At 32.9% G+C, this 68,927-nt stretch overlaps 4 long non-coding RNA genes across 4 annotated transcripts; all 4 read right to left on the reverse strand.

The window, feature by feature from the left end:
* Positions 1–5,992: 5,992 nt before the first annotated feature.
* Positions 5,993–8,799, reverse strand: LOC135267892 (uncharacterized). Its single transcript, XR_010336272.1, has 3 exons — positions 7,135–8,799; positions 6,549–7,084; positions 5,993–6,357 (listed from the first exon to the last, which is right to left on the reverse strand). It is a non-coding gene; the product is annotated as an uncharacterized LOC135267892 (long non-coding RNA).
* Positions 8,800–9,058: 259 nt separating this feature from the next.
* Positions 9,059–10,637, reverse strand: LOC135267893 (uncharacterized). The gene is made up of 3 exons (XR_010336273.1): positions 10,306–10,637; positions 9,404–9,492; positions 9,059–9,144 (listed from the first exon to the last, which is right to left on the reverse strand). It is a non-coding gene; the product is annotated as an uncharacterized LOC135267893 (long non-coding RNA).
* An 18,863-nt stretch (positions 10,638–29,500) lies between these two features.
* On the reverse strand, positions 29,501–30,568 carry LOC135267890 (uncharacterized). Its single transcript, XR_010336270.1, has 2 exons — positions 30,024–30,568; positions 29,501–29,647 (listed from the first exon to the last, which is right to left on the reverse strand). It is a non-coding gene; the product is annotated as an uncharacterized LOC135267890 (long non-coding RNA).
* A 1,443-nt stretch (positions 30,569–32,011) lies between these two features.
* LOC135267891 (uncharacterized) lies at positions 32,012–33,115 on the reverse strand. The gene is made up of 3 exons (XR_010336271.1): positions 32,728–33,115; positions 32,175–32,672; positions 32,012–32,116 (listed from the first exon to the last, which is right to left on the reverse strand). It is a non-coding gene; the product is annotated as an uncharacterized LOC135267891 (long non-coding RNA).
* Between the last annotated feature and the right edge of the window lie 35,812 nt (positions 33,116–68,927).

Consider the following 68,927-nt stretch of genomic DNA (forward strand, 5'->3'; position numbering starts at 1 on the left):
TTAAACAAAAATTAAAAAAAATGCTAGTTACCAGAACCATTACTTGTACTTGGTACAACATTGATCACTTCGTCATCATCGCTTTGATCGTTATCACCGTCTGAGCCAAGTTCCTGATTCATATCGTCTACGTCAACTGATTCGTTTTGAGATTTTAGCAAAAGTTTTGTTAATTTTGCAGTTTGATAAGTTTCTTGAGACAACCTGATCATTACTGGTTAGTAGCAATTAAAATAATAGTCACTATTGCCTACCTATAAAAATCTTGATGAGTCGTCATAGTGTGTCCTAGAAATGTACATAGCTGTTCCAGTTCGGAAGAGGATAAGTCAGAAATTTGTGAAATTGTCGCGATGTGTTTTCTTAATTTGCCTGACGTTAATGCCTTAGGATACTCTGCACCTGATGATTGAGCTAACCATCTTAATGCAGCGTAACCGTCTAAAGGGCTGTTTTTTTTTAATGTTGCAAATAAAAAAGCATTACTTTCAGGTACGAAATTTTTTCGTACTAACAATAATAAATTTATGTATTCCTGTACTTCCTTGGAAATTAAAACAGGTACGGGTTTGTGACGTTTGCCTCTAATGCGAATACGCTTGTACTTTTTCAAAAGAAATTTTTCTGTCTCCGTCAATTTCTGTTCAAATTCTTCTGATATTAAATCATTATTTTTCTTTAAGTAACTTTCTAATTCCAATCGCTCAAGTTCGCCAATTCGTCTACGATTCAAAGTAATTAGCAAAGTAAAGCAGCATTTTTGTAAATCATTGAAAGATTTTTTGTCATCTTCTTGTTTTTTTAATTTGTCGGCACATTGTTCAGCCCTAAGTTTAACATAGCCATTGAGTTTTTTAATATCCGAAGTTAGAGGAATAATAGTTGGCTTGTTCCACTGATTTTCAACTAGATTTTGATTTGCAACACTGCTTACTTCTGCGTTCCAATTATTTTTGATCAACTCTTTCAACACCTTTATGTCTTTTGTCTTTTTTAAAATGTCCAAACCTGATATAAAAATATGATTTTTTTGTTGAATTTCTGAGAACGCAAATTCACAAACTTTTCTTAACGTAGTTCCCATGTGGAGGGCTAGTGATGGTGCTTTTTCAAACTTTTGAGAGTTGTGATTGTAACCGGTTATATTTTGCGTGCTTAAAACGAAGTATTTAAAATTTTCAGGCTTAAGAGCTGCAAAAAAGTTTTTATCGTTAATATATTTTTTCATATCTTTCCACAAGCGCGCCAGTTCTCGGATTTTATTTTTTGTCACTTTATTCAAATGATTATGCCTATGGCGCTTTGCATAAAATGCAGCAAAGGACAAAATTAGTGGATCAGATTTCGCGATAAAAGCTATATTATCGCATCTCATATTTAAAATGCCTTCTTTGAATCTAAGTTCATCAATAAACTTTTGATCAACACTTCGAAATGCTAAGTAACTTTGAGCATCCGCTGTCCTAAAGTCTTCAGCACCACTGGTGGTAGGTCGTTGTAGACATGTTTTCACATGACGTTTTAGATATCTTTTCATGTAAAAACCTTTGCAGTATACGCAAGGAAGAATGTTTGATGGATCCACTTCCTTAACAGGTTTTTTAACAACTTTGATTTCGTTTTGTGCAGGTGATAAAAAATTTCCTTTTTTTCTGAGCATAGCTATGAATTGTTTTCGCTCGATACTTCCTTTGGGCATTTTTTCAAGCTGCTGAATTGACACTTCAGACATATGTCTTTTCAATATATGACGACTGAAATTTGTTACATTCTCGTAACAATATAAGCAAACATCGCGTTTATCCCATATCCTTTGTTTCATTTTGGAGAGCTGTACTTTTGAATTTGAATACTAAAACATTAAAAATGTACATTCAAATGAGAATGACTACAAATTCCTCAATATAATTAATAACCTCATTTGCACTGTAAATTGTAAGTTCCGAATCAGCCAAAAACAGCTCTTGATTTTCATCATTAGGCAAAACACTTTCTTCTTCTTTTATATCGTTTCTTTTACCTTCTGTTTTATCAACTCTGATCCCGTCACGAAAGGTAACCACACTCTGTATATTTATTGTTGGCGACTTGTTACCCCCCTCATCTAAACCCTGCTCATTATCATCGCTTTTCTATAATACATTCAGAAAATAAAAAACGCTGAACACCTACAAAATAATCTACGTTTTTTACCGATTCTAAAAGAGGACTTGGATATGAAAAAATATCCTAAAATAAAATTTAATTTCAATATTTGGATTTCACTAATTTTAATCTATAATATTTTACACGAAATTGAGGTTCTGTTTCCGTGGGCGGGAAATACTCCGGATCCTTTATAGAGTCCCAAGAATCCTCCGTAAATGAACAGCGAGTATTATTATCTAAAACGAATGATTCTGTAACGTATGTAGCAAGAAATATTGGTTCGACATTAAAGTTTTGTTAATATTTGAAAAACAATTAAAAGCTTTGAAAAATTGTAACTGCAAATCCACAAAAAGTTAAAATTCGCGTTGTTTTTTATATTGAGGTAAACATTCTTATCCCGAAGATGTCCATACAGCCGCTGGAAAAACGTCGACCAAGCCAGCCCTAGTTTTTTTTGTGCTCTATGGATTGGCATTGGTTTCATCTCTCTAATTCAATTAGGAGCCGAGATATCGTCAATTGTTTATAAGATGTGTTAATAATAAATAATAAAACAAAGGTTTTGAAATAAATTGAAAAGACCTACATTTTAATCTGAATTCAATCTCATTTACGAGAATAATTCTAATGATACTAGCAAATGTTTACTAAACTTTTTCAAATAAAAACAAATATCACGTAACTGGTTTTAGATTTTTTATGTGCAGTGTTAATACTCACCATCATGGTCATCATGGCCTTCCATTCTTGAAGACATGATGATGAAGACTAATAAGAGAACACACGTTTTCTACATTCATAAATGAAGAACGCATGCGTTAAATTTCAGAATTCTTGGAAATTGAAAATATTCCAAATTAAATTTTTCAGAGGTCAATATTTTTGTTAATGTAGGCGATGGGGGTTAGTTTTATCCATCCTAGGCTATTCTCCGCTTTATCAAATAGCGTCGGTTTTATTTTATATTTCAATTAGGAGCCGAGATATTGATAATTGTTTATAATGATCGTTGTCCATAAATTGTTATTTAGTGGCTGAAGCAAAAACCCTCTCAAATCTGACTCGTAAAATATAAAGCATACAGACAACAAAACAAGTTAAATAAATGTTTTAGAACTCCATTATATTATTTAATAAGTAATAGCTAAAAATGGTTATTTTTTCGGTTGTTTTTAACAAATTCTTTAGCAAAGCTTTAGGTCCAACAAATTACTATTCAAAATCACTTATTTTCTCAGAAATATTATTATTTTCCATCGGAAATATCTTTATTTATTTTATAACAATTAAGTTTAAAATTATTGTCAATAAACCAGATTAAAATAATCAATTGTGTCATAAAAGGATGTTTATCTTTTATTCAATAGAATGTTTTCGTTTAACAATAACTTCGTGTGACTAAAATTGAGAAAAATCTCCCTTCTGCATCTTACTGATATTACTCGAGATTATTTACTAAAATGGGATGTCGATTACAATTTTTCCGAATTTTTCTTATTTTTTTGGCAATTTCTTTCAATATTCTTTTTTTTAAGATTAAGGAGATTACTACAAATATGTGTATCTAAAAATTATGTTCCTACGTGCTTAAATAAAGCCAAAAAATAATTAAAACTAAAAATATTAACGAAGTATGCCGCTCAACTTTCAGGCTGTTATATTGGTGTAAACAGATATCTTTTCGAGTAATTGTTTATAATTTCCTTATCTAACGTTAAAGCACAATTTACCCACAACAAATTACTGAACAATATCGCCTTAGTTGTTCAGAAAATTTGAATATTAAAATATCGTTATTTGTTAAGTCAACATTTCATTCAAATTTATTTGTTGCCACCAAGTGGAAACTAAATCATTTCGTATAAAAAGAAGATGTTAACGTTTTTTTCAATTTTTTTCATTAGTATTTAATATTTGCTAAAAGTAGCTCCAAATTTTGTTAAAAAGCATAATAGGATAAACCATTTACCAGGATGACAATAAAACGCATTTTTTTATTTATCAATCCAAAGGGATGTATTCTAAAGTGTTTCTAAATTTCTGTTAAGTAAACACCTAATATAACAATAATAAACAATAAATTCAATTTTAGAATGTTAATAAATATCAAAAAAATAATTTTGCATCTTGCTAAATTGTTTATTCAATTTTGACAATCATTATATCAATTGGTGTTGGGATTTTAAACCATCTATTGCATCGTTGGTACACATAGACTGATCTACGGAATCAACTTTCCTGTGTATATAATTTAATTCACTTTTAAAGCATTTATGCACAAGTAGAGATCCACCCATATACACATTTTGAGGTATTTTTGCGAAATTCGAGATCCACACGGTGTTGCCATTTTCAGATCTCGATTTGGTCTTTTGTGCCTCTTAAGTTTTATACAAAAACGATCGTACAAAAACGATCGACGCGACCCCTAGGGTATCAAACTCAGAACTACAAATGATATACATCTAGGTGTAAATGCGGAAAATGAGATCCGGCTAATATTCCGTCTCCTGCACCTCTGGACCCCGTAGATGCCGAAAAACTGGTCTGTTCGTTCCGAGATCCGCCCTCCGGATCTCAAGATCTCGGATTCCGCATGTATGTACAAAAAGTGATCTCGAATTCCGCAAATGTACATCTATATATATATATATATATATAATAGACGTATTAACCGCCTTTACCAAGCCCAAAAAGACATATTCTCCGGTGGATACCAAACCCGACACCTACTTACGAAGCCCGACTTCGGGCAAACGCGCATCGCTAACTAAATACATCCCAACATAAATTCAAGCAATAGGTTTAATGAGCACAAGTCCCCCGGACTCGAAAAAAAATCTATTTTTTCCAGTTTTTTGCACAAGCATTATAATATTATTTTAATTATTTTTATATTTAATATACAGAGTGAGTTTAAAGTAAGGCACAAAATTCTTAATTCTTTTATTTTTCAAAAATAAAAAAAATGCAAAAACAGGTAACTTAGTATTATAATTGAGCCCAAATTTGACCTAACTGGATTAGTCATGGCGGCCAATATGGCGGCGCTATTACGTCATTATAGTTTTTTTTTAATGAAACGATATCATTTTTTTAGTATAATTGGAAGATTTACTAATAGGTCTTTACAATTGTGCTACTTATTTTACTTATAGGTGAGCCGACCGCGAAACAATTTTTTTTTAATTTTTATAATAAAATTAATATTTTTGATAAGAATTACGAATTTCATGCGTTACTTTAAACTCACTCGATGTAATTATAGTTAGCTGTCTAATTAAACTTAATGAATTCTTAATTATATTCTATTTACATTATGAGACTATTGGTAAGTAACTTATAAATTAATTTAGAATTATTTGTTGAAATAAATTCTTTTTTAGAAAGCAACAAAACTTCAGGCCTTTATATAAAAGCTGTAAAATCACTGTAAATTTATTATGTAGGCAGTAAATGACAACATCATCCACGAGTGATTCCCGGACAGAAGATTCCACAAGAAATGACGACTGGCTCTTCTCAGAGCCACTAATTTTTTCAGCAAATAAAAAATATTCTCACAATGCTCACACTTTAAAATAAATAAAGAGATAACCGTTAGTCATTTAACTTAAAAAAAAAACTCATTTACCACTATAAAATAAAGGTGAAACAAGATGATAAAACAGTCTTAGTGGTAATTATCAATAAATTAATCACATTTTTTACATTTCATTTTATTATTTTGTTTTATAATTACCGAAAAGGTTGAATAATATACCATAAAAACAGTAAACGGATTGAATTAAAACATTTATTAAGAAAAATAAAAAATTCAAACAACAAAAACTAAATTGCAGTACAAAACTCAAAGTACAAATTATTGGTTAAATACAAATAATAGAGAAAATGCAAACCACAAACATAAAACAGCAATTCAAATTCAAACATACAATATGAAAAAAATACAGACAATTCAAACAACTATCACAAAATAACAGTTTAAAACTCAAAGAACAAATTATTGATTACGGTATGTGTTGTACACTAATGTTTTCACTAGCACCCAATTTACACACCCAAGAATATCATTGTGTTGAGAGATAAGTTCCTCGCATTCATGTTTCTTCGGAGCAACTTTCTTTAGAATGTGACCACGAAAATGATGCAGCACGATCCTTTTTTCTTTTTCTGACCATCGATGTCGCACAGAGTTTGAAGATTCTACATAACAAATATCATTAACATACAGTGTAATCTTTTTCAACCCCAAACACATAAAATATGATTAGCGTAAGTGTAACTATCATCACCTTCGAACTGAAATTTCGTGTTAAAATAATCATATTTTTTGTTTGTGCGAGTATAAAAATGTCCAAATGGTATTTAATTAAAGTTAAATGATTAGGACATACCACTTTTCTTTCCAAGAGGCTTATTCTTTCCTCCTGCATTCTTTCTATTGTTATTAGTGTCTACTTCCATTTCTGAATTATTTTCTTTTTTTATAAAACAAACACCATAAACGTAAAACTTATTGTATATATTATAATTACCTTTTTTCTTTCCAATACTTTTATTCGTATTTTCTGTTTTCTTTGAATTCCCATTAACATCTTCTACTTCTGCATCTGCTTCCTGTTCCATGTTGCTATTACATACTTCCTCTTCTAGATTTAATTGTTCTGTGACTGTGTTTGTATTATTTTCTGCATTTTCGTTTTTCTTTTCTTCTTTATTTTGTAATGGAGCATTTGCCGCTTTTCTAAGAACTTTTTCTGCAAGTGGTATTGCTTCATCTGTTTCACTTTCTGATTCCGAACTGTAGTAGATATCTCGCTCTAATTCAATCTCATTTAGACTTTTTCCTTTAAACTGTTCGCCTTTTCCTTTTTCTAATAACAAAAGAATCTTAGCCACTTTGGCCGTCTGGTAAATATCTTGCGGTAATCTACATAAATATGTAAAGTGAAATAAAAATATTCAAAAATAAAATATTACCGATAGAATTCTGCATGTGTTTTTTTAGTATGACCCATAAATGTAGCAACCTGTTCCATTTCATTGTCTTCCATACTCATTAGTTGTAAAGTCGTAGCAATATGTTTTCTAAATCTGGTAGATGTTAAAAGATTAGGATTTTTTGCTCCACAACTAGAAGCAAGTTTTCTCATTACGTTGCTTCCATTCATCCATCTGTCTTGAGATCCAGGATTTGCAAATAGGAAAGGATTTGATGTTGGCACAATAGATGTTTCGGTTCTGATTTTAATTAGACAATCTATAATTTTTTGTAGTTTTATGGAAAATAAAATTGGAACTGGTTTAGAGCCTTTACCACCAGTGACCACTCTTTTAAATCGTTTACTTAAAATTTGTTCCACCGATGTGAGAGAACGCATAAATGCTTGTTCACCTTCAATAACCGAGTTCTTGTCAGCCGAAATGTATGTTGCCAATTTTAAATACTGAACATCGCCAACACGTTTTCGATTGAACATTATTGTTAAAGCCAAAACACATTGTGCTAAAGTTTTATAATTTTGTCGCATATTTGTTTTTCCCTCATTTATCAAGTTATTATATGCTTTGTCCGCCTGTTCACTAATAAACGTTTGTAACGTTAAAATGTCGCTTGTTAGAGGTAGTTCTGTTGGTTTTTCCCAATGTTTTTCTTTTAAGTTTTTCAAAGCCAAACTTGAAAGCTCATTACACCAATGACCACTTATTAGTTTTTTCAGTTCCTTGATTTCTGTTTTCTTTTCTCTATCATCTTCCCATCTTAAGTTCGGCAAATGTCTCTTTTCAATGACAACTTTTAAGGCTACGTCACATAAGATTTTCAAATTAGTGCCCATATGCAACGCAAGCGAGGGTGCCTTGAACATTTTTGTTTCGGCATTGTAGCCACTTATTTCTTTAGCTGCCGATACCAAATGCCTAAAATTTTCAGGCTTTAAAGCGTCAAAAAGAGTACAAATTGTTCTGTCCATTAATTTTAAAGCAATCAATAATCTGGCCATTTCTCTTATCTTATTTGAAACAACGGTAGCAATTTGTTGTCTTTTGTGTTTATTTAATAGCGTTTCTCCATACAAACAAATTATTGAATCATTTTTCGCTACTGCACTAATCTCGTCTGGACGCATTATTCCAAAAACTTCCTTTTTCAGACGAGATTTTTTCAAAAATTCATCATTTTTTACGACAAGTAATGATGCAAAAGTTTGAGATCTGGCTAGACAATTATTTCCAGGCGTTGCTTCGTCTGGAGGGCGTTTTTTACAACCTTTGACATGCTTATACAAAAGTTTCTTACTAAAGTAACCTAAGCAATATGTGCAAACAAAATACTCAACATCTGGGTTTTTTGAGGTTCTGACAGGATTCAAAATCCCTTTTTCATTCTTTAGATGAAAGTATCCTTGCTTTCTTAATGACTCAATTAGAGCTAAACGTTCTTTGCTCCGAGGTTTATGACTTTCAAGGAGCTGCACTTCTTTACTCTTTTTGTGGTGTCGAAGTAGATGGCGTGTAAAATGGGTGCTAACATCATTAAAACAAATAGGACATATTGTTGGCCTTTCCCTAGCAGATTGCTTCTTAATATAATCTTGGTTTGGCTTTTGAATACGGGTAAGAGAATCATTAAGAGCATGTGGCTCGGTTTCGTTACAAGGATTTTGTTCAAGTGGTCTGCACGTATCTTTTGAACACTGAATATAATGGAAATTAAACACTATTTAAAATAATTAATTCAACCTACACCAGGTAACGAAGTAGGATCTATTTTAATTCGATCTTGAGATGTGGTAATCTAAAAGTAAGTTTCAAAGTCATAATGACGAAATAAACCACAATCTAATAATTATTTACCTGCTTTAGATATGGAATATCAGGAGAAGGCTGGGCAGAATCTGAATTTGACCAATTAAAATTAGTAGTTGGATGTTTATCAGGAGGTACATATTCACTACCAGAGCTCGCAAAATCTTGAAAACTGCTTGTGCTCTTAAAAAAAAACATTTAATTTTTCCTTCAACAAAATTTCAATTTACTGGCAACGATTAAATCTATTTTTTTTAGAAAAACTTTTCAATTTTTAGGTAATGTTTAATTAATAATAATTATTTAAAAATATTACAGAAAAAATAAAAAATAATTTAAGCATCACGTATTTAATAGAAAAAGCTAATTTTTGAGTAATTTTTAAATTAAACAAGATTATAAGTTTGAAAAAACTGCCTATAATTGTTCCAAAAAAACTTACACTTCTTGATTCTGAAGAAGGTGGTCTGGAGTATGTAGACCTTTGACGTTTAGGTAAATGAGTAACTTCACCCACGTCTGTCACATGTGCTGCAACAATTTTACGTTATCCAGCGTTGGGCAAAAGTATGAAACCAAGCGTTTTGTGCCTAAACTATGTACTCGACGAAAGAACCAATTACTGCATTACCAACTACTTTAAAAATGTGATTATTTTTCAAGAATAAATTTTTTTGAAGCTATTTTAGTTTTCGAATTATTGAAAAAAATGTTTTTTGTCAAATCGCACCCTGCTACGGTGATTTTTTTGGTAAAAGGTTATGCTCCAAAAATAACTTCTAATTTAAGAAAATTAATTTTAAACCAGTATTTTTTCTTAAATAAATTATTAAATTTGCCTTCCAAATTCGTACCGAAGCTTCGAATTTGGCCGAAGTGGTTGTATCCCTAGATGTTTATGTTTGCGAAAATTTTGGCGAATCAAATTAGTGGATTAAAATCATCAATGGATACAACCACTTCGACCAAATTAGAATAATATTTGGAATGATTTCAGGCCGGAAGTTCTATAATTTATTAAAAAAAACATTGATTTAAAATTATTTTTATTAAAACAGAAGTTATTTTTAGAACATTAGCTTTTACCAAACAAATCGCCGTGGTAGGGTGCCATTTAAAAAAAAATTTTTTTTGAATAACTCCAAAACTAAAAGGAATTTCGAAAAAAATTATTCTAGAAAAATGATCACATTTTTAAAGCAGTTGATGATGTACTAAGTAGCTTTTGCGTAAAATACATAGTTTAGGCACAAAACGCTTGGTTCCAGACTTGCCCAACGCTGTATATTAATAATTATTTATCTAAACTTTGGCGTAAAAATGGTAATAAAGATGCATAATTACCTGTTTCATTTTGAGCAGCTAAACTTATGAGAAATTTAGTTCTGTCCATTCTGGTAGTACAAACCAACACACTACACTAAGTAAACTCTCAAATATGTTAAAAAAAGTGCATAATATTTTCTAGAAACCAGATAAGTGCAGCCCTATTGAAGATTTGGATATTTGTTATTTTATTGAAAGGAACTGCGTACTAGGTAAATATTGACAACACTGTCGGGCTTCGTATAATGCGCAAAACCTCCTCAGAATATACAAACGGGACTCATATAGTAAGTAATACATAGTGGGCTTTGTGAAAGCTGAGAAATATGTTTTCAACTGTATATTGAAAAAACTTACCACTCTGCGGTTGCGCATAATAGTTTTTAATTATAGAATGCTTTCGTGCAGAATATACAGCTCTAAGTACAAAGGAAAGCCCGGGCTTCTTAGTGTCTATAGAACATACAGGGCTTGATAAAGATAGCTGGGTATATATATATATATATATAGAGTTTATTTTCGTTATTTTTTTTTGTTTGAAGCATAATGTATTAATAATATAATATATTATTTATTATATTTATTATATATATATATATAAAATATTATGTTTCAAACAAAAAAAATAATAACGAAAATAAACTCTTCAAAACCTATATAATTATTTTTAAGAAACTCAGTTCATTATTTTTTATTTACGAAGGTTCAAATTCAGGAAAACTAGATTATCCACAATATCACAAGATAGTCTGGTTTTCTTGTCATTAAGAATTTGGCCACTTTTTGAAAACACTCTTTCAGAGGGAACTGAGGTGGCCGGTTCGATAAATATTTTTTTGCAATGTAGGATAATGTGGGAAATTTTTCTCTGTTACTTTGCCACCATTTGTGAGGGATACTATGTAGGGCCAAAAGTGGCATTTCTTCGTATAGTTTGCATTGCACATTCAATTCTTTATTGATATCACGATGGGCAGTGTTATTTACACTTAAAACTTTGTTATCAAAACTTCTCCAGAAACTGTCTTCAGGAACAATTTGACCTTTGGTTTCACTTGTAGAGTTTTTTATTGGAAAAGTATTCGGGCGCTGATCACAGTCATCACACATGAAACGAAGTCGAATTGTTTCATTTCTTAAATAATTTTTAATATTTAAAACAATGTCTAGTCCAAAAAAAGCAATGTGCCTAAACCTAAGGTCTAAATAAGTCTGTATTCCGTAATATATATTGTGTTCATAACCCCCCATGCGATTATTGATGAAAGTTGTAAGTGTTTTCTTAAAATTCTCTATACATTTATTACCTTTGGGGTCAACAGCATTTATTTTGTATATTAAGCACTTTGTAATTGGAATTACTTTAGACCCAGAAGTGAAAAATTCACTAGACATTTCTTTAGTCGAATGGTCTTAATACATCTATTAGTAGGGAAATTCATTCATATTCGCAAAAAACAAGAATAGGAACCGTTTTTTTTTATTCAAAATTAATTATATGAATATCACATAATCAGAATCTTATCACAAATTTCATTATCACAACCAAAGTCACAAGATGGTCACAACTATGATACTGTCATAAGTCATATTGGTCACAAAATAAATTGATTGCTGTCGGCTGACACTGTCAAGACTTAAGGTTATTATTGCCAACCGCGATTAAACAAACTACCGATGGCTGTAAATATGCATATATTTTATAACAGATATTTACATAGTTATGTATAGATATTGTTCCAGCATAAAAGTCGCAGAACTTGAAAGCAAAATAAGATTTTATTAAAACTACAAAGTCAATACGATGTATTCGATACAAGAGCTAATATCGTATATATCGATGTAACAAATGTATCGTTTGAATCGATACGATACGAATCGAATAGCCCACCTCTACACAGTAGTACTGAAGGTATGCGTAGTCATAATTTAAGTACAGTATGCTCAATGCTCATCCCTCCTAACAATTTGTATTTTTCTCAGACGTTAGTGACACTAACTTGGAATGAGTTTTTCTCATTTTTAATATAATTGCTGTAAGGTAATTAGTATTGTTCACAGCCCACGTAAACAATTTCTCCTCCAACGAAATTACTTCATTTGTGTTTTACAAGAACAGTAGCTCTTAGAAATTGTCACGTGCATTTTGCCACATGCTGGGAATGTTAAAAAGCTCGGTTTTGGACAGTGTTAAAATTATACCATCCAACAAACTTACTTAAGTAAAACTCGATTGAAAGTTTACGAATGCCTCTACTGAAAAGATCTTTTACTATGTAGTACTCCTACTTCTTGTCAGATATACCACAATTTTAGATAAAAAGAATTAAATCGCGCGTCCTGGCGTTCACTACGTCACCCGTCTGGAGCCAACCTCATTCATTTAAAGCTTGTATCGTGTTGCAGCAGCTGTGGGTAAAAAGCTGTCAAGCTATGGGACAAGGAGGGACTGGTCTTTTAATAATAATTATTATTATATGGTCTTTATCTTATAAGTATATGTACAGGCGAAGCCTAGCCAACTATGCTATTCAACTTACTTAGTACATATAAAATTAATCAAAATTCATATACGAGAAAAAAAAACAATAACAGTGAAGAGCGAAAGAGAGAGTACATTATCAAAAATAATAAAGATATTTTAACACTAATAATTTTGTTGTACAGCGGAATAGAAATTTTTTAGAAAAGCACGAAATTTGCTCACGAAAACGACTTAACTGCTTTTGGCAGATTATTATAAAGAGTGACGACAGGGCTGTATGGAATCTTGGTAAGGTCAAAAGCGTAGAGTAAATTTAAGGGTTTCACATGAACACTCTTTCTGAACACAAGTTTTTCCCTTAAGTATTTAGGAGATGACGTCAGTAAAACTTTGTGAGTAAATACCGAACTATGATATTTAAATAAATAGGTCATTTTCAGCCAGCTAAGATCATTTATTTTATTTGATATTCTATCATATTTACGAATACAAAATTGTAAATACAAATCTACAAAATGTATTTTGGATTTTTTGGAGATGGCTACAATTATAAATATCTAGACATTGAAAATACAGAGTTAAACAATAATTTAAAATAGAAAGTACAAAAGTTTCAACAAGTTTTTTTCGTTGTTTAAAATTAATTATATTTATATCATGCGTTCATTAATAAAAAAACTCGCAGCATGCGTTGAATTTTTTACGTATTTCTTAGCTAGTGCCTAAGGCTAGTACACAATTTTGGCTTTGTATTGTTGGTTGCCTATCAAACCAAAATTCATAACCTGACACTTTTTTCGTTTCCGCCAGTTTCCATCAAAACGAGCTTGGTTTTTGTGTGATTTTCTGTGGTTGTTGCTTCTGTTTTCCGAACATGAAAACAGTATTTTTCAATACTAAATTTCGTGTTTTCTTGATTTGTAATCATGGTGTATACCAGTGAACAAAAAGCCTTTTTGTTGGAAAGTTATTTCCGAAACGGGGAGAAAGTGAACGGTGTTTGGAAATATTCAATTCAACCGTGCCTGGAGGAGTTTCGAGAAGCTTTTCCTGAGGATGTTATCGTCTATGAAGAATTTAAAAACACTCTTCACCGAAATGTGAACTTGTTTCGTGGTACTGCGTCCACCTCGCGTAAAGAAGGTAGTGGAAGACCAACTGAGCGAACAGAAGAAGTTATTCATGCTACACAAGAAATTTTGGAGCAAGACGCAAAAACTTCGATTAGACATCTGTCTCAACAAGTTGAACTTTCTGTTGGTATTTGCCATAAACTTTTACGAAAAGATTTACATGTGTACCCATATCGTGTTCAATCTGTGCAAGAGTTACAACCTGTGGATTTTCCTAGGAGATTACAGTATTGTCAGTGGTTTTTGGATAACACTGCAAACAACAATGAACTTTTGGAAAAAACTTTCTTTACGGACGAAGCATGGTTTCACCTGTCTGGCTACACGAATTCACAAAACATGAGAATTTGGGCAACACAACATCCTCATGAAGTTGTGGAAGAACCTCTTCATCCAGAAAAAATAGGTGTTTGGGCAGCTATCAGCAAAAGAAGAATTGTCGGTCCAATTTTCTTTCAAGGTTGAGTGTTTTTTTGTAATGTTAGGGTTAAAACTACAGTTTGATGTACTTTTCAGGAACATTAACTGCAGTACGTTATCGCGAAGAAATTCTTACGCCTTTTATCAAAGAACTTCACGATGATGAATTACGAGAAGGTTTGCTTCAACAAGATGATGCAACAGCGGATTGCACAGCAGAAACTTTAGACTTTCTGAGAACGTTTTTTGATGACAGAATAATTAGCAGGAATACAGCAAATGATTATCCCCCAAGATCATGTGATTTAACGCCTTGCGACTTTTATCTTTGGCCACGCATTAAAAATTCAATTTTTGTTACACCAATTCTAACTATTGATGAATTAAGACGACGCATTCAACAAAAAATTGATGAAATTAACGAAAATCCACTTGAACTGGGTAATGTGTTAAACAGTGTTCGAAGGCGTTGTGTTATGTGTGTTGAGCAACAAGGAAGACATTTCCAACAGTTTTTATAGTTAATAAATAAATATTTTTATGAAAATGTGTATTTTTTTAATTGGCAAAAAGTAAGGTTATGAAATAGACATACAAAACAATTGTTTTTTAATTTCAAAGCGCTCTAGAGTTTTTTTTTAAATGAACGCTTGATATTTGAATAGCGTAATCTAAGAGACGAAGTTTTTCGCACTAAAAGTGCAGTGTTTTTCACAAATCTAATTTCTTCATAAAGGATCACACCTAAACATTTGATTTCACTAAGCATATTTATTATATATTTAACGTTTGGTTATTTATTTTAACTTTAAATGTATTTTTAACTAGTTGTAACTCTTTTTTTGGGGGCAAAACATATAACTTTGCATTTGCTTGGATTTAGTTTAAGGTTGTCCTTTGCTAAATCTGAAAATTAACTGTAAATCGGAATTTAAGTTATTGCAGCATTGTTTATGTTTGATAATTTAAAAGATATAGAAACTTGGGTATCATCTGCAAAACCAGTTACTCTTGAATATTTTGCAACCGTAAAAATATCAAAGGTATAAGTAAAAATAATAAAGGGCCTAACACAGAGCCTTGTGGCACTCCACTTGATACCACTTTACTGTTAGACAAAACATTGTTTAATTTCATTTTTTGATTGCGATTTGCTAAATAGGACTTAAAGTATTTGAGTGTAACATCATCGAACCCACAAAAAGACAATTTAGCTCATAACAATGATCTATAGTGTCGAATGCCTTGGAAAAATCTAAAAAATCTAATAAAACAAGAGCAGTGCATCTTCCTACATCTTTTTCTATTACGATGTTGTCTACAAGGTCTAATAAAACCGTTGACTTACCTTGATTGTTTTGAAGACCAGACTGATTTATCGAAATAATTTCATTTTCGGTTATATACGAACACATTTGTTTTGCATTACATTTTTCTAATATTTTTGCCAAAGTTGGTATGATGCTAATAGGTCTCAAGTATGAAGGTATGAAAACGCTGTAGGGTTTTTTACAAGTGAAGTTTTCCAAACCGAAGGAAAATACCCCACTTCTAAACAACAATTTATTTATTAAATGTGTAACATGTGATGCTAACGCTGGCAAGCAAAGTTGTGACATTCTAGCATTAATATTGTCACTTCCGGACTCACAATGTTTTAACTTATTAATAATATTCACAACTTCATCGATAGTAAATGAAACAAAAAACATTACGACCCTGGCTTTCGGATTCTATTAAATTTCATATGTAATTTAATAGAATCCGAAAGCCAGGGTCGTAATGTTTGGTAAATCTACTTGATTTGTATAATAAAGTTAATGTAAGAAAATGTCTTAAAAGTTTCTGTATGTTTTTATTTGTGGGCAAAGTTTTGGCACATCAATTTTGATACTACAAAAAACTGCTTGGTGGTCGGACATAAAATCAGTGTTTAATGTGCCTGAATTAAGTGTGAGATCTGGCTTATTTATAAAAATTGGATTCAATAATTTTTGGCTAGATGAAGTTATTCTTGTGGGATCGTCGATTAGTTGTAAAAAGTCATACGACATCATACATTTGGCAACAGCGTTGACATAAAGTTGATCAGTATTAAAATTACCTAATGATACTATAACATCGTAACGCGGGGTAACTACTGACGTAACCTGTTTGTTTAAATTATCCGTTGGATTTATCTTGGCAAGAACATTTGAAAGTACGGCGTTGCTGACAATTCGGTGTAGATCCATTGTGTTTAATAACAATATCAGATGTAGTTTTGTTTATCAGAAACAACTTGCGTTTTTACCAACTCACTGAAAGATAACGGCGCATTCTCCTTGAAAGAACCAGGCTGTTTTTCATATTTTTTTAAAACAGTTTTCTGTAACTGAACCAAATCATCCAAATTCGACACGGTTTTCTTCAAAAGTTCCATTTTCCTTTTAAGACATTCATTTTCCTTACGCAACAGTTCGTAGTCCAAAGGATTTACATTTCCAGCATTAGAATTTGGAGTCGGATTCTTCTTTTGAACGTGTTTAGAGCACTCAGCACATTTTGGCACTCTAGGGTCCCCAAGTTTCACATTTCTTGTAAAACACCCTCTGTAAAATGCAGATCCACATGTTACACAAACTACTACTTTTAACTTTGCTGTTTTGCAACACTTCAGAAATAAATCGCCAGCACCATCGCCAGGGTCTTCATCGCCCGCTATTTTTTTCAGGCGAAGTATTCGTATAATTACGACCAAACTTTACTTAGGTAAGTTCGTTTGATACTCTAGCTTCGCCTTCAAAATCATTTACTATTTGGACTTTTAAAGATGGTTGAAACCATTTCAAAGAAGTTTTGTTATTAATTGTACAAAACTTAAATAGTTAAATTAAATAAAAGCTATCCTACTATTTGGACGAACCAGCTGTATTTCACATAGCATCTATCTAGGCCCGATTCTTTTAAAACAGTTTTAAACTGCAGTCTGCACTAAAGTTTATAAACAAGATATCTTGTAAGTGATTTACAGCTTGTTACATGAGGGCGGTTTGTTTAGTCAGCGTTCCTCTCGTACTGAGCAGGATTACCATCGCAACGACGAGTCATCTGTAGGGTAAAACTAACCTATCTCACGACGGTCTAAACCCAGCTCACGTTCCCTATTATCGGGTGAAAAATACGCGCACTGAAAGTACCCTCCAATTTAGTCGAATTTCTGGTTGTACAGTTTACAAAACCAAACTGATCTTTTGGAGCTAACGTGGTAGAATTGCCGCCTTAATTGTGAGTAGGTATAGAACGGTTGAATATTGAATATATGGGCCTTATCTACGCACTGAAATACAAAATATATTAATTTGGTAAATTTAAGTATAATATATCTTAACCCCCTAACGCAAAGAGGTAAATTTTGTGTATGTTATCCTTATTTCCATTTCTGTGTGTACTTTCACACATAAATCCATATCCATTTGACTTTATTTATATATATTTTTTTAACTTTATAGGTGCTTTTGATAAGAAAAGGGTGGTAAAAACATTTTTTTAAGTAAGTAAGTAAGTAAGTAAGTAAATACTAATTCCCTAATAATGAATTCAATAAAAGTAATATAAGGGCCTTATGTACGCATTGAAATACACAATGTACTTAAATGTAGTAAAGTTAATTTTTTTATTTTTTACGTCTTTACCCTTAACTCACCCCTTAATGCAAAGAGGTGGATATTGTTTACATAATCTTTGTTTTTATTTCAGTGGAAGAAGTGCAAGTAGCACGCAAAAACCTATGTCGATCTGACTTTCTTTGTAGAATTTTTTTTGTCATTTTTGGGGGTGTTTTTTTAAGGAATTGCTGTTTGTCTTTTATAATATTTTTTTTCCTATTCTAAACCACTTGACAATCGATTCGAAGACACTTATCGAAATGTAAAAACCTGTTTTTACAAAAGCTAAATAGTCACACCCAAAGAGCGAAATCCAAAAAATTAATATAGGGGCTTTATGTACGCATTGATATACACAATATACCTAAATGGGATAAATTTTGTTTATTTTTTATTTTTACGTTTTTACCCTTAACTCACCTCTTAATGCAAAGGGGTGGATTTTATTTATATAATTTTTGTTTTCATTTTGGTGGGTACTTGCACGCAAAAACTCATATCGATCTGACTTTATTTGTAGATTTTCTTTATTTAGTCAAATTTTAGGCGTAGTTTTTTTAAAGCAAGGATGGTTATTTTTTATGGTAATAATTTTTTTCTCATTGTGTATCGCCACTTAACTATTGATTCGAAGACAATAATAGCAATCATTATTTTTTACGTTTTTACCTTTAACTCGCCCCTTAATGCAAAGGGGGCAGATTTTTTTGAATAATTTTAATTTTTATTTCAGTGGGTATTTGCACACAAAAACCTTAATCGATCTGACTTTATTTGTAAATTTTCTTTTTTTTTTGTAAATTTTAGGGGTGATTTTGAGAAGGAAAGGGTAGTTAGTTCTTTATGGTAATATTTTTTTCATTGTAAACCAATTGACTGTAGATTCGAAGACAAATATAGAAATCAAGAATCATTTTAGACAAACGCAAAAAACTCACCCTCTAATGGTGACAATTTATAAAAGGAATATAGGGGCCTTATGTACGCATTGAAATACACAATATACCTAAATGTGATAAATTTTCAATTTTTTGTATTATTTCAGTTTTGACCCTTACCTCTCCCTCTAATGAAAAGGGGTGGATTTTGTTTAAATAATTTTTATTTTTATTGTATTGGATACTTGCACGCAGAAACCCATATCGATCTGACTTTATTTGTAATTTTTTTTATTTAGTCAATTTTAGGAGTAGTTTTTTTAAGACAGGGGTGGTTATTTTTTTATGGTAATAATTTTCATCTCATTGTGTATCACCACTTAGCTATTGATTGGAAGACAATAATAGCAATCAAAAAATGTTTTTTACAAAAGCTAATAACTCACCCCCTAAGGGTGAAATATAAAAAAATAACATAGGGGCTTTATCTACGCACTCAAAAACAAATTTAAATTTGGTTAATATTTGTTTTTTTTTATTTCTTACGTTTTTACCCTTAACTCACACCCAAATACAAAGGGGTGGTTTTTGTTAAAATATTTTTTATTAATATTTTAGGGGCTACCTATATTCAAAAAACCGTATTGATTAGGGTTTATTTGTAGATTTTCGTTTAGTAACACACCCCCTAAGGTTGAAATATAAAAAATAATATAGGGGCCTTATATACGCACTAAAATACACAACATTTTTAAATTTGGTTAAATTTTGTTTTTTTTTATCTTCTACGTTTTTACCCTTAACTCACCCCCATATACAAAAGGGTGAATTTTGTTAAAATATTTTTTATTTATATTTTAGGAGCTACCTATATGCAAAAAACCGTATCCATTAGTCTTTATTTGTAGATTTTCGTTTTTTTTTTTGTCAATTTTAGGGTTGTTCTTCGAGTAGAAGGGGTGGTCATTCCGCATTTGTAAAAATTGTTTTTTTTCTTAGGCGCATGTCTATCGATTTGGTTAAAAAAACTTTAAAAATTTAATCAATATTTCGAAAATAATTTTATCGTTGAGAAAATTTTGAATTTAGTGATTGTTAAAATTTTTTGTTTTTTGCTATTTTTAAGGGGGTTGTAGGGGGTGAAGAAGGTTTTGGTGTTGATTTTTAAATTTTCCAGGTCAAAATATATAAAGTATATACGCGCCTTAGGCGCGCATGAAACATTTTTTCTACAGCTCAAGGTCTCGCCTAGCGGGTATAATAAAAATACGCGCCCTGAAAGTACCGCCGCCAATTTTTGTCGATTTTCTGGTTGTTTAGTTTTTAAAACCAAACTGATCTTTTGGAGCTAACGTAATAGAATTTGAGCCAAATTGATTATATCAGGCTTAACACGGTGTAAGTTGTTATGTATGATATGGATTATATTAAAAACACTTGTCACAATTAAAAACGTATCATTTATTAAATTGTTTTAACATATGTTTTTCAATTTAGTAAATATTAAAGGTTTTATAAAGAATCTTCGTCATCGTCACTTGAGATTTGTAAGTGTGTTGTCGTTTGTTTAATATTAAGTCCAGACATACTAGGCTTCTCCATGGTGGATACTCGCCGCCTTAATTGTGAGTCGGTATAGAACGGTTGAATACTTGTTATAATTGGAAGAGGATTGCCGAGAAAATTGTCTTCAAATTCTGGAAGTGTATTCCAGTCGAAATCATCATTCCATTCGTCGTAGATTTGTGGAATAATAGGTTGCAGTGGTTCACCTGGGTTATGTTGCATAGTGAGTGGCCGTGTATTATTTACTACAACATTCCGAAATACGACATTTCTGGTAAACGTCCTTTCATTGCGATAGTTATATTTTCCTTGTTGAGGTCCGTTTGTTATATACATTTTAAAATTTTCTCCTAACCCCTCGACTTATAGCTACATACAATTGGCCATGCACAAAACATGGCCCATCCAGGTATATGCTTACTTTGTCAAACGTTTGTCCTTGTGATTTATTTATAGTTATGGCGAATGCAAGTTTCACAGGAAATTGTTTTCTAATCATAGGCCGAGGTAAGCCAGTTCCTTCGCTAGCTTTAGTTTTAACTTTTGGTAGGGTAATGACATTTCCTGTTTCTTTTCAGGAAATAACTTTGGCTGTTAAAACATATTCACCCATTTCTATAATTCTCAATCTTGTCCTATTACACAAACCCACTTCTAGGTTTATATTACGTAACAACATTACGACAGCACCTCTCTTTAGATATAATTCAAACGGCGGCAAACACACAGTTTCTACAGCATTCAGAAAGTCATCGGGTACTAAAAAATTGTCTTCCGGATTTGCGTCGTAAATATCCTGAATGTAATACGTTTTAAGTTGTTTAGTACAACTGTCTAATATCTTGGCGTTAATATCTGATACTTTTTTTGATATAAGATAGCACGATAAGCAATTCGGTTGTCGTCGATTTCAGTTACATCTATGTCTTCAAAAACGTGTCTTAATAACTCATCTAAACTATTGACTAAATACTGATTGGGAATCTCTATTAAGTCGTCCGGCACACTATAATGCACTTCCGGTATGGTGGCTTATGTTACTTTGCCTTCTCCTATCCTTAGTAAGAAATCGGGAAATGTTCTGTCGACATTTATCTTCTAGTGCTGCATTCACATAGCTCATATTTTGTGTTAGTTTTAATTTTACGACGTTATCCCAAAAGGGCACTGCGTGTACACATTCATTTAGTATTTCTCCTGCATGTGCTCTTGGCACAACGGGCAATAATTGTCTGAAATTTCCTTCAAAAACAACAATTTTACCACCAAACTCTCTGTCGATATTCATTAAACGTCTAAGGTATCGGTCTATTGCCACCACAGCTTTCTGGAGGGCCATTGATGCTTCTTCTCAAATTATTAATGCAGTATTTTTCACAAAGTTTGAGTTTGTTGTTCCTTCGCAAATCCTCCTACCGTAGTCTCCGTTAGCAGTAATGGCAACCGAAACGATTTGTGGACAGTTTTACCTTCTTTCAGTAATGTGGCAGCCATCCTCGTTCAAGCCATCGCTATACTACTCGTTGGATGACATAATATAGATACGTTTTCCCAGTACCACCTGGTCCGTCCACGTAAAATACATTCCTTTCCGCTCGTCCTGTTCGCAAATTATCTTGTAGTGCAGCAATAATTGCATTGTATGCCACAAGTTGATCATGATTTAGACGAGCAACGGCTTCATTGATCGTAATTCTCATTGGCTCCAGTTCTGTGTAGTGGAACAGTTTGCATTAAATCATAAAATGTTAATGCTACTCCTCTAAGCAGGTCGTCGTCTTGTAGCGTTACTCCTGGTAACCCAAAATCTTGCATAGATGGAATATTTGGCAAATTGGTGCGTTGTAAAAATTTCTGAATGTGGTAGAGGGCCTTTTGTCCTCACTATCTGTATGATGTCGTTGAAAATCTTGTAGCATATAATTTCTGTACTTTAGATACATGTTGGGCATAAAAGTCATGTCGCCACTTTCACTAATCATACTAAAAATTGTCATTGCAAACAACTCTGACATAAAACGGAGGTTTGGTTAAAGCAATTTCATTCATGGCTGCATCGTATGTATTACAGTCATCAAGTAGTCTTAGTTCTCTACATGCCCCTTCAAACGAGTCCATTCTTTGACCATTAACTGTTTTCAATTCGTCAAACGACGTTGCCCCTGGTGAACCACTTAGAAGTGGCCTTAGATAATACCGTTCACCTTCTTGGTGAACGCCCACTTCTGCTATAGTACCAATAGTTTTGCTTTTTTGTCTTCTTTTCGCCCAGGTTGACGTTTTTCCATGCCATGTGTAATATTCCGGAATGTCTGTATATTTATATATTCCATCTTCTGGATTATCATGGTTAAATTTAAACCACGCCATTAATTTGGAAGGTTTTGCGGACAGTTCTTCTATCCTTTGAATATCTTCACCCTCTTCAAACATAATTTCTTGCTGATGTGGTAAATGAACAGGCAAAACAATTACAGAATGTGATCTGTCACTTAGTGGAAATTGTAGCAATCGCCATGCGGACTTTGTAGAACTCACATATCGATAATCTTGATATTGTTTAACCTCGTCCCAGTTTATAACGCCATCTTCATTTGGTTGCTGGTGTTGCGCCTGTACTGTAATATAATCCGCACTTTTTTCTACATACTTATGTAAATACTTATGGTATATATCGACCCGCAACATTCAACGTTTATATGGCTGTCGTAATACCCTGAAAGGTTTTTATTGTAACGTACAATTCGCCTATTGTCATTGGCTGTACCGTCATAGACTATGGTTCTTCCATTGTTAGGCCTTTTATAATCTGGTTTTCGTAAAAGATTATCTCCTAACAACAATGTTCTGTCAGAAAATTGTTTTGGGTAATGCTTGGTACATTCGCCATTCTGCATACATAATGTGTCAGGATGACTATTAGTGCCACAGGGTCTATGTATGTAATGTTTTTTTACTAACATATACATGCTCGGTTCTGTATCTTCGTCTGGTATTACAGCTGGCACAGCAGCGTCCACTAACTCTTCTGTATTCAGCTTATCTTCTGGTCTTAACGTAATCCTAGTTTTTGGAACTCGACGCTGTACATATAATTCAATATAACCCCAAAAATCTGACCATTTGCAATTTGGTCGATAAGATTTAGCAGTTTTGTGTGAAACACTCTGCAAACGAGATCTGGCCTGTGATCATATTTCAGTTTATATCGTAGGTTTTCTTGAATTTCCGGCCACTTGGGGTTGCAAGTCATGGTTATAAATAGGTCGGGTTTGCCATGCCTTGCAACTATTGTCATTGCATCTAAATAGCATCTTCGTTTTTCTCGTGGGCTATTAATTGTTGCCGCTGGCAAAATGGTTATTTTTCCAATCCTTGCATGTTTCCTGGCTGGTCTATTTTCAAGATACCGTCTTATTGCAGTGTATTCGGCTACTCGTAATTGTCTTTGATTTTGTTTAACCCACCACAAATAGTCGGATTCGGTTCTAACCCACGCATCAACAATATGTTGAAACAGCTTTCCACTGTTATAAAGAATCGAAAAATGATCACGGACTTGCAAACGATATCTGTAATATTCTCTTATCGTGACTTTGCTTCTTTTGTTTCTTCTCACTTGGTTTTCGTTATCACCTTGCCCTTCTATGTCTTCATCATTTGGATGTTGTTCGTCTAGTTTTGGAGGTGTTCCGTTCCAGTTGCGACGTCTACTCTTCTTCTGTTCCCTTTGTACGTGTGAGGAATATTGAAGTCGTATCCCATTTCACCGTATGGGAATAGCAGTGGATATACCACTGGGATCAGCAAGGCGATTTAAGTTTTTTAATTCGTGTTGTCGATTTGGTTGATCTTTTGGGTAAAGAATTAAATCTACTCGAAAAGGTGGTTCCTTTCCCACGAATACCGCTGCAATATCGCTCCGACTTGTTGGAAGATTATGATTGCGCAGATTGTCGTTTATTCTATCTTTAAACGCAACGATAACCTTTCTCACTTCATTTTCGTCTTCGTTTGCTGCTAGGAGGCGCCTCTCTTCTAATACTTCTTTCATTGTACTATATGACTGGATCCATGGGTTGTCTCGTCTAAGTATATGTTCTAATAATGCAATTGTGTCTGCTTCTAAGCGTTCTCTAAGAAATGTGGTACGTCTTTCTATCGCATCTTGTGCATCCAAAAAATAGGAATTGTTATTTTTTGGTTGCGTATTGGTTTGCGAAGGTAATGGTTCAATGTAGTGGTAAATTTGGCCGCAAACGTTAAAACACCATGCACCTTGATTTTGGTTTCTGTCTTCCGGTATCGTCGCTTTAAAGGATGCCATTGCAAAAAGGCTATTTCCAGAGCGAATGTGTTCCCGATAATTGTTAGCGGCTTGAGTGTTTTCTGTTAGAAGTCTTTTAAGTTCTCGAGGACATTGCACTAAATCTGGTGGTCTGACTTTGCCAAAGTTGCAACAAAAAAAAACGACCCCGTGTTGTTATTGGCAGTCTTTCGTTTTCAAAAAAGAGAGCATTGCAGTGGTCGCATATCGATGTCATTTGTCCCATGTATTGAGCTTCTACCGCTTCAATGTTCTGCGTTCGTAAATCCAATCCATACGTTCTTCCAATTGGCACTTCTGCATGTCGTCTTCGTGGAGGCACTACTACTCTAACCGGTCTTATTATTTCTTCTTCGACTTCAGCTTTGTTGTCATTATCTTCTTCGTCTTCATCGTTTCATGAATTCTTGTTTCAACAATTGGATCTCGTATGATATTCACGGATAATTCGTTTGTTACGCTGTTTGTTTGAATTTGCAATTGGTACTTGCGAGCCAATTCTCCTGTGTTCGTCGCGTTGCACACAAACAATTAATCTTGAATCGTCATGCTCTTCATTAGCTATTTGTAATTTTGTACCACTGTTCTGCTGATGCTCCTCTTGTTTTCGCATACGTTTCGCACGTATCGGGTGATTCAAAAATATGTGGCATAATTTTAACCACGAATACCCCTCTAAAAATGAAAATATATAAGATAGTATTTATTGACCCACCTCAAAAAATTGGAAAATTACAATTTTTTAGAAATTGGTATGAAAAAATGGTTTTTTAAAAATATTTTTGTTACCGTTCATGCGATTATTATGAAATTTTGCATGTCAAGAGACACAAAGACGCTATTTGATATGGTGTAAATGGAAATCTTGTAAAAGCTATACATTTCCGGTGACAAGGGGGCCCTTCCAGTTTTTAGGTGATAACTCAATTTTTCGACCTATAAACACTTATTTTTGATGTCAAAAATCAAAAGCCCAATTATTTTTTAATAAAAAAGGTACTCTTGCTTCATGTCGTCAAACTGTACCGTTCTCTAGTTATTTGGGATTAAACTAAACTCTACACTGCACTGCAGAATAGAAAAGTATAAATTTTGAGCGTACCATTACCTTGGAAACAGTTCACTACGAATGACACAGCTGTCAATGCTGTCACATTTGATGTCAATTTCATTTAATCCAAAGTAAATTTTGATTATTTCTTAATGATAATAGTAAAAGACATGATTATGTGTTGGAAGAAATAATGCATGAGCTAGCCATCCCGGCATCACAACTTGATCTGAGACTACACCACAAGGTTTTCACACCGTAAAACGATTTTCCCTCCAAATTGCTGGTTTTATCAATACTTTACTACTTGCATTATAAAACATTATAAATGATGAATTAAAACGATCAGAAACCAAGAACACAACCTCAACTGTAACAAATCACAAAATAAAATCTTATCAACTATTTGTAATGCCATTGTTGCAATTTTTCTTTAATAGGAAGTTAATTTGATCCACAAAAGAATAATGCACGGCTTAATGTTTATTTAAATTTTTGAAAATTACAAGAGCTTCCACAACAATGAGCACAAAAGCAACAAATGCCGCCAGCGTGCTAATTGGCGCCAGTGCTATTTTTCATAAGCGCGAATATCAAAGAAAATATGAATGATGAAGGCAATGTTTTTTTATTAAACAACAATAATATCCTGGATCATTTTTTTTAACTAGACTTACCAGTATGGGGTGATTAGGGCATCATTTCCAAATACTAAAAGAATTTTTTTATCGTTATGACTTTATGTTTTGTTTTTCGCACTTACGAAAAATAGCACAGGCGCCAGCTAGCGCGCTAGCGGCATTTGTTGCTTTCGTGCTTATTGTTGTTGAAGTTCTTTAAGTAATTTTTAAAAATGTAAATAAACATTAAACCGGGCGTTATTCTTTGCAGGTTTAAACAACCTGTGGATTAAATTAACTTTCTATTAAAGAAAAATTGCATTAATGGTACTATAAATGTTTGATAAGATTTTATTTTGTGATTTGTTACAGTTGAGGTTGTGTTCTTGGTCTTTGATCGTTTTAATTCTTTATTTGGGTTATAGATAGTCTTATAATGCCAGTATTGAAATATCGATAAAAACAGCGATTTGGAGGGAAAATTGTTTTCTGGTGATGTGGTGGTGTGGCATCAGATCAAGTTGTGATGCCGGGACAGCTACCGCTAGCTCATGCATTATTTCTTCCAACACATAATCGTGTCTTCAACTATTATCATCAAGAAATAAGCAAATTTTACTTTAGATTAAATGAAATTGACATCAAATGTGACAGCAATGACAGCTGTGTCATTTTTAGTCGACAGTTTCCAAGGTAATGGTATTCTCAAAATTTATACTTTTTTGTTCTGCACTGCGGTGTAGAGTTTAGTTTAATTCCAAATAACTCGAGAACGGTACATTTTGGCGATATGAAGCAAGTGTTCCTTTTTTATTAAAAAATAATTGAGCTTTTGATTTTTGGTATCAAAAATACGTGTTTATAGGCCGAAAAATTGAGTTATCACCTAAAAACTGGATGGCCTTCCTTGTCAACGGAAAGTATAGCTTTTACAAGATTTTCATTTACACCATATCAAAGAGCGTCTTTGTGTCTCTTGGCATGCAAAATTTCATAATAATCGCATGAACGGTAACAAAAATATTTTCAAAAAACCATTTTTCCATCCCAATTTTTCAAAAATTGAAATTTTCCAATTTTTTGTGGTGGGTTAGTAAATACTATCCTATCTATTCTTAATTGTAGAGAGGTATTCGTGGTTAAAATTGTGCCACATATTTTTGAATCACCCGATATATCGTGGTATCTTGACATTTGCGACATTTTGTCTTGTCGTCTGTAAACATTAAAACGGATGTAGTATGTTGCATATAGTGTTTTTTATTTTAAATAGTATCGTAATTATTTTTTGAATTCTTTTTAAAAGTTGTTTGTTGTTAATGTACTTTTGTGATTGTATGTATTGCTTTTGTTTATATGCAATGTTTTATTTTGCTTTTTATTCAACGTTGTAACGTACCCTTTTCGTTGTTTTATTGTTTATGTTAAACTGTAGAGATTGCAGTACTTTTTTTGTAAACAATGAAAATGTTGTTTAAGAACGAAACACATCAATATAGTCACTGTTTATCAGTTTGTTGTAAGCATTCTTTTGTGTGTTGTAATTGTAATTTTTTGTTTTTTCGTCATAAGTGTTTTTTTTTAATTTTTGTTTTTAATGCAGTTCTTTATGAATGTATAATAATTTTGCAATTGTTCTTTGTGCTGTTATGCATCTTACAATACACTTGTACACATGGTTTTATGTTATCTCATTTCGTATTAATTGTTGTAAGTTCAATAAGTAGTGTGTAGTGCAAAATATATGAATCAATTCTTTGTTTACGCGTTTTTGTAATGCATTATTTTGCTTGATCAGTTTTATTTTTTTAAACAAAGTAATGGGATTATATTTTTTACAACAGGCACCATCATTCTACTTGGTAGGCCTACTAACTAATAGCTTCATGTGAATTTCTAAAAATATGTATGTTAAGAGTGTTAAGTAACGATTGAATACAATATTAAGTAACAACTATTTGATGTTTGTATATTTAGCGCCATTGTTATTGTTTTATATTAGCATTTTTTAGATGTGTAGTTTGTGTTTTATTTGCTACATCTAAAGCCTATTGTGCTGATTAATGTAACTAAATAATGAAATAATATTTTTTTAAACTGTAATATTATTAAAATTACATTTTTGCGCTAAGTTGGTCAGTTGTTTTTATCACACAGACACCAAATTGCTTACTTTAATTATAATTTGAACTATTTTTTTGTTTTTTTAGTTTTTTTTATATGTTGTTAATTTTTTGTTTTTTCAAAAACACCTTCAGTGTTACTGCTACATGTAATGCTTATTGTGCTAATTAATCTTACTAAAAAATTACATTTTTGTTCTAACTTTGTCAATTTTTTTTATCACAAACACACAATATTGCTTACTTTAATTATAATTTGAAATATTTTTTTTGTTGAAAACGTAAAGTACGCGGTTGACTTTCTTAACGTCTTTAAATTGTCTTTTTTTGTATGTTGTTAATTTTTTTGTAATTGTGTTAACGAATCAACAATTTTTTTTACAAAAACGAATGAAGGAGTTACTGCTACATGTGAAGCCTATTGTGCTAGTTAATCTAACTAAATTGTGAAATAATATTCTCTTAAACTGTAATATTCAATTTAAATTACATTTTTGCTCTAAGTGTGTCAATTTTTTTTATAATTTGAAATAATTTTTTGTTGAAAACGTAAAGTACGCGTTTGACTTTCTTAACAGTAGATAGCATAGAATAAGAGATAGATAGAATTGACTCTTTCCTTGTTGGTGGCGGTTGAGAGACTGCAGCACCATCAGTAGGTGGTCGCGAGCGTAATGGCGGTAAATTTAAATGACTCCAGCCTTTACTTAGTCATAAAATATTATAATTTTTCGTAATACTTGCAAATATTTGCAACAACAGTTTTTAGTAACAAATTACTAAAAACTGTCATTGCAAATATGTGCAAAGAGTACAAAAAATTTTATAATAAAAAATTGTAATATTGTAAAAATTTATTAATAACAGTTTTTATTTGACATAGGTACATTCATCTTAAAATTATTGTTCTGTAATGCAAATTTATACACAGGTTATTATTTTTCACATCTGATGGCAACTTGCCGGTTTTAGCTCTTGCAAAGCGGTCTTCGGTCATTCGACGCTGTTTAGTTTAATTGAAACACCGACGTGAAAGCCTCGACTTATTGGAGGATTGTTATGTTGTTATAACTGACTGAGGCTTACTGTTGTACGGTTAAGAAATACGATCTGAAAAATAGAAAAAAATTATCTACTTAAATTCTCCTATTATTTTCCGAGAAAATTTGCTGCAATTACAAAGTTTTAAATAAAACACGAGCAAAGAATATTAGTTTTAAGGCCTTAAGGAAAACAAAATTGAGTCGAAAATTAAGTTATGATGTCAGGATAGTGCCTTTTTCAACCTTTCAACTGTTTTGCCAAATTCCATAAGAAATGCACCAAATTACTTCAATAATCAAGTAATTCTATCAGTTTCAATTGTTTTAAAGTGTTTTTTTAGGTCATTCAGAAACGCAATTTCGTGAATTTCTTTCAAAAATACTCAAAAAATTGGCTCTAAGGTCTCAATACTACTGTTACTCGCTAAATTATAAGTGATTACCTGTGTCGTTGCATCTGATGGAACATTTATTTTCAAATGTTGAATCTGTCCACACGTTGAGCAAAAGGTTGAAATTCCAGTTCTCTTAGCAAAATTAATCACCCATTTTGCAACAAATTGCTGCTGTTGTCCTCCGTCACCTTGGATAGCCAACTGGCAATCCAAACTACATTATCCAAGGTTCTTGACGGCTTGTATCTACTGATGGGATGTGGGAAACCAAATATGGGCCTTTTATTGTTGGTACATCCTTGTACCGAACAAACAACAGTGTTAAAGTCCCATGGCCACGTTCAATTTTCTACAGAGACAAGTTTTGTTATACGTTAATTTACTTCTATTGGTTTACCTCTCACGAATTTATAGAGTACTTTATTAGTTGTAAAAACTAAAACCAAAGTAAATGCACTGCTGTATGCATTTTGTTGACTAACAAGGTAAAAAAACCACAAACAAAACCGTTAAAAATGGCGTTCGACCATTTGATAGTTTTGTTTGACATTTGTGCTGTCGGTATCACAGACTTTGACACCAAAGCCCACAGCCAAAGCCTGTCTTGGTAACACAGTAACACAACAGTGCAATGTGTGCTGCCTATTAATTTCTACCAATGCGCTCCCTTGCGGTGGCTGAGAGCTTTATTTTTAATCGACCAATAACGTCGCTTTACTTTCATAGCCCTGGTAGATAGAAATAGCCGGTTCTAGAACCACCCCACCTCCACCTCTCTCTACTGCGCATGTATAAAAATTGAGTCAGACCTTCGACCATATATCATATAGACTCGCCGTAAAGCGAGTTTGTAGGCAGGTTGTTTGAAGCCAACATGTATGGGTGCGAGGAGTGAGGGGCAAGAGGAAGCTTACTCCTTGTTCAATGGCAGCTCGTAGTCAAGGAGCAAACAATTGAAAAAACATTACAAGTTTCAGAAATAATTTAAGTTTTCGAGTTTCAAAAAAAATGCCTTAGTTAAAATACTTCTAATTCTATCTTATGACATGTCGTCAGAGTTGTAATATTCAAAAATATTCAGTATCAAAGCGGAAAATCAATACGTTACGACGCCACTGGTGTGTTTCCAGATTTAGGTTAACACCTGTATTTTCTTACTTACGGATGACATTACCAATGAATACCCCTTGTAATTACTTTCTCCTGTATATTTCGACGCAAGAACCAGATTTTACCCATTCACAAGTAAATTTAAGCCCAAAATTCACAATTTTTCCCTTTAATCACAATCGTGAAGCACGAAGTTTAACGAATATTAACGAAATACTTGGAAATATTTTGAATGGACCAATCAGAGAAGGGGTACCTAAGAGTCAAATTCGCGTACCAAGCCTTATTTCCCCTTGCCCCACCTGCACATGTTGGCTTCAAAACAAATCTCACCTTGCCCAGTCTATATGATATATGGTCGAAGAGTCAGACGCAGGAGCAAGCGCATAATTGCAGCTCGCTGGCCTGCCTGCGGCCGACTGACGCCATTTGTAATGATGCAAATATATTTATGTAGTATAATGACAATAATAATTATCGTCGCCATCTTAAAAGTTTGAAAGTCGGCGGCGGTCATTTTTGTTTAATGGTAAATTGGCGCCAAATTTAATTTATTTCAAAATTAATATTTGAAATTAGGCGGCCATGTTTGTTTAAAAAAAATGGCGCCAAAATTTTAATTTATTTAAAAATTAATATTGGGTGTAATGTTGGTTATCTAACCGTGGTGTAGCTAGCGGTTATGTGACAGATTTTAATTTGTGGTTTTGTTTGAAAAGTCAAATGCTTGTTTGTAATGTTGTTTGCCTAACTTGTCTGTTGCGCACCAAGTTTATTTTATTATTTGTTTAAAATATAATAAAAAGCGTTTACACTGCTATTACTTAAGTTTTTCCTTGTTATGTGTTTTATGAGAATGGGGATTCTATACACTCCAAATAATAAACAATAATTTAATTGATTTATTTTTTATTTAATTCCAATCCAACTTATAATACCTATTCAACAAACTATCATAAAATACATCTAAAAATATGAAGCGTGAGTTCTTGCTTGTTCTTGCGTCCGGGGTGTTGCAGTGCAGAATTAATCTGATAAAAGAAAAAACCATAAATTAGTTTTTTAAATAGAGGTGAATATGACATTTACCAAAAATTTTACATTAATCTTCGAGAATAATACGTTCGAAATTAAAAATGTGAGCATCATGTTCCTGATTTCCATAAGCTTGCTTACGTCTCTTGTAAATCAAATAAGATTCGAGTCCTTCCATTAATGTCGTAATTGTGGTATCAATCATAACTGCTGTTAGTCGTTTAGGTAAAAAAACTTTACCGACGTTGTCCAGATATGCTACCATCATAACCCCATGTTGTGTGTTTGCCTTGGTTAAATTGATGATTTTATATTTCTTGTTCACTTCCAAATCGTTGGCACTGACATATGTATCAGTATATTCACAGGCAGCAATTTTATTCAGATTTAATAGTTGATCAGCCATTACAGAATCCTTTGAAATTTAAATGCAAAAATACACAGCGGAGCACACACAACTTCTCACAAAGATAGTTTTAATAAAACTGGTGAAATGTGTTAAAAACGGAACTTTTATAATCAATTTTTGCGGTTAACAGATAACACGCTTTCCTAAAAAATAAAAATGAAATAAAATATGATTTAATACCAATTTTTTGTGGTTTACCTTATCGTAGGAATTTTGTAACGTACTTTTGTTTGATAAAAAATTTTCCTAAATAAATTAAACACATTGTTTTAGCAACCAAATGTGGTAAACAAATTTAAAAATTAAACAATTTACCAAAAAAGATGATTTATGTTGGTTTTAGAGAAGAATTCATTAGTCTGAATCGGAAGAATTTGTGGATGAAGAACTTGTGCCGAAGTCAATATTTTCGATAAACTTACGATGTGTCTTTTTGGCATTACTTTTGTAGGTTTGAAGCTAAAATTAGATGTTTAAATTATATGTTTAGAAAGAACGTTTTATTAAGTTGTATAATAACTTATTGTAAACAAACACTGACGAATACACTAACTACACCAATTATCTTCTTCACGAGTATAATCTGTTAAATTTTCAACCAGGACTGCATTGTGTGTAGTAATCTTTTTAAAAGATAATTTATTTAAGTCATCAGAGTTATGATAATAGTAAGCTATATAATTGTTGTAACAAGTTTTACAGATAAAAATAGAATTAAAATTTTGAACTTTATAACATTTAAATTTTAAACATAAACGGGTACTATTATAATATTGTTCCCAATTATTATTCCAAAGTAAATGGATAAAAAAATCGCTATCATAAAACCCTCCCCATGTAAAATTGTAACAGTCAGCCCTACTAAATTTATCAAGTTTTTTATAGTAAGTTATCATGTCGTCCTCGTCACAAAAATTATCTATTTCACTTCGAATTTTACGCCACCGGCTAAGCAAACAAAAATTATTTGTTAAAATTTCATTAGCAATTGGGTTTGGCAAAATCGTAAATAAATTTGTTACAAAATTTGGGGACACAGTTAAGCAAGAAATAAACGTATTACATGATAACGAAAACAAAGAACTAGGTTGATAAGGACGAGAAGTCATTATCAGATTAATACTCATGAATCAGATGGAACTGCAAGAATTCACGCTTCACATTCAAATAAAAAAGTAAAAAATTGAGTTCAATGTTATTATTATAAAACGGATATGAAATTACCACAAATTGAGCTGTATAGCTCTATGTTGAGCTCTATAATAAATCTGAAAGGAAATCCGAAATGAGGAAAACCAGCGGTTTTTATTAGGTGATATGAAATAGATTAATAAAGAGGCCGTTAAAAAGTAAACTAGGAAAAACGCGGTTTCATGGGTGATAAAAAAAATTCCATACCTTAATTATTAGATTCATTAATTTAGATCAGCTTACTTATCATATTTTTCAATAGAATTAAGATGGGTTCTTGCGGACAATTAATGTTAAATATAGATAAAGTTGTAGGTCCCGCTTGTATGACACTGTTAGTAAACTCATCATATTCAAAGTAATTATTTTCATTAAAAAAGTACAGTTTTTCGATTAAATATCTAAATGCCCCTGTTATTTTATTAGGAACACCTTCATACAATTTGTTTGTTCAACCAGGAACATTATATCCAGCGATGCAACTAGATAATGTGATATATGTATTATCTCTGAGAAAAAGATAAATACCACCTGAGTAAGTTGTTATCGCTGCCGAAATTGGACTCGATATTTTAAATTCTTCGCTTATAGATTTCAGATAATTAGTTTTAAGTCTAAAAGTAGATAATGAAAAAAATATAAACTTCAGCTTTTACAATAATTACTATATCATCTGTTGAGGGTTTATGATAAATTGCTGTAAATTCTTCAAAATCTTTTGGTAAAAATGTTAACCGCCCAGTAATTAAATAAGGTTTTGGATATGAATTTTTACCTATTTCAATTAAACAAATCCACTTTTTATAAAAGATGTATAAATGTTGTTTGTATAAAAAAACAAGAAAAAAACGTTAGACAGGAAACATGATAACAAAAATAATCAGAATGAATATTATTTTTTATTATACATAAATCAAACTACAAACTTAAACCAAAAAACCTAAATAAATTTTTAATTGCAGTTTTTAAGCCAAACCTACCGCTATGAACATCATAAAAAACACCCAAATGTAAATTATGCCCCGCTCCTCATCGGCGTCTACCGCGGCGGTCAAGCGCCCCACGCTAAAAATATCAAAATAACCTCCAAGGAATGGGGGCGGTTCCGGTCTCCGATAGATGTCAATACGGGAAACCCACTCAAAGGGGCCGGCGGGAATTTTGGTGAGGAGGTGGTCCACCTCCTCTTCGGTTAACCCAGCGTGGTTAACAACCAATTCTGGGTTATAGTCCCCATAGTAACCTGCGAGAAGTTCTGTAACAAAAGAAATAGAAATTTAGTAAATAGATTACATTAATTTATTGAGACTGATGATGAAGTGTTGTAATTAAATTTCAAACAATTGATTCGGAAAAATTTAAAATTAAATAATGTAAAAATTGTTTCTACTTACTAGACATGATGGTTGTGTTGACGGTTGATATTTAAATAAAAATTATTTCACACACCAAAAGTTGATCCCTTTATACTTTTTTATAACCTTAACTAGAGTGGAGAGGGCAGGTTAATAAAGTAGGAGAAGGAAACGAGATTAAAACTTTAAACGTTTATTTCGGTAAATTCTGAATTACAAAATTATAAATAAACCGTACATTATTAAGACTACAGATATATATTTTAGTTTTTAAGTAATGATGCATACATAACGGAAGTTGTGGTTGCAATTTTGGACAAGTGTTTGCTTCCTCCAAATTGATGATCCTAGGGTAAAAGTCCTTTGAATCGAAAAATTGTCTTAAAAAATCCTCTTTAACGCTTCCTTTTACATAAATAATATCGATAACATCATCGATAATATTTTCTTCTAGTATTTTATAAATATTTTTGTAATCGATAATTCCACTTGTAACGTAATAGATGATGATTTAATTCTAAATATTTTACTTGTTTTTTTACATCAGCACTTAGTTGACGAAACGGCACCGGTGATTTCAGCAAATAGTGACCAGTTCGATGTCCATCAAATATTGTTAATTCTTTAACGATGAATTCAGGTATGTAAAATCCTTGAACATCAATCACTATTACCTTCATGTTGAACACTTAAATCTAGACTGAAAAATTTGTTCACGATGAGCAGAATTTAAGATATTCTTTAAAATATTTTTCATTTGATTAATTCTAAACTAAACCTTTCTCTGTCTGCAGCACATTGTATCCAATAGTTTCCTTTTTTAGCATCTTGATAAGCATATGACCAAACTATTAGATTTTGTACTTCCGGAACACTATCACTTATAGTAACACTTTTTTTCATCCTTATATCAGCTGTCTAATTATTCCTGTTAACGGATAGTACTGCATTATTCTATCATGAATGATAATACAATAAGCTCTTGTATCGGCTGGGAAATTATTATCGCTTTCAAATTCTAAGCTTATATCAATGGTGGAACTTCGAATTGCTTCGTTTTGCTTGGAACAATCTAATACAAATATTGGTCTTTTTTTTATAATCTGTATAACTTAATATAGGTTCAGCAAGATCTTTTCCATTAAATTTCTTATACAAATCAACGTAAGCTTGATATGCTTCTAAATATTTATTTTTAACAAATTGTAGTTTCCATGTTTCATATGGATAAACATTTGAATTCAACCATAAACGTACATCACAATGATCAAATAGAGTAACATCAGACTTTGGATTATTTTTTCGGTTTGTTTGAAAGCAAATGATAATAAATTTTGGTTTTTCTAATTGAGTAGATGTTTTAACTCTCCAGATGTCGTTATTAGTTTGTCGAACTGATGGAAGTTCATGAATTTCCCATTTTCTGAACGGTAACGATATAACACGATCTTTGTTGATCCTTTCTAATATAGTTAATTTAATTTCATCATTTGGATAAACATGTTTTGCTTTTAATTCAATATTGTTAATCTTAAGTGTCGCTTTTCTCATTCCGGTAGAAATGAAACAATTAGCATCGTTACGACTTCGTATTAATCGAAGTTTTTGATCACTATCCGATGATAATGAAATGGTAAATTTAACAGATAAGATAAAGGGATTTTAAATGAAAAAGTATTACCAGTTTCATTAAATGTCTTCAGTTGTTGACTTTCTTGATCATTTCATCCAGCGAGAGTTAATGCTCTTACTTCATCTTTGCCATAACATAGAAAAGTTTTGATTGTAGATACTGTTCCGACTTCACGTACACTATCTAACTCAACATTATTCAATTTATAGCTTACATGTAATTGCCTTGCTTTAAGTTTCCTTTTAGAAAAACCTAACAATTTACCAATACTATCTTCGTGAGCGAAATTAATGTCGTAAATACTAAATATCGCACGCCTTAATGTGTTTTCGTTAGCCTTCAATGAAAATGTATTCTGTTTTTGACCATCAGTTGCAGATCGTCCACTAAGAATTATTTGTACATATTCTTCTATAGCAGCTATTTCATAAGCACCTTTCGGAAATGTTATCACTTCTTCTTCAGTAGTGTTCGGAGCAAAATAAAAAAAATTATTTGTACCCTCTTCTATATTTGGTATATTATTGTTAGCATAAAAACCAATTAAAGCTATAGAATAATTCGAATTTTCTTCAAGGTCAACAAGGTCAAGGTCAACACCTGTTAGGGAGAATGTCTTATACATGACTGAATAAAATACATGATTGTCTCATCTTATATTATGTAAAAACATCAAACATAAATGTCCGCAGTTATATGATAAAAAATGATAACGATCATGATTAAAGTAAATATTACAATTTTCTAAATATCGTACTAATTCTAGAGGAGGCTTTAGATTTCCATAACTATCAAAATAATCAACCTGTTTATTTGTTTTCCTATAACAAACCCAATGAGTTCCGGATCCTTTTTTAGAGTCCAAATTAATGATAGCACATTCTGTCTTATCAAGTTTCATATGAATTAATTCATCTTCCCTCCTTCCCGATAGCGATATCTTCCAGTACTTTATTATGACGTTTATTCTCATCTAATTTCTGTTTCGCTGCTTTAGCATCATTTACAGCTTTAGCTATAGCATCAGCACCTCCGCCCATGGCCCCTAAGGCACTAAGTCCTCCAAAAATTAATGGTAACAATGGTAAAAATCCTCCTGTTTTTATAGCCGCTTGATGTCTATCTTTTAAATCGTTGGAATTAGCGTAAGCTATGTCGTGCGTTTTACAAAAGCTGTCAAGCTTGTTTATTCCAGGATCACCTTGTTCTAACCGTTTCTTAAGTTTTGTAACAGGTCCACAATATTGATATCCTGGTAAATGTAATTCAAAAGGTAATTTATTGATTGCAGTATTTAATAGTCCTTCTCCTTTGAAAGACAACATTTAACTGAACTTTTTCCCTATACAAACCTTCTTATAAATGTTTTTAATTTAGTATGGAAATGAAAGTGTCAAAGCAAAAATTACAATTACCTATCATAAATCATGATTATAATCATGTTGATAATAAACATAAAATGTCTCATCGACATGGTACACTTTTACCCGAATCAATACGTTGTATAATTTGTGGACCTTTTGGTGGAGGAAAAACTAACATATTATTGTCTTTATTGTTTGATCCCAACGGATTGAAATTTGAAAACATATATATTTATTGTAAATCATTATATCAACCGAAATATAAACTGCTTAGTGATGTGCTACAAAAAATTAAAGGAATGGAATATAACCAATATGAACATAATGAAGACGTGCTAGATCAAAAAGATGCAAAAAATAACTCTACTTTTATATTTGATGATGTCATAATGTGTAAGCAAGCTAAGATAAGGGATTACTTTTGCATGGGTCGGCATAAAAATATTGATAGTTTCTATCTCTCTCAAATATATACAAAAATACCGAAAAATTTAATTCGAGATAATGCAAATTTATTGGTAATATTAAAACAAGATCTGTTGAATTTAAAACATGTAAATGAAGATCATGTTGGTGCTGATATGAAATTCGAACAATTCTGTGAAATATGTCAGGAATATTGGAAGAACCAATATGGTTTTTTGGTTATTTGTAAAGATAATGAATTAAATATGGGTCGATATAGAAAAGGGTTTGATCATTTTATTCAAGTGTAGATTGATATCTATTTGAGATCGTTTCGAGACCGGTTAATATCGGTCTCACAGCGGTTAGTATCGGTGCGATATCGGTTAATACCGGTTCCAGAGCGGTTAGTATCGGAAAGAGACCGGTTAATATCAGTTTCAGACCGGTTAATGTCTGTTTAAAAGCAGTTCCTGATCGGTTGAGATCGGTTAATATCAGTTTGAGACCTGTTATAATAGCGATAGAATAAGAAGTTATATAAACAATAATTCTGATTTGTTCGTTTAGTTTCTAACATTAAGCGGTAATGATGGGTACCAAACCAGATCAAAACTTTAAAAGACATATATTAAAAGCAGCTGATTCAATTCGAAAGAAGTATAAAGCCATAAAGTTAAACAGCAGTGAAGCGGATGAATCAATTAAAAAACTTTTTCAGCCTGTTATAAATCCTTTAGAAGAAATTTCAATAAAATTGGAGAAGCAATCTCCACCACCACAGCAACAACATCAAAAACAACACAAAAGACCAAAACATCATATTCAAAAGCAAAGGAAACAATTTCTTAAACTACCAAAAAAAGAAAAGATTAAACAAGAACTTGAACTACCAGTTGAAGAAACATATGAACCTAGGACATCACTACGGCAACCAGAAGAAATATATGAGTCAATACCAGAAATAAAAGAAGAAAAAGATGAAGAAACCAAATCTGACCCTGTGGATGATTTAATTAATAGCAGACATATTTTAGATGAATTTTTAGAACAATATCCTCCAGTTGCGAGAAATGCAATAGAAGCAGTTTTAGAGAAAACCAGTGATCAGACATTTGGTCCCAGGTATAATTCAAAAGAAAATAAACTATTTATGGGTAAACATGAATTAATAATCAGTCAAAATGGTGATTTAATTTTAGATAATGAATCATTTCCTGGTACTCCTGGTTTATACAGACTAATATTTTTTAAAAACCCTGAAGATAAATATACTCAAATTACAAAAGAGGATCGGTCAGCATACAAAAAAATACTTGAAATTTCTAATACACATAGAAAAAATAATGATCCCACAAAACAACTAAAAGGTCATAGAGGTGTAAAATATACTCAAATTGTGCAACCAATGTTTACTTCATTTCCTAAATCTCCGTTTTCTGGTGAAGGATTATTCACTAATAAACGTGTAGAATATGTTTATTGGGATGACATAAATGAATTAGTGTCACGTCTAGCATTATTACATGCAGCGAAAAAAGCGGGTAACAATTCCCATCTGAATGAAATTTTATCAATAGAAGAAGAATTAAAGGAATGTGGTGTAATATATTAGGTTTAAGTTTTTTCTGGTTAATCCTCAGTGTTGAAATGCCCATTGACCTATTAGGACGTAAAGTCTTATCAGCATCAAGTGCATTTTTTAAATCTACACCATCACCTTTTGTTTTCACTGCTGATGGTGACCTTGATTTAAAACATCAAACATCAACATCAAAACATGTTAGAATCTGTAACATTAATGATCCAACAGAAGAGAAAGATTGTGCGAATAAGGTATATATTGATTTAGTAAGTAAACCAATATACCAAAGGATGGAAGGAGTAATAGCTGCTTTAACGGATTTGAAAAATAATGTTCATAAAGCAGATGCTATATGGATGGATAAATTTAATTAGTCAAACATAACCATGAATGCTAAGTACAAAATACTTGATGGAAAAATTGATAATATAATTGCTACAATTCCTCATACGATTGAATCAGAATTGCATAACAAACATTTAAGTATAAATTTTGAAATCGATAACAAGTGGAAAAAATTTATGAATAATTTAAATGAGATAACCAGACGAATAAAAAAACTTGAAGAACGCTTTGAAGGAATCGATAGTATTAAGATAAAACCAGAAACCATTTCCAAACGTTCTAAAGCAGGTGATACAGGTCAGCTTGAGAATGTACCTATATCAAAGTAAAAGAAAGTAACAGATTCATATGAAAATAATGAAGAAGAAGGTCCAAAGATAGAACCCATGCCTCATAATAATTACAAGTGTCCTCCAGGTGAAATGTCAGATTGTCATGGAAATTGTAGAAAAGTGCACCGTAAATAAGCAATGGTTCGACAAAAGCAATTTAGTGATGTAAAGCAAAAATTGGTAAACGAGATATTTAAACCTGCACGCAAGAATTTTAAACGAAGACGTACTATAATTAAAGGATTGGATGATTTATGGCAAATAGATTTAGCAGAATTGCAAAATTTATCTTATCATAATAAAGGATTTAAATATATTTTAGTCGTAATCGACTGTTTTTCTAAATTTTTGTGGACCAGACCACTGAAATCGAAATCAGCTAATGAGGTTAGCAGAGCTATGGAATCAATACTAAAGAATGAAATAGAACGAATACCAAAGAATTTACAGTCAGATCAAGGAAAGTAATTTTATAATACCAATTTTCAGGATTTGATGAGACGTTATAATATTAATCACTATAGTACATATAGCGTTAAAAAAGCAGCAATTGCTGAACGAGTTATTCGTACTTTAAAATCAAAAATTTATCGATATTTTATTATTTATATTATTTAAGTTATTTGCGACACATAAATGGATTAATAAATAGCAAGAGATAACCAAAAATTATAATACTACAATACATCGAACAACAGGAAGGAAACCCGCAGAGATAAACGCTTCGAATCAAGGAGACATAACAGCATATGATCATCTAAAGATTGTTGATAAAAACAGAAAAAAATTTAAAGTCGGAGATTTCGTAAGAATTAGAAAGAGAAGATGTTATTTGAAAAAGGATATACACACAATTGGTCAACGGAAATTTTTAAAATCAGTAAGATTAATCTAACCAATCCTGTAATATTTCTACTAGAAGATAAAGAAGCTCAACCAATCAAAGGAGCTTTTTATATATGGGAATTATCAAAAACTCAATATCCTGACATTTATTTAGTTGAGAAGGTGATTCGACGTAAAGGAACTAAATTTTTTGCGAAATGCTTAGTTGGTTTACCAGATAATCAGAATAGTTGGATTGAAATGAAAGATATTACGTAATAAATAAGAAATATATACGATATAATTTTTTAACGTCTAATTTAGTTCCATTTAAGATGGCAACGAGTGTAGAACCTGTTATAAAAAAAGTGCTGCATTTTGAAAAAAACATAAGCGATATTCGATTATTAATGAAACTGGAACTACTGAAATTACGACCGTGCCAGTTGACGGATATTTTTCATAAATTTACGGAAACATATCAACAAGATCATGATATAAAGCTGAATCTACCATGTTTACAACATTATTATAACAGTTTTGAGGAAGATCAGTTTAATGGTCCTCTTTCATCAAAAAATAATTGTTTTTCGTGTATTTTAGATGAGTATTTTAGATGAGGAAGTCAACAACAACAACAACAACCCACTGCGTTTCAAGTGTAATGCCTTTTTTGAACTCATCGCTCATCTTATTTGTTACTCTTATACAAAATGTGTTGTATGTGCAAAAACCGTTAGATGTTGTGGATATGTACATCGTCTTCACTGGTGAAAATCCTAACAACACAAGATGGTCTCTTCTCTGTGGAAAAGTTTATTTTTCAACGATGTTGATTACCAATGGAAGAAGATGAGTTTGGGTTATTTGAGCAATAGTGCAATAGAAATATTTAAGTATGAAAATGTTTCTACAGCAAACTATGTAATATATTTTAAATTAAGACTAGTTTTATATTGATACTGATTGGAAGAGACTTATACTTAATGATCATGATGTAGTTTCAATAAAAAATTGTTTTAATCATGTTCCTAACTTTTTAGCAATGTTTGGAATTGTTTGTACATGTTGGATCGTTTTTATGATGTTTATAGCGTTAGGTTTGACTTAAAAACTGCAATTAATAATTTATTTAGGTGTATGACTTTGTTAGTTTAAGTATGTAGTTTGTTTTATGTATAATAGGAAATAATATTCATTCTGATTATTTTTGTTATCATATTTCTTGTCTAACGTTTTTTTCCTTAAAAACGTTAAATTTTTATCAGCTATATTTTGAATTTTTTGAATTTTTATGTAAGGAACCACAATATCCGGTTGCAAAGTTTATGGAATATAAAATCATATCGCATCAACGATGAATTCATTTCTACTTCTACTGTACGTGTATGAAAGTAATCAACCAATCATGTTCAAGTGCTCTCAATGCGATAGCAAGTTTACTCGCAAAGATGCTTTAACACGTCATGTAAAAAAACATAGCAAGTAAATACATTTTACGTTATAGAAATTGTTTTAATTAAGAGCATTTTTAAGGTGATAAATTATCTAAACTCACTTGTCCCGGATGTAAAATATCTGATAACTATAAGCGTCATATTACAGATTCATCATTGTGTTCAATGGATTCGGATGATATGACTCCTAAAAACGCCCGCCTGACAACTAGCACACCTTTACAATCATGAATTTGACATTGTCCCAATTTAATTTATCGAGACCCCAACCAATTTTCAGCATAGCTAGCTTTTTTACTTTATGTTCGATAACGTGTTCCTTCATTTTTTGAAGGGCTGAAAATAAAGCGCTGTATTTTGGCTTATCTTGGGAGAAACAATTTGTAATTAAGTAGTAAATAAACCGATTTTGATCTTTTAAAAACGCAACGCTACCGGTAAATTTATTTTGACTTCGCAATCCTTCAACCTTTTGGAATTATTCGCGAAATTTTATTGCAATACCTTTTCCCATTTTAAAGTGTTCAGCAACGCAATGAGCTAAAGCATAGTCTTCCGGCATGTCGAATAAATCTATCTTCTTCCTTCGCTTTAAATTTGGATTGACGTTTGTTTCTAAAGTGTTTTTCGAAGTCCTCGTAGTTCCTCTCGTCTTCGACTTTGTATTCTTCGTCGTAACTGTATGTCGGCGTCCATGGGTCATTAAAAGGTACAATTCTGCTGATGTGGACAATTTCCCTCGGTGATCGTACCGTGGGTCCTTTTTGAACTTCATAATCTACGTCACTTACCTTTTTTGTTATGTAGAATGGGGCAAACCACCTTAGGACTAATTTTTCGCTTTTCCCGACTTTCCTAATAGGGGTGAAAACTTTTACCTTGTCTCTCCTACTTCGAACTCCAGATGTCTGTGTTTTGAGTCATACCTTTCCTTATCTATTTTTTGTTTACTTTAATATTTTCTACTGCGATGTTTCTGACTGCTAGTGCTTTTTCTCTAATTTTTATGATATCTGTCGCTTCAACGTCCTTTCTTAAATTCGCCTCACTAGGTAGAATTGGTTCCCGTCCATAAACGAGCATAAACGGTGACATTTTTGTGGTGTCCTGTCTTGCAGTGTTATAGGCAAATGTTACATGGGGCAGAAATTCATCCCAGTCCGTTTGATTAGTATTGGTAAACATCGATAACATATCCGCCAAAGTTTTATTACATCTTTCCGTCAGACCATTGCAGCTCGGATGGTATGCCGTAGTAAACTGTCGTGCCGAACCCATTATTCTCAAAAGTTCCCCTACTAATTCTGATCGGAAACTGATACCTCTATCGCTTAAGAAGTATTTAGGAGAACCGTGCTTTGTAATAATATTTTCAAGCATGAAGTTCGCGACTGGACCTGCTTTAGCGTTTGGAAGTGCTTTTGTTTCTGCTCATCGGGTGGCATATTCAGTGGCTACAATTACAACACAACAATACAACAGTTTTTCCGTTTCGACTTTTGTGGAAAGGACCTAAAATATCTATTCCTACTTTTTCAAAAGGTGTGCCTATTGGTATTGGTTGTAAAAGTCCGACTGGTTTTTTGTTTTGTTGTCCTTTTCTTGCCTGACAGTCTGGACAACCTTTTACGAATTTTTCGACTTCTTTTTGTAAACCGTCCCAAGAGTATCGATCTTTAACTTTATGATAGGTTTTTGCAATACCGAGATGTCCCGCTAAAGGTTTCGAGTGATGTGAGAATTGAAGTTCATATACCAAGTGTTTAGGGATTACTAGTAAATTTTCTGATCCTGTGGTTAATGAATTCTTTTTATAAATTACTCCGTCAATAATTGCAAAAATTTTTGCTCGTCTTCGTAAACCGACTGGTATAGATTTGTCGTCTTTATTGTTTATGGCTTGCATTAAAATTTTTAGGTCATGATCTCTTTGTTGTTCTGTTGCGATTTCATATTTCATGTCAAAAACATCTTCACTTTCGTTTGCAAATGTTACTGGATTTCTTGACAAATAGTCAACGTGTTTATGAGCTTTTCCATTTTTAAAAACAATTTCATAATGAAATTCTTGTAATTTAATAACCCACCGAGTTAATCTTCCTGTAGTTTGATTTGTATTTTTTAGGTAACACAACGTTTGATGATCTGATTTAATTGTTACTGGACGACCATGGATAAAATGCTGAAAATGCGTTAAGCCGTAAATGCCTGCAAGAGCTTCTAATTCCGTAATTGAATAATTTTTTTTTGATTTTGAGAGCGTGCAACTCGTGTAAGCGATGAGGTGTAATTGACCATCACATTTTTGTAGAAGAAAACTCCTAAACTGTCTTGACAAGCATCTGTTCGTAACTCGCATTCGATTTTTGGATTAAAATGTGCCAGTACTGGCGCTTGTGTCAATTTGTTTTTAAGTTATTCAAATGCGGCTTCTTGTTCATGTTCCCAGCGAAATTTAGACTCTAGTTTTATTAGTTTATACAGTGGCAGGGTGATTTTAGAGAAATTTTCAATAAATTTACGGTAATAGTTAACAGGGCCTAAAAAACTTTGTAGTTGTCTTTTCGTTTTGGGATTGGGAATTTTTTTTATAGTTTTTAATTTTTCCGGGTAAATATAATGTTTGTGTACAATGTGACCAAGAACTTTGACCTCCTGAGCACCGAAAACACATTTTTCTGTTTTTAATGTTAAATTTGCTTCCCTAAGCCTGTTGAAAACCTCTCGCAGTTGAGTTAGATGCTCCTCAAACGTTTCAGAGAACACTATGGATGTCATCTAAATAAACTAGAACGTTGGACCATTTCAACCCTCGAAAAACTCGATCAGTAAAGTCTTGGAATGTTGAGGGCGCATTGCATAGTCCGAATGGTAATTTGTTGAATTCGAATAGTCCGAAACCGGAAGTTATGAAAGCCGTGTATTCTTTTGAATTTTCTTCGATACCAACTTGCCAAAATCCGCTAAATAAGTCAAGTGTGCTAGAAAATTTTGAATGGCCAAAATAAGTTAAGATTTCGTCGATGTTGCTTAATGGGTAATTTGACTTTTTTGTAATTTTATTAAGTTTTTTGTAATCGACGCAAAATCTCATTTTTTCGTTTTAGCCTTTTTTCTTAACTAAATCTATTGGGGATGAAAAGGGTGACTGTGATTCCCTAATAATTCCTTCATTTAACATTTCTTTAATTTGCTGAATTTCGCGCTCTTTTGGTGAAACTTTGTAAGGTTTGCTTTTTATTAGGGTATTTTCGGATAATTCAATTTTACCTAGAAAAATGCCGGCCACACTGACAAGCATAAGCATATAAATTCTCTACTTTGTGGTTTAATTTTGCAAGTATTTTGTCATTTTCATGAAACTTTTTAATGTGTTTTCGTAAATTTGATAAGCCACTGAATATTTTAAAACATCCACCACATTTCACTTTCTTATACTTCTTATCTTATACATAAGTCTGTTCTTATGTCTTAAAAAGTTAATAGTTAGTTATTAACAGTTTCAGAACTATAAAAATGTCACCGTCGCATTTTCCCGAATAATTTTTTTATTCAAGGATAAAATTGAATTTTATCCACTGCCTACTTTATGATAAAATGGAATTTCATCGTATAGAAAAACAAAGTTCACGACTATTGTAGTTTTTCTCTTTTTCACGTTTTTGTCATTGTTGAATTTTTTGACGTTTATAATTGTCAATCAAATTAACTCAGAAAGTCAATCGAAATAAAGGAGAATGGAATAAAATTTAGGATTATACGCAACGATAAAATTCACCATTAGCCTCTGGGCTAATGCTTAACGTCTTGTATAATAATACTAATAAGGTTGATAAAAGTGTAATTAATAACTATTTGACTTTTCCTTGAAACTAAGTACAAACTACACTAGCTATTTGTGTAGCTATTAACTATAAACTATATTAACTATAAATGCATGACTAATTTATAACTAATTTTGAGAGAATTTGCGAGGTTGGCATGTTTATAGTTTTGAAACAGGTAATATATTCTTATACAAGGTTCGATTTATAGAAAGCTGAATTAAATTTTAAATCGTTGTTAAGTTTACAATAAATAATTATACATATGCTAATAAACCAATGGAACTGCCTTAATTAATTGCAGATTAATTTAATGACGTTTCGATAAACTGGTTATTAAGGGATTATTATACCTACCGATGGTCTGTTTATTTGTAACAGAGACAAATTGACAGTCCTGGAACATTATTTTATTATATTTCTCGGAAAAGTCGGTAACTGAGTTGAGACATATCGATTCAATATAAATGTGACAATAGACTGGGAACCTTATTGTTGACTCAGGGGCTGCTGAAAAAAGTTTATTTCAACTAAAGATCTCCCGCCTTCTTAAAAGAAGCAAATTATTTCCAAATTTCTGTACCTAACATGAGATCTTTTCTTGAAATTTGCATTTATCTTTAATTATATTATATTATTAATTATATTAATTATAAACAAATTATCCAAAATAATGACAACTGCGGTGCTAAACACCCAATCGGAAATTGTCAAGGCTCCGCAAAGTGTATTTGGAAGTAAAGTCCGCGAGACCTCACATTCTAGTGGTGTGATAATTTGTTTTCTAAAGTGTTATCCAATTTAATAAAAAAGTCGTTTTATGCAAAAGTGACGTAACCTACAGTTTGTTAGGTAATTGTATATTTTGTTTTTACTATTGTCAATCTTATTTAAAAGCTATCTTTACAATATTTAGTTAACATCGCCTGCAATGGAGGAAAACAAAACCCCCCACCTATCATTAGTCGGCTTCACAATGCTGCGATGCTGTCTCCTTTTTATCTTACCTCTATGGAAATTGTAAACACCTCGATTGACCTTGTTTTGAATTCGTGTCGTGGTTTTGTAATTTTTTTCTTTCTTATTAATTGACAGTTTTCTCTTCAACATTGTTTGACTGGCACGTTTCAGTTGGTAATACAGACAACATAACGTCACAACCTGAGTACGATGCGTATGGCACGCTTGAATTTACCTATTTACATGATGGTCACCATTGCATTGCTCTCACTCTGGTTGCATTGCCAACAACCAACAAAACCAAACAAAACCAACTTAACAAAGAAGAACCCGGGGCATAATGAACACTTTAAGAGAAAAAAATCATAGAAAATATATAAATAAGCGTAAAATTGTAAAATAGTTGCTAACTATTTATTAGTCATATTTCTGTTAAAAGTATTTCTAAGAAGTTATAAAAAAAATAAATTTTAAAATGACGATAGTTAGCCATGCATGGGACATATTGGGTTTGGCACTGGGGCCTAACTAGGGCAATATTACAAAAACATTAATCATCGTCGTTGTTGTCTTCACCCGCACAGGAGCATTGTGTCCATCTACTACACGACCTGCAGGTAACCCAACCCTCGTTCGCAGTACAATCATTCCACATTTGATTCTTGGTCGTTTTTTTGCTTTTTTCTTTTTGTTATTGTTGTTATTGTCTGCAAAAAGATTTCTAACAATTGTGTTAGTTTTCTTAACTTTTGGACTTTTGGAGTTTTAGATCTTCGATGAGTTCTTGTTTGTATAGTGAACTAATCGAAAATAACAGTTTTTCCACGTTTTCTATTTTGGCGCTTTGTTGGAACTAAAACGAATTGTAGAAGCAGCACTTATAGGTCCTGCAGTTGGTTCGGAAGATTTATGCGTAAAATTGTTTTCACCATTTCTGTTTGAATTTTCATTAGAATTGGAGACACTGTTTAGCGAAACATTATCTTCAGTGTAAAAAAATATTTTCTCAGTTTTATCAGCGATTTCGGCTATGCCTCTAATAGGAGTTTTAGGTTTGTGCTGCAATGCTTGTTTTCTCTGCAGCTGCGTCTCATACTTATCCATGGTTTCTTCTAGCAGATCATAAAACCAGCTGACAGCAATTTTGTTGAAACCCATCGCTCGAGCTGCAGAAGTAGCGTTTGGTTTCCGCAGCGACAAGGTAACAACAAAGTTTCTTGAAAAAAAGTCGCTAGACAATCTTCTCCAGCCATTCGAAGTGCGTTATTACAATAACGAGGTACTTGGTTTTGTTCAGCTATATGAACAGTCAACCCTCGAGTGTCCTTAGTGTCAAGTCCAAATAGTCAGTTTGATGGCGACATTACATCAACTTTTGCAGTGTGGTTTTTTGTCGCCTTCTGGCAATGCCCAGAGCTGGCCCCGGCCCGATTAAGTCCATTTCTGAACCTCTACGGGCCAGAGCGTTAGCGACCTCGTTGCCGTCAAGGTCATAGTATCCATGAATCCAGCATAGTACAACTTCTTTGTTGCGTTCTGCCAGTGCATGTATTCTTGTGTGACATTCCCAGACAAGCCTTGAAGTGTACCTGCTCGATTCTCAGGCCTTCAGTGAAGTCCGACAGTCGGTACAAATGCAAAAAGACAATCTAGGTTTCAGTTTGGAGCGGCTTATTTATGACGAATGTATGCTTTGAAACTTAAAAACTTCCATAAAACAGACTGAAAACTTCTTATTCTGGTTCAAAAGAACAAATTATGTTATAGATATATAAGACGATTTTTGCATAAAATTGTTTTCACCATTTTACCATCATTAGAATTAAAGTCACTGTTTGGCGGATCATTATCTTCTGTACAAAAAACTGTTTCCTCCGTTTTATCAGCGATTTCTATAGTTTCAGCAGCAATTTCGGCAATCCCCTCAATAGAAGTTTAGAGTTTGTGCTGCAATGTCTGTTGTTTCTGCATTCTATTTAATTAATGAAATTAATGAAAATTATAAGGTATTTGGTTTTGCTCAGCTAACTAGAAAACCAACCCCCGGAGGTCTTTAGTGTCAACTCCAAATATTTGACTTTTCGTATCTTGGACATTGTTTACTAGTTTCAATTTCTGTTCTTGGTTAAAAACGGGTTATTAATTTTCAAATCCTTGTTTTTTGTGCAACAATGAGGTTTGATTTACCCCATTCTTTTATCCGACGTTGTAAACTAGTTCGAGGAACATTATAATTTGTAGCAGCTGTTTTGCATCTCATTTTACTTTGAATTATCTCTTTAATCGCCTATGCCAAAAAAAGTTAAAAATGTATTAATTACCAATATATAGATTTAAATTGAAGAGTATTACCAGCGGTGTATAATGGGCCCATGTCCCGTCCGTTATGCCCCAAGAACATCAAATTATTACCAAAAGACATTCCTTGTTCCTTTATCTGCACAATTTATAACAAAACATTTCCATTAAAAGTAGACTTAGGCAAAACTTTTTTTAACAAGAGGGACTCGTGTATTAACAGTTACGTGTCTCTGACGAAGCAGGAACTATCAGCTGGAACTATCAGATCGCATCAGATTCCAAAATAACGGATGCCCAGGTGTGTCTCTCTGATCTTCGCATTGACGGGACAGTAGCAAAAAACGTGAAGAGGAGCACCCTGGTCTTCCGTACAACTTCTGCAGTGATCATCTTCCCTGAGACCGATAACGTACATGTGTTTTTTCAGTGGGCAATGCCACGTGTACATACCTACTAGGAGGTCTCTTCTGTTGAGACTTAGCAAATTTTTACTGTGTGCTTTGTTCGACGAGATGCAGCGTTTTACTTACGACATTTTTATTTGTAAATCAAAAGTCGTATTGTAAAGTTGTCAGATAGTTCTTTTTCGAGCTCGTATGTAGACAGTTCAATTATAGAACTTATAGTTCCTTAATTGTAGTGTGGTGAATAAAGTGTGCTTCATTATAAGTGTTTCTTATTCCTACACACTCTACACCAGCAAAGGATAACTTCCTTGTTGCGTTCTCCCAGTTCTTGTATTTTTGTGTGACATTTCCAGACATGCCTTGAATTTACTTGCTCGACTGCCGGGTCCTCAAGGAAACCTGGTTGTCGGTACAGATGCAAAAAACAGTTACAGTTTGGAGCACAGCGGCTTATTTATGACGACTTTATGATTTAAAACATGGGAAATTTTACAAAGCAGACTGCAAACTTCTTATTCAGGTTCAAAAAAAAAAAAAACAAATTATGTTATAGTTAGGTTATGTTATGTTATAGTAATTTAAGACAATTCTCGTTTCGAAACGAGCAAACTAATAAAACATACCGAAAACGCATTATTTAGGCTCAAAAGTACGGATTATGTTATAGTCTGAACCAAAACGGCGTATTCAGACGATTTTTTGCTTAAAGAAACGAGTATATTTAATAAAACATATTGAAACGTTTTATTCCGCCTCAAAAAGAACAAACTATTTGACGAAAGCAGCTTATTTATAGCGATTCTAATTTTCTGAACGAGCAAACTTTTACAAAACATACCGAAAACGCTATATTTATGTCCAAAAGTACAATTTATGTGTGTAAGCAGTGCCTCCAACGCCGGCAACGGAGTCCAAAAAACAAGGGGATGACACCCCGTCAGTTGCCTGCGCAGTACCGGCAGATTGATAACCTTACAAGAAAAAGATAATAATTGTAATTTGCAACTATGTATCATTTTAGATAATATTTCGATGATAAATTATATTTTCATCAACACTTATGACGATACTGCAAAAAAAAGGCTTTACTGAAACAAAGTAATGGTACACAGAGATTCGGAATTTGTTCACAAAATATATAAATGAAACAATCTTGGTAAACAAATTGAAACGACAGTCTTATCCCAATTATGATCTAAATTATCGTGACCCAATGCCGTCATACTATTTGAAACGTCCTTTTTTAAAATAAAAGTATTTTTTGACCAAAAGCGATTATTTTTATGTTCAAAAATTTAGAGTACACAACCCGGCAAAGTTAAATGACAACTTAGTTCAAGTTATTCTAGCTTTGACTTAAACTTTAATTTACCTTCTGCAAATTCCTCTATAATGAAATAATTACTTTGCTCGATGGTGATTTTATCTATATTTGCATTAATTAGGAATTTTAAATTTTACTTTAGCAAAAAACCTGACACACCAATTAGTGTTTCATCTAATTTTCGTAATATTCTAATAAGAAAAATAATTACATTTATTAATTTAGACGATTAAGATTTTGTGAATTATTAAAGTAAATGCATGAAATCATGCTTTTAATCCGAAGAAGTGATTTTCCAAAAATTGGTCTTTTTTATAACGAAAAGTTGAATAATTCCAAAACGAAAAAAGATATAGTTTATATAATGTTACAGAATTATTTTGTGTGGATTCCAATTATGCAAAATTATATTGTCACGACCCAGTTTGTTACAGAGTTTTCTTTTGGTACTTATTTCTGGGTCGGACTTCAGAAGGGACCGGGTGTTACGAGAAAACAACTTTTAGATCAACAAAATTTTAGTATATTGAATTCAAAAAAATAAAAGCGGTAGAAAACAAATTTACAGGAAAAATAATATAAGTACTTACATATTTTATCCGGGAAAAGGCATGGTGACACTGTCTTTGTCAATTTCCACTACTGACCCCGGTTTACAATTAAACATCTTTTTTTTCAAATTCAAATTGACCACATGAGGCAATATTTAGGTCAGCAATTTTGCCAATAATGCAAGTTGTGGTCGACGACTTCTGGCGGGATTACAAACTTCATTTCCTGATGTGGAAATTTCTGTCTCCAAAATTGGGAAATTGATGTAATTCGCAGTCGTTGACGTTCCGAGCAATGACTATCAAAGTGCTGAGTTGCTGACCAAACTCCAAATGTATATATTGAAATTTTATTATTAAAATGCAATGTAATTAGTTTGTACAGATAGGTTAATAGCAAAATAAAATCAGTTGAGCACAAACCGTTGCTCTACTCACTTCGCCTCTACCTTAACAGTGACGTATAGTTACAAAATAAACACAGATTAAGTCCAAATCTGTTCATGGTCCATTGAGCCGGATTCACCCCAAATCGGTTAGAACCTAACCCGTGAAAGATTTACATAGAATCTTCTTCACACTCGTGCCACCAGCCGCACACATCGTGGAAGATTCAATCCCAAATCTGTTCACACAATCAAGAAAAACTCCAACGAAAGGATTCACTCCGAACCTCTTCGATCATCGTGCCACCAGTCGCACAACAACCAGTCCAAACCAGGATTCAGCTCTCCGCTGACAAGATCTTTTCCTAAAATTTTCACCACTCCGAGTGAAAAGTGTGTTAAGTAAACAACGCGATCATGTCGATGAAATCGACCAAGTTTGGCGTTTGCAACAACAGCGAGAGAATATCAAACTTTTAGATCGGGCAATTCAACAAATAATTGCCGAGATCGAAGAATCAAAACCAAGAAGCAGGTATGAGTTACTGCTATGGAAGATGACCATCCATTGGAGTTCAATGCAAAAACTTCACGAAGAATTAATAGTCTACCAGTACGGCCCAGATTCGTATTTTACTGACGACGTTTTTTGGGTGGTAGAAGCCAAATACGAAGACACCATAATGAAGCTAGAAACCAAAATTTCATAAACAGCTCTAGTGATACCAAACGAAAAATTTCAATTCAAACAGATCTACGAGGACTACGACATTCCGCAAACGAACACAACAGCTCCATTGACCACAGATATTCCAGAATTTCATTTGCAACAATTTGCACAAATAAACACAACACCAGTTGTGATCGACAATGAAATGCTCCCCGCCTGGCAAAATCAAATGCTAGATAATCCGACAGTTGATCAACCAGGGCCGATAGACTTAATTTTGGGAGCAGAAGAAGAGGGACACATTCTTCAATTGGGTCTTCAAAAAATTGAAAACAATCTTCCCGGTCGAGGAATCAACTTTGGTCAGATTGTGTCAGTTCACCAACCCTCAGCAAAATCTCCAAAAAACATTAGTTTCATAAATCCATACGAAGAGGATTTATCAAAACTTCCCAAATTGGCTATCGAAGAAATTACATCGTCCAGTCCTCGACTAATGACTCAAGCAGTTGACATATCAAATTTGAAAATCAAATTTCATAACAATGGAAATAGTCATGTTGACTCAGCTCGACACACTAACCGAGGAAATAGCCGCGGTCAACGACTAAAGAGAACACGATCCAAGTTTAGGCAGAAACAAACTACCGCCAGATCGAAAAATGAAGATTTCGACAATAACCAAATTACTACTTGCAATTTGGTTTCCCAGCTTTTCCCCAGGATATTCCGCAACATCCATGAACTAATCCCATATGCTCATGTCACAAATTTCCTGCAGAGGCCAGAGGCACACGACAAAGCGTAAATCCTGCAGGAAAATACTCCACCAAACCCTGATCACGAGTGTGATCATAACACCAGTTCTTAGGTACCAACACGACGAGACGAAGAGGAACGAGCTACAACCAAACCAATTCACTCTTCGCTCGAGTTTCGCCAGAATGTTTAATCTCAATTAAACATCTTTTTTTTTTCAAATTCAAATTGACCATATGAGGCAATATTTAGGTCAGCAATTTTGCCAACACTGCAAGTTGTGGTCGACGACTTCTGGCGGGATTACACTGCCACTGCACTGCAAGTGCATGTATTCTTGTGTGACATTCCCAGACAAGCCTTGAAGTGTACCTGCTCGATTCTCAGGCCTTCAGTGAAGTCCGACAGTCGGCACAAATGCAAAAAGACAATCTAGGTTTCAGTTTGGAGCGGCTTATTTATGACGAATGTATGCTTTGAAACTTAAAAACTTCCATAAAACAGACTGAAAACTTCTTATTCTGGTTCAAAAGAACAAATTATGTTATAGATATATAAGACGATTTTTGCATAAAATTGTTTTCACCATTTTACCATCATTAGAATTAAAGTCACTGTTTGGCGGATCATTATCTTCTGTACAAAAAACTGTTTCCTCCGTTTTATCAGCGATTTCTATAGTTTCAGCAGCAATTTCGGCAATCCCCTCAATAGAAGTTTAGAGTTTGTGCTGCAATGTCTGTTGTTTCTGCATTCTATTTAATTAATGAAATTAATGAAAATTATAAGGTATTTGGTTTTGCTCAGCTAACTAGAAAACCAACCCCCGGAGGTCTTTAGTGTCAACTCCAAATATTTGACTTTTCGTATCTTGGACATTGTTTACTAGTTTCAATTTCTGTTCTTGGTTAAAAACGGGTTATTAATTTTCAAATCCTTGTTTTTTGTGCAACAATGAGGTTTGATTTACCCCATTCTTGTATCCGACGTTGTAAACTAGTTCGAGGAACATTATAATTTGTAGCAGCTGTTTTGCATCTCATTTTACTTTGAATTATTTCTTTAATCGCCTATGCCAAAAAAGTTAAAAATGTATTAATTACCAACATATAGATTTAAATTGAAGAGTATTACCAGCGGTGTATAATGAACCCATGTCCCGTCCGTTATGCCCCAAGAACATCAAATTATTACCAAAAGACATTCCTTGTTCCTTTATCTGCACAATTTATAACAAAACATTTCCATTAAAAGTAGACTTAGGCAAAACTTTTTTTAACAAGAGGGACTCGTGTATTAAGCCGAACACCGTGGCAGTGGGGCTCATTGTGTGCTACCCCTCGAAAAGTTCACAGCAACAGTTACGTGTCTCTGACGAAGCAGGAACTATCAGCTGGAACTATCAGATCGCATCAGATTCCAAAATAACGGATGCCCAGGTGTGTCTCTCTGATCTTCGCAATGACGGGACAGTAGCAAAAAACGTGAAGAGGAGCACCCTGGTCTTCCGTACAACTTCTGCAGTGATCATCTTCCCTGAGACCGATAACGTACATGTGTTTTTTCAGTGGGCAATGCCACGTGTACATACCTACTAGGAGGTCTCTTCTGTTGAGACTCAGCAAATTTTTACTGTGTGCTTTGTTCGACGAGATGCGGCGTTTTACTTACGACATTTTTATTTGTAAATCAAAAGTCGTATTGTAAAGTTGTCAGATAGTTCTTTTTCGAGCTCGTATGTAGACAGTTCAATTATAGAACTTATAGTTCCTGAATTGTAGTGTGGTGAATAAAGTGTGCTTTATTATAAGTGTTTCTTATTCCTACACACTCTACACCAGCAAAGGATAACTTCCTTGTTGCGTTCTCCCAGTTCTTGTATTTTTGTGTGACATTTCCAGACATGCCTTGAATTTACTTGCTCGACTGCCGGGTCCTCAAGGAAACCTGGCTGTCGGTACAGATGCAAAAAACAGTTACAGTTTGGAGCACAGCGGCTTATTTATGACGACTTTATGATTTAAAACATGGGAAATTTTACAAAGCAGACTGCAAACTTCTTATTCAGGTTCAAAAAAAAAAACAACTTATGTTATAGTTAGGTTATGTTATGTTATAGTAATTTAAGACAATTCTCGTTTCGAAACGAGCAAACTAATAAAACAAACCGAAAACGCATTATTTAAGCTCAAAAGTACGGATTATGTTATAGTCTGAACCAAAACGGCGTATTCAGACGATTTTTTGTTTAAAGAAACGAGTATATTTAATAAAACATATTGAAACGTTTTATTCCGCCTCAAAAAGAACAAATTATTTGACGAAAGCAGCTTATTTATAGCGATTCTAATTTTCTGAACGAGCAAACTTTTACAAAACATACCGAAAACGCTATATTTATGTCCAAAAGTACAATTTATGTGTGTAAGCAGTGCCTCCAACGCCGGCAACGGAGTCCAAAAAACAAGGGGATGACACCCCGTCAGTTGCCTGAGCAGTACCGGCAGATTGATAACCTTACAAGAAAAAGATAATAATTGTAATTTGCAACTATGTATCATTTTAGATAATATTTCGATGATAAATTATATTTTCATCAACACTTATGACGATACTGCAAAAAAAAGGCTTTACTGAAACAAAGTAATGGTACACAGAGATTCGGAATTTGTTCACAAAATATATAAATGAAATAATCTTGGTAAACAAATTGAAACGACAGTCTTATCCCAATTATGATCTAAATTATCGTGACCCAATGCCGTCATACTATTTGAAACGTCCTTTTTTAAAATAAAAGTATTTTTTGACCAAAAGCGATTATTTTTATGTTCAAAAATTTAGAGTACACAACCCGGCAAAGTTAAATGACAACTTAGTTCAAGTTATTCTAGCTTTGACTTAAACTTTAATTTACCTTCTGCAAATTCCTCTATAAAGAAATAATTACTTTGCTCGATGGTGATTTTATCCATATTTGCATTAATTAGGAATTTTAAATTTTACTTTAGCAAAAAACCTGACACACCAATTAGTGTTTCATCTAATTTTCGTAATATTCTAATAAGTAACCTGACCTGACCTGACCTGACACACCAATTAGTGTTTCATCTAATTTTCGTAATATTCTAATAAGAAAAATAATTACATTTATTAATTTAGACGATTAAGATTTTGTGAATTATTAAAGTAAATGCATGAAATCATGCTTTTAAGCCGAAGAAGTGATTTTCCAAAAATTGGTCTTTTTTATAACGAAAAGTTGAATAATTTCAAAACGAAAAAAGATAATAGTTTATATAATGTTACAGAATTATTTTGTGTGGATTCCAATTATGCAAAATTATATTGTCACGACCCAGTTTGTTACAGAGTTTTCTTTTGGTACTTATTTCTGGGTCGGACTTCAGAAGGGACCGGGTGTTACGAGAAAACAACTTTTAGATCAACAAAATTTTAGTATATTGAATTCAAAAAAATAAAAGCGGTAGAAAACAAATTTACAGGAAAAATAATATAAGTACTTACATATTTTATCCGGGAAAAGGCATGGTGACACTGTCTTTGTCAATTTCCACTACTGACCCCGGTTCGCCGACTGTTAAATCTCAATTAAACATCTTTTTTTTCAAATTCAAATTGACCACATGAGGCAATATTTAGGTCAGCAATTTTGCCAATAATGCAAGTTGTGGTCGACGACTTCTGGCGGGATTACAAACTTCATTTCCTGATGTGGAAATTTCTGTCTCCAAAATTGGGAAATTGATGTAATTCGCAGTCGTTGACGTTCCGAGCAATGACTATCAAAGTGCTGAGTTGCTGACCAAACTCCAAATGTATATATTGAAATTTTATTATTAAAATGCAATGTAATTAGTTTGTACAGATAGGTTAATAGCAAAATAAAATCAGTTGAGCACAAACCGTTGCTCTACTCACTTCGCCTCTACCTTAACAGTGACGTATAGTTACAAAATAAACACAGATTAAGTCCAAATCTGTTCATGGTCCATTGAGCCGGATTCACCCCAAATCGGTTAGAACCTAACCCGTGAAAGATTTACATAGAATCTTCTTCACACTCGTGCCACCAGCCGCACACATCGTGGAAGATTCAATCCCAAATCTGTTCACACAATCAAGAAAAACTCCAACGAAAGGATTCACTCCGAACCTCTTCGATCATCGTGCCACCAGTCGCACAACAACCAGTCCAAACCAGGATTCAGCTCTCCGCTGACAAGATCTTTTCCTAAAATTTTCACCACTCCGAGTGAAAAGTGTGTTAAGTAAACAACGCGATCATGTCGATGAAATCGACCAAGTTTGGCGTTTGCAACAACAGCGAGAGAATATCAAACTTTTAGATCGGGCAATTCAACAAATAATTGCCGAGATCGAAGAATCAAAACCAAGAAGCAGGTATGAGTTACTGCTATGGAAGATGACCATCCATTGGAGTTCAATGCAAAAACTTCACGAAGAATTAATGGTCTACCAGTACGGCCCAGATTCGTATTTTACTGACGACGTTTTTTGGGTGGTAGAAGCCAAATACAAAGACATCATAATGAAGCTAGAAACCAAAATTTCATAAACAGCTCTAGTGATACCAAACGAAAAATTTCAATTCAAACAGATCTACGAGGACTACGACATTCCGCAAACGAACACAACAGCTCCATTGACCACAGATATTCCAGAATTTCATTTGCAACAATTGTGCGACAAATACGAACTTGCACAAATAAACACAACACCAGTTGTGATCGACAATGAAATGCTCCCCGCCTGGCAAAATCAAATGCTAGATAATCCGACAGTTGATCAACCAGGGCCGATAGACTTAATTTTGGGAGCAGAAGAAGAGGGACACATTCTTCAATTGGGTCTTCAAAAAATTGAAAACAATCTTCCCGGTCGAGGAATCAACTTTGGTCAGATTGTGTCAGTTCACCAACCCTCAGCAAAATCTCCAAAAAACATTAGTTTCATAAATCCATACGAAGAGGATTTATCAAAACTTCCCAAATTGGCTATCGAAGAAATTACATCGTCCAGTCCTCGACTAATGACTCAAGCAGTTGACATATCAAATTTGAAAATCAAATTTCATAACAATGGAAATAGTAATGTTGACTCAGCTCGACACACTAACCGAGGAAATAGCCGCGGTCAACGACTAAAGAGAACACGATCCAAGTTTAGGCAGAAACAAACTACCGCCAGATCAAAAAATGAAGATTTCGACAATAACCAAATTACTACTTGCAATTTGGTTTCCCAGCTTTTCCCCAGGATATTCCGCCGCGGCAACATCCATGAACTAATCCCATATGCTCATGTCACAAATTTCCTGCAGAGGCCAGAGGCACACGACAAAGCGTAAAACCTGCAGGAAAATACTCCACCAAACCCTGATCACGAGTGTGATCATAACACCAGTTCTTAGGTACCAACACGACGAGACGAAGAGGAACGAGCTACAACCAAACCAATTCACTCTTCGCCCGAGTTTCGCCAGAATGTTTAATCTCAATTAAACATCTTTTTTTTTCAAATTCAAATTGACCATATGAGGCAATATTTAGGTCAGCAATTTTGCCAACACTGCAAGTTGTGGTCGACGACTTCTGGCGGGATTACAAACCTCATTTCCTGACGTCGAAATTTTTGTGTCCAAAATTGGGCAATTGATGCAATTTGCAGTCGTTGACGTTCCGAGCAACGACTGTCAAAGTGCTGAGTTGCTGACCAAACTCCAAATGTATATATTGAAATTTTATTATTAAAATGCAATGTAATTAGTTTGTACAGATAGGTTAATTGTAAAATAAAATTAGTTTAGCATAAACCATCGCTCTACTCACTTCGCCTCCACCTTAACCGTGACGTGTAGTCACAAAAATAAACACAGATTAAAGTCCAAATCTGTTCACCGACTGATTCGTTCTTTCCACTTTTTTCGGTTCCATCACTCGCTTTTGGACGTTCAGCAAAAATCCCCTCAGTTGTTACAAATGTATTACATCATTTTATGATCGGATTTTTGCTGGACGCACATCCGGCGGACGAAAGTTTAAAATTTAAGTATGAGAAAGAATAAATCTATGAACTACGTTTTCGCTAATGTGACAATATAAGGTGTTCCATTTAAAAAAAATTAACTTTGGTTCACCACCCTGTATACAACAGCCTGTGCATAATAAAAATAATTTTAGTTTGTGGATTTTAAGTCGATCTATCAGATAATTAAAACAGCATAGAAATAATTCTATTACCAAAAAAATTATAGACCGATAAATTATTCAAGCATTAAAAAAAACAATTGTTAATGTAATTTTACTTTCAATGACATATTTAATCAATGATAATTATTTTAAAATTTTATCAATCTTATTTAAAATATAATTCGATAAAATGCGATGTTGGCGTTTTTGTTGTCTTGAAACAGCTAATAGGTATTAATAATGTTGTTGCATATTCCCCATAAATACATGCGGTGACTATGGTACTTTAATTAATTTTGACATTTTTCGATAGAATAAAATAAATAAAATGGCCATTTAGTGATTTTTTGTTGTATTGGTAATTTTTTATTTTATCAGTTTTAACAAAAATTTATCAATGTACCTATAAGACAAAACCTTGTTTATACACGTAAAGAAAAGTTGGCACTATCTGCCCATGATTTCTTTCTGAAACGCGTACTCCGTACTCGAGTACGGAGTACGCGTTTCAGAAATACGTTACTCACAGATAATTAACAGATCAAACGAACTTACTTTAAGTGAAGTTCGACCATAATTATATAAAACCTCGTCGAAGAAAATAATAACGTGTAGTATCTCCATACCTTGCTAGATCTACAACATTTTAAAGCTTAGAAAAATAAAATATCCCTAAATCCTCACTTCGTCCTCTGCGCCTGCTTCGTGCTTAATCTCATTCAGTTTGAAGATAGCTCGAATTTGTTGCGATTGAAAAAGAGAGTATTTGGATAAACAGAGAGGAAAAGAACCCAAGAAAGGGCATTTCTGGTCGGGATTATTTTTTCAATGCAAATGCATCTACGGCATAAACATCTGGGTCTCAAAGCTACGAGACAAAGGTTTTGCATTTAGCGTTATTTCTTGACGTAAAAAGGTCGATTTCTAGTTTGGAAAAAAAGGACAAAATTTTCTCGAATGCGGAATCATTCAACTCTGATTCTGCCTCGGGAGCAAGGTGTCAAGACTCGCGATCAGCTTCTTTATTTTTTAAGGAACTAATGTAGGAGGCAAAAATGAATATTTTTCGAGCGTCACACCATATTTCGCGGGTGAGTGCATTTAGGTCTGGAAACTGTATGCTTCCTATTCGATTTATGTAGGCTATAGCAGTGGTGTTGTCAATACGGCAAAGAATATTGCAATTTAGATTTTGTGTGGCAGAACATTTAACTCCAAAAAAAGCAGCAAGAAGTTTGAGATAGTTAATGTGCCTTTGTTTTTTTTCCGAATTTTAAAAACCATGAGTTTTCTGTTCGCTACAACACAATCCACAACCTGTCGTAGAAGCGTCCAAAAATATTTCTAACTTAAATACCCGCGGTCTTACAGAATTTGAAGCAGAGATATTCGTAAGCCACCATTTGAACTCTGTAGACAATGACTTTGGAATAAGCATTATTGTATCATAATAACAATTTGGTATAAAGCCAACCATATTGAATGGCAGGACATGTGTCAATTAAAATATTTATCAAAGTAGCAAGAGCACGAATTTTATTTTTTTTTTTGATTCCGGTGAACCTGTTTAAAAACATAGAGATTTTTTCTTGCTTCTCTCGCGGAAGAGAAATAGTAATCCACCCCAAATATTTACCAAGATTCGATTTTTCCCATTTGATTATGAAACCCAGCTGAGAAAGCAGCTGAAAAGTTCTATGGATATTTCTAAGTGTTACCCACAAGTAAAAAATCATCCAAATATATTACTGAGAAAAAACCTTCTTCTCTAAGATGAGCTACAACAGGTTTTATTAATTTTGTAAACACATAAGGAGTGCAACTAGCTCCAAAAGGCATACAATTGAATTGGTACAGAACATTGTTAATTCTAAAACGTAAAAATTTTCTTTCGGATTTGTTGATAGAATTTAGAAAATAGACATCTTTCACATCGATTTTAGCAAAAAAACAACCCTGCTTAATAAGGTTATAAGCCTGATAACTGTTCTATAATCTTCAAGCGTAAAATGTTTTATACTCAAAAAGTTATTGGCGGATTTTAAATTCAAAATCATACGTTTTGAACCATTCGGTTTCGGAACTAGAAAAACGTTTGAGATAAATTGGTCTTTATGATAAACAACCTTGCTTATAGCTTTCATGGAAAGTAATTTTGAGACAGATTCTTGTAATTTGCGTAATTCAAACGGTGACCAGTGAGGCGTTCTTGGAAAAATACGTTGAAATGTCCTTCTAATAAAATTAAATTTATAACATATTATCCATGCTAAATTCTGTTTATCAGATGTTATGAGGCGCCACATATGACCATAGCAACTTAATCTACCTACTGGGCTATCGTTTTCACCTAACGGTGATATGGTTTCTGTTGGATCTCTCTCCTCTGAGGATGAGTTTGAAATTGACGCGATGATCTCGTATTGTTCCGGTTTTGCTTAAAGGTCTGTCCGAACTTGTTGGCTGCGTCCATCCAGTCTGGTCTCTTGGGTTCCTTGACGGGATGGACGTTGGGAGTTTTCCTGCTTGGGTGGCGTAAAGCTTATTTTCTTTGAATTAGCAACTGGCTTTGGTTTTAGTTCTTTTCCTGACGCTTCAATGGATTTTGTGGCTTGGGCACGTGCTCCTAAGTCTTTCTCAACGAGCCAACCATCGTCGAGGAATGTAGATTTTAGCTCTTTATTATTTTAGTTTCAGAATGGTACTTTTAAGGAACACCGATAAACCATTTAAACATCTGTCAAATCAGTTGCGATTTAAGTTTAGGGTTAATTTAATATAGGCTATAACGTTTTTGTAATAAAACGCTAATTATCTTCACTAATAAAGCTAAAAAGCCAACATTTCATTAAAATAAATTGTTTTCTCAGTTTGAATTTGTTTATCAGTTACAAAAACTTCCAAAAAGACATTATGTAAAATTAATAATTTTAAAAATTGACAACAGAGTAAAATTTTTAAATAAGTATTCGTAGTTCTCCTAGCAATTAAACTCAAACAAATAAATAATTAAAATAAAAATTAAAATAATTAAAATAAAACAAAAACGTGAATTCTAATTTAAAATTTTATTATTGCGGCATAAACAGTTTAAAGATTACAACAAGGAGAAAAAACGCAAAGTAAACGGCTTTCATTGATTTCTTTGGTTTCATTGATGACATATTTTTGTGGTGCAACCGAATCGTAAGTTTTTAAAATTAAATTTACAAGTTGCAACAAATGATTGTTCAGAGGATCTTGATCCAAAATGTGGTCATTCAGTTTAGAAAATAATTCACAAAATTTCAGTTGTTTTTTGTTAAAAAATAACGTTTGTTAAAATAACGTTTCCTGATGAGATCATCTCATAATTTCTGAATACATTTTCGGCAGCTCTGCAGATTGCCTTCCAATGCAGAGCAGCATATTTGACAATTAATCTTCTTGTTCAATTTGCGAACAATAAACCCAGAAATGTATCCAATAATGTCCGAAATGTACAATGATTGATCGACCACATTAATAATTTCGTCACATGCGTCGTCAATGTTATCGTGAACTTCATGTAAGTTATCAATAACAGACGTTATTTGTCTTTGTTTATTTGACGAAATGTTCAAAATATAAGTTTCGTTTTGTTGCAAACAATTTGCCGTTGCTTTTGATGATATTTCGGTCTGGATCAAAAGCCTTTTATAAGCTGCTTGAAACTGCAAAGCTGTCGGGTTATTGTTAAAACCGCCTCGGGATCTAATGGCACAAAAAAAAAGTTTCTATGTGATCCTGGTTTACCTTGTAGGTAAGCAGGTATGACAAATATTTCTTTTCGATGATATATTTTTGCACAATTCCTTCGAAGGAAGTCATGTTAATTATCAACCCAAGGAAGCCTTTTTTCCGGGCAGATAAAACAAGTTGACTTCCTTCTACAGTTTTCATACCCACAATGTATGATTTCGCCTCTTTAAAAAACACTGTAATAAAAGGTAAGAGACCTTCAGTCATGGGTTTCTTGAACATATTCTTGCTCAAAGAATTTCTGGTATTAAAAAAGATCAAAGAGTTGGTCTACAATTCGACAAATCCACTGTGGTACCCGATTCATTAAACTGTGCCAGTCGTAAATCTTTATTGCAGTACTCCAACGCATCCGCGACACTTGTACTAAAGACTTGCACAATAGCGGGCGATAAAGACCCTGGCGATGGTGCTGGCGATTTATTTCTGAAGTGTTGCAAAACAGCAAAGTTAAAAGTAGTAGTTTGTGTAACATGTAGTTCTGCATTTCACAGAGGGTGTTTTACAAGAAATGTGAAACTTGGCGACCCTAGGGTGCCAAAATGTGCTGAGTGCTCTAAACACGTTCGAAAGAAAAATTCGACTCCAAATTCTAATGCTGGACCGATGCTGGATCGATTGTCAGCAAATCCGTACTTTCAAATCTTCATGCCAAGAGAAATCCAGCGACATTAATGGTTAAAATAGAGTCGACCAGAAGCATGAAAAACGGTTTAATTTTTAAGTGTGCTGATGAAAATTCTTGTGCCATTATGTTAGAAAATTTACAACAAACCTTGGATAAAAACTACGTCGTACAAAAATCTAAAAAATGGAATCTTAGACTTATGATCAAAGGCGTCGATAATGAATTTTTGGAATCCTCAAGTGATGAAGAAATTGAAACGAACATATTAAAACTGAATTGTTGAAGTGCCAATGATGATGATGAAGACAATCACTTTCTTCGATTGGTAACAACTACAAAGACGGGTGGAAAATACGGTAACCTCATTATTGAAATGTCCAGTGCTATACGAAAAAAACTAATGGCTTTGTTATTTTACTGACTACGTTCGGGTGGTAGAGTGTTTCAAATGTGCGCGTTTTGGTCACTCCATGAAAAACTGTCCTCGGCAAAATTTCTGCTGTTCAACATGTGCAGAGCAACACGAAACGAAAAACTGCGAAAGTGATCAACTGAATGTATTTCTTGTTGTAAACAAAATTCCAAATTAGAACCCAAAATCCAGTTGATCATCAATGCGGTGACGAAAATAAATGTGTTCAACTTGCAATTTTACGCTCTAGGATTGCTTATGAATAACTAAATGTATTTTTTATGAGATTGTACATTAATCACTGTTTCTATTTGTTATAATACAAGATTTTTAATATTCTGGTGAACACAAACAAACAAACACTAAAAATTGGTCACTTGAATGCACGCTCTTTGCTTACCGGCTTTGACGAACTAAAAATTTAATTACGACTGAAAATTTTAACATTTTTTGCATTTCTGAAACTTGGTTTTCTGGGAATATACAGGGTGTATCAGAAATATGTGTCTTAATTTTAACAGCTAACAGAGCTCAATAAATAAAACATCTTTTTTATTTGTAATTTTTCAATAAAAAATTTGCAAATTTACTTAAAATTGGGAAAAAGATAACATACTGAAACGTGTACCCGCCTATGGGTACAAAAATAAGTCAACCGAACTATTTTCGTTGTGATAGAAACGGACAATTTAAACAAACAAATATAAAACAATGAAAATTGTTGCTATGAATACAAACTAATTATTAAACAATGACCGATTTGTTTGCACAAAAGAAAGAAGGAAAACAGTGAAAATTATAAAGAAGAATTTTGCAAAATGTTATATAAAACAGTTGTTGTATTTGATACAACACCCTTACGTTCTAATTTAATTTTAGTTCCTAATTTTTCGGAATGATCGCGGTAGTAGAGTTGGTGGGGTTGCAGCTTATGTAAACTCAGCTATATTTGTTCAGTCAGTTTTTGAAAATCTTGTTAGTGGTATAGAATCTTTATTCTTACAAATTAAACTCAAAAAATCTATTATCCTGGTCTGTTCATTTTATAAAGTTCCTACAGTAATAACTTACTTGTTTGTCGACTATCTAGACGAGGTTATGTCAGTAGTTACACCGCGTTACGATGTTGTAGTATCATTAGGTAATTTTAATACTGATCAACTTTATGACAATGCTGTTGCCAAATGTATGATGTCGTATGACTTTTTACAACTTATCGACGATCCCACAAGAATAACTTCATCTAGCCAAAAATTATTGGATACAATTTTTATAAATAAGCCAGATCTCACACTTAATTCAGGCACATTAAACACTGATTTAATATCCGACCACCTAGCAGTTTTTTGTAGTATCAAAATTGATGTGCCGAAACTTTGACCACAAGTAAAAACATACAGAAACTTTTAAGACATTTTCTTACATTAACTTTATTATACAAATCAAGTAGATTTACCAAACATTACGCACCCTGGCTTTCGGATTCTATTAAATTACATATGAAAGACTGAAATAAAGTCTTGCAGAAATTTAAAAATTATAAAAGATTAGAAAATTAGGGCCACTATCGCCATCTTTGAAACTTCGTTGTAAGAGAAATAAGACGTGCAAAGGCAAATTGCTTAAACTCTTTCAATAATTCAAATAATCACAAAGAATTTTTGGAGAGCAGCTCGTAAGCTAGGTTTTAAAAATATTACTCAAAATCACAAATCCCTTAGACCTTCAAAGCCCAAACGACATAAATAAATATTTTGTTTCTGTTTTTTCTGATTATAATTGTTAACTGCATATAACTCAAAAATACCTTTCTAATATAATGAAAATTTAAATTTTTCGTTTCATTTACTAACTTTCGATGAAGTTGTGAATATTATTAATAACCTAAAACATTGTGCGCCCGAAAGTAATAATATTAATGCTAGAAGGTTACAACTTTGCATGCCAGCGTTAGGAACACATATAACACATTTTATAAATAAATTGTTTTTAGAAGTGAGGTATTTTCCTTCGGTTTGGAATACTTCACTTGTTACTCCTGTTCCCAAAATAAAAAACCCTACAACGTTTTTAGACTTGAGACCTATTAGCATCATACTAACTTTGGCAAAAATATTAGAAAAATGTATTGCAAAACAAATGTGTTTGTATATAACTGAAACTGACATTATTTCGATAAATCCGTTGGGTTTTCAAAAAAATCAAGGTATGTCAACGGTTTTATTAAACCTTGTAGACAATATCATAAGAAAAAAAGATGTAGGAAGATGCACTGCTCTTGTTTTATTAGATTTTTAGATTTTTCCAAGGCATTCGACATTATAGATCATTGTCTGTTATGTGCTAAATTGTCTTTTTGTGGGTTCGATGATGTTACGCTTAAAGTTTTTAAGTCCTATTTAGCAAATCGCAATCAAAAAATGAAATTAAACAATGTTTTGTCTGACAGTAAAGCGGTATCAAATGGAGTGCCACAAGGCTCTGTGCTAGGCCCTTTATTATTTATACCTTTGATATTTTTACGGTTGCAAAATATTCAAGTGTAACTGGTTTTGCAGATGACACCCAAGTTTCTATATCTTTTAAATTATCAAACATAAACAATGCCTGCAATAACTTAAATTCCGATTTAAAGCTAATTTTCAGATTTAGCAAAGGACATAACCTTAATCGAAATCCAAGCAAATGCAGAGTTATATGGTTTGTCCCCAAAAACGAGTTACAACTAGTTAAAAATACATTTAAAGTTAAAATAAGTAACGTTAAATATGCTTAGTGAAAACAAATGTTTAGGTGTGATCCTTGATGAAGGAATTAGATTTGTGAAAAACACTACACTTTTAGTCCGAAAAACTTATTCGTCTCTTAGATTACGCTATTCAAATATAAATATAATTAATTTTAAACAACGTAAAAGTTAAGTTAAGTTAAGTTAAGTCGTTTTCGGTGAGTAAATTTCGTGCTTTTCTAAAAAAAATTTTATTCCGCTGTACAATTAGTATTAAAATATGTTTATTATTTTCGATAATGTACTCTCTCTTTCGCTCTTCACTGTTATTGTTTTTTCTCGTATACGAATTTTGATGTACTAAATAAGTGGTTGGCTAGACTTCGTCTGTACATATACTTATAAATTAAAGACATTATTATTGTTATTATTATAGTTATTGTTATTATTATTATTGTTGTTATTATTATTATTATTATTATTATTATTATTATTATTATTAGACCAGTCCCTCCTTGTCCCATAGCTTGACAGCTTTTTACCCACAGCTGTTGCAACAAGATACAAGCTTTAAATGAATGAGGTGGCTCCAGACGGGTGACGTAGTGAGCGTCAGGACGAGCGATTTAATTCTTTTTATCTAAAATTGTGGTATATCTATCTGACAAGAAGTAGGAGTACTACATAGTAAAGGGTATTTTCAGGAGAGGCATTTGTATACTTACAATCGAATTTTACTTAAGTAAGTAAGTAAGTAAGTTACAGCAATTAAATTAAAAATGAGAACAACTCATTACAAGTCAGTGTCACTAACGTCTGAGAAAAATACAAATTATTAGGAGGGATGAGCATAGAGCATACTATACTTAAATTATGATTACGCATACCTTCAGTACTACTGTGACCAGCAATGCTCCGCAATTACGGACGAATTCTAGAAAGA

This window comes from Tribolium castaneum, unplaced genomic scaffold (genome assembly GCF_031307605.1).
Source record: "Tribolium castaneum strain GA2 unplaced genomic scaffold, icTriCast1.1 ptg000130l, whole genome shotgun sequence".
NCBI lineage: Eukaryota > Metazoa > Arthropoda > Insecta > Coleoptera > Tenebrionidae > Tribolium > Tribolium castaneum.